Source organism: Nicotiana attenuata, unplaced genomic scaffold, assembly GCF_001879085.1.
Source record: "Nicotiana attenuata strain UT unplaced genomic scaffold, NIATTr2, whole genome shotgun sequence".
Lineage (NCBI taxonomy): Eukaryota > Viridiplantae > Streptophyta > Magnoliopsida > Solanales > Solanaceae > Nicotiana > Nicotiana attenuata.
This window is the reverse complement of record NW_017670379.1, coordinates 248,047-307,506: the sequence shown is the minus strand read 5'-3', so window position 1 is coordinate 307,506 and position 59,460 is coordinate 248,047. Positions and strand designations below refer to the sequence as shown.

The following is a 59,460-nucleotide window of genomic DNA, read 5'->3' as shown; positions in this document are numbered from 1 at the left end:
GGGTGGGGGGGGGGGGGGGGGGGGTGATTCGTGTGGTACCCAATTTTCGCTCTAGAAGAACCTGGTTCTTCTAGGTGTACTTTCTACTACTGTTTGCGGAATTAAAGGTACATAAAATAAAGAACACAGAGATTTTTACGTGGAAAACACCTGGCTTAAAAGGTAAAAAAACCACGACCTACTACTCAGTAGGATTTTCCCAAACTTCCACTAAAATCACTGAGCCAAAACAGCATTTACAAAACTCTAGTAAACCTAAGGATTAAACTCTAATCCCGTTGTGGCACACAGCCTCAACTGTTGCGACAACTTCAAGTTAACTCTAACTTGAATACTCAAAGTACCTAATACAATTTCTTCTATGAAAGCTGAAAGGTACAAGTTTAAATCACCTACTACAATTTAACTAAAATAAAAGAAAGACACAATGGAATTGGTTCTTCTATCTTGTCCAAGTAGATTCAGGAATGCACACTTGAATCTCACATAAATTGCTTGCAAAATTGCCTCGCTCTTTTGCTCTCGATTTAGTTTAACTTCTGCGCTTGTGCAATACTTATAAAAGAGAACAATCACTGTTATTTAATGAGTTAGTAATTAGAGTTTGATTGAGACTCAATTGCTGATCTTCCATCGAAGTTGAGTCCTTGAACACCATAAACTCCAACCCTATCCTTTATCCAGATTGTGTCCTCTTCTCATAAGGAGACTTTCTCTCCTTATCCAATATGCAACCTTTTCGATCAGTTAAGGAGATATTGCTGCTTGATCACTGGGACTTATCTCCTTCACGTGTATCTCACATGTATAGGTTGATAAACACTGTGCCTCACATGATGGACCTGGTCCATTACTGAGTTCATTTTGTCATTCTTCAAAACTTCACCTGAACTTGGGCCAACAAATTCCACTTTTTGATGATGACAAACCCTGTGCTTTTACTGATCAAAGAACCTGTATGAACTCGGCTTAACCATCAACACTTAACCTAGAATTTTAACTTATCATCAAGGACCAGGTTTAATTAGGTTATAAATATCACATTATTTAGAATAAAGAGTAAAGCACAATATCTCTTCCCCCTTTTGGCATCATCGAAAAGTTGCATACAATGTGAATCCCAGATTTTAATAATTACTCATGGCCACTGAGGCAACTGCAAGTGAAAACATGAGTCAATTTATCAATGATCAACAGACATAATTAAACTATTAAGATCAGAATCTTCATATAACAAGAGAAACAGCAGTTGTAATTGATAAGGATATGTTTCCACAAACAAACCACAAAAAGAAAGAAAAAACTTCCAAAACATGAGCAAAAACTGAAATATCCCTAAATCGGGTCACTGGGGGGTACTAGACTAGATCTAAAGACAGGTGCTGGAAGGCCTAGGGTTTGGAAGAACTAGAGGGTTAAGATTGGAGAAGGTTTAGCATATTCTAAAGCATTCCATCACTCTTCTCCTTTTCTTTTGCTAGCTCAGTTCTAAGGCCATCTCTCTCATTCTCCAATTCAGCCACGCGTGCCTTGAGCCTAGAAATTTCATCATCCTTACTTCCACACTCCTGAACCAAGGCCCTAACCTTGCTGTTGATGGGTGTCTTCAGAGATGAACCAGGTTCAACTGGGGTCGAATTGACTGGATAGTCACAAGCTAGAAGAGTCTTGACGCCAAAATATTCCTTGCTTGATGCCATCTCCCATTTCTTCAAAGGCACATTCAGCCTGTCCAGAACAGTAGTCAATATGAACCCATATGGAGTGGCATGAGCCTTGGAGCCATTGATGACCCTGTCAATAATTTGACAAAAAAAGCAGGCCAATTGATCTGCATTCCTCTCACAATGAACTCCATAAGAACCATGTCCATGTAGTTGGCAGTGTGCCTTCTCTCCTGTCTGGGCAGTAGAAACCTGTTGACAAACTCAAACAAGACCTTGTGCTCAGCCCTCATCTCACTTTTCTACACGAACCTGGCTTCAGGCACATCTTCAGCAGCTTTAGCATCACAGAAATTCCTAGTGATTTGAAGAGCAGTAGGGAGAGAATCCAGACATAGCCACCTTTGCCTTGTATAATCATCATACCCTTCACTAAGTATGTTCAGAATTTCACCCAGTTTGAGTGCATCAAACTCCACTTTTACTCCTTTCACCAGGCTGGTGACTACCCCATTCTTCACAGTGGCATTTGCCATAAACTCAATCAGTTCTTTCCTGGCCAGCCTCCCATCCATTTCAAGGACCATGTCCTTTCCACCCTTGTTCAGCTAGAGCATCCACCAATCTCCTCATTCCTGGTTCATCCAGGTCTCTCAGCAGTTTTCCTTTCAAAAATTTTCTTCTGCCAAAGATGGCAAACCTGTCTTGTTCTTTCTCAGATACCTCCTCTTCCTCTTCACCACTCCATTCTTCATCTTCCTCAGTAATTTACACCTGCTTGCCTTTCACTGCAGATCTTGTTCTTTTGGCTAAAGAGGGTTCAGCAGGTACAGGTACAGAGGAAGACTTCTTTGAAGAAGTCTTGGACATCTTAGGTTTGGGTGTAGGAACCTCTTCAGTTGTTCCCCTTTCTTAATGGATCAGTTCCATCTCCTCTTCTTCTTCTGCTACCTCAGAGCTTTCTACAACTTTTGCTTTTCCCTTCTCCATCTTCTTCTTCCTGCTTTCTTCCAGAGCTTTCTTAACTCTGATTCACTTTGTTTGACCTTGCTTCTAGTAGCTCTTCCCTTAGGCACTGAAGGGACAGTTGGTTTTGGGGATGAAGTTTTGCTTTTCTTGGTTGGCTTGGAAGCAGTTGGAGCCTTTTGTGAAGAAGCTTTGCGCTTCTTTGGATCATAGCTCGCCCCAACCCTTTTCAGAAGGTCAGCCAGGGTTTCCTCAGCTGATGAAATAGATTCTTCTTGTTTCTTGCTTAGATGAACAAGCCCTTCAGCCGCCTCCCCAGAACCACTTCCCCCTGACTTGATGCCACTTTCTTCAACACCTCCACAAATAGCAAGAACCTTTTCCTTCCCATTTCCCCTCTCATCACCACTTGATCCCTCTCTCTCTTTTCTTTTCGTTTTACCTCCACTCCTACTTGATTCAGCCACCTTTACATCTTTAATAGGACCAACTAGAACAAACCTATTGTCTGTGTTTTTAACCACAGAAGAAAATACCACACAAGAACTTACCTCACCAGGGGTTTCTTGAATTTTCTCTGTGTCAAAAGACCCATGTTCTTCACCTTCACTGGCAGAAATAAAAGCTTCAGACTTAGAGCTGGAGTCAGATTCGTGAGCAAGGCTTTCCTTCATCTGGATAGCCTTCAATTTCTCATTTAGAACTTTCCTCAGGGCTCCGGATGCTACAGTTTTTCTAGCCAACATTTTTTGCCTACGAAGCCTAGGTTTTGGGGATTCACTTGGAGGAGTAGATGAGGATGTATTAGAGGGGGATGCTGGTGGGGGAGTGCCAGGATTATCTTGGGGGTTAGACATGGTTCTTCGTTTATGGAAGAGTTTTGGAAATTTCTGAGAAGAAAGGCGATTTGGGATTTCTGGAGAGAAAAATCAATTAGAACTGGAGATATAATTTTTGACGGTTATGGGATTGTGAAGAAGAGGTGTGGTGTGTATTTAAAGGCAATTAGCCATAAGTGCAGTAACGGCAGCCTTTTCAGGGGTCAATTAGAGGTCTAATCAAGGTGTAATTCCAGTCTCTTAGTAATTATTAGGCATCGCTAGATTTTAGGCAAAAATCCCGGTTTTTAGAGTTCTAGGAGAATGAAACTGGTTCAATGCTCAATGGATAGAATTTCTGGGAATTTGACGAATGTAAGACTTCTGCTCATGGTTGGATAATTAATCTTTCTAATTGTGCAGAGTATAGAAAACATACCTGAGCTTTCATATGACCACATACTGATGAACCAGGTTCTTCATATAGAATTCTCTTGAACATGCCTCAAATGCCATAATAGAAAAACTTTGTAAGAGATCAGTGAGTCATATATACACATGTCACAGGAGTATACTAATTAAAGTATGAAACTGAGTAAGAATTGGTCTAGATATTTACACAAAGTTAGAACTCCTAACCAAAAAAAATTTTTTTCATTTTTTTCATTGTGCATTCTGAACTGGACCTATTACGTGATCTTAATCATCCCTAATTCCAACCTGTTCCTCTCAAAGTTTTCTCTATTCAGTGCTTTAGTGAAAATGTCAGCTATTTGTTTATCAGTAGCACAGAATTCTATTGAAATCAATCCTTTCTCATAGTTATCTCTTAAGAAGTGGTGTCTAACATCTATGTGCTTAGTCCTCTTATGATGAACAGGGTTCTTTGTCATACTTATAGCACTAGTGTTATCACAGAATATTGGAATACATCCCACTTCAATTCCAAAATCTACCAACTGTTGTTTGTTCCATAGCAATTGAGCACAACACAAAGCAGTAGCAATATACTCAGCTTCAGCAGTAGATAGGGCCACTGAATTTTGCTTTTTGGTAGCCCATGACACAAGACATGAACCAAGGAAGTGTGCCATACCTGAGGTACTCTTCCTATCCACTAGAAAACCTGCATAATCAGCATCAGCATATCCTACTAAATTGAAATTGCTACCTTTGGGATACCAAAGACACAGATCAGTGGTGCCTTTCAGATATCTTAGTATCCTCTTGACAGCAGTCAAGTGAGACTCTTTTGGATTTGCCTGAAAACGAGCACAAAGCCCTACACTGAAAACAATGTCAGGTCTGCTGGCAGTAAGATACAAGAGTGAACCAATCATACCCCTATACAACTTTTGATCAACTGATGAACCAGGTTCATCAACATCTAATTTAGTGGCAGTTGCAATGGGTGTGTCTATTTCTTTAGATTCCTCCATTTTAAACTTTTTGATTAGCTCTTTTGTATACTTCTGCTGATGGATCATGGTTCCATTTGGACTTTGTTTGATCTGCAAGCCTAAGAAGAAGTTAAGCTCACCCATCATGCTCATTTCAAACTCACTCCCCATTAATTTTGCAAAGTCCTTACTTAGCTTATCAGTGGTGGCCCCAAATATTATGTCATCAACATATATTTGCACAACAAGGAGATCTTTACCTTTTTCTCTTAAGAATAAGGTACTGTCAATTTTACCTCTTTTGTACCCATGCTCCAGCAGGAATTTGGACAATCTTTCATACCATGCTCTTGGGGCCTGCTTGAGTCCATAGAGAGCCTTGTCTAACTTGTACACATGCTCAGGACATTCCTTGCTTTCAAACCTTGGAGGTTGTTTTACAAACACTTCTTCTTTCAGGTAGCCATTCAGGAAGGCACTTTTAACATCCATTTGATGAAGAGTGAATTCCATGTGTGCTGCAAAAGCTATGAGAAGTCTGATTGCCTCTAGTCTTGCAACTGGAGCAAAAGTCTCATCATAGTCTATGCCTTCCTCTTGGCTGTAACCTTGAACCACCAGCCTTGCTTTGTTTCTTGTAACTGTTCCATCTTCATCAAGTTTATTTTTGAAGACCCATTTTGTACCAATGACTGATCTATCCTTGGGTCTTGGAACTAGATGCCAAACTTGACTTCTTTCAAACTGGTTGAGTTCATCCTGCATTGCATTCACCCAATCTGCATCCTGCAAAGCCTCAACAACATTTTAGGTTCAATAAGAGATAGAAATGCATCAAAAGCACACAGATCCTTTCATTGTGATCTAGTTTTAACTCCAGATGTTGGATCAATGATAATATTCTCAATGGGATGAGAACTTTGATACTTGTGAGGTTTCACAACCAACTGGTTTCTGCTAGATGTTTCTCCCATGTTCTGTTGCTGAGGAACAGGGTCATGAACAGGTTCCTTTAGGAGATTTATTTCAATTCCTCTTTGATTAGTTCCCCCTATCAGGTTGCCCTGTATGGAAGAACCTGTTCCATCACCTGTTCCTTCTGTTGGTGCCACTTTGACCCGAGCTGAGGCTTCAGTCAAGTCCTTTACCAATCCAATGGCTTCATCTTCATGTTCCTGTCTCTCAGAAAGAATGTTAGTTTCATCATATACTACATGCACACTTTCTTCTACACACAAAGTTCTTTTGTTAAACACTTTATATGCTTTGCTATGTGAAGAATATCCCAGGAGTACTCCCTCATCACTTCCGGGATCAAACTTACCTAGGGAGTCTTTTCCATTATTGTGCACATAGCACTTACAACCAAATGCCCTAAGATGGGATATGTTTGGTTTTCTCCCTTTAAATAACTCATAGGGAGTCTTCTCTATAAGAGGTCTAGTCATGCATCTATTGATTATGTAACATGCAGTGTTTACAGCCTCTGCCCAGAAGTTGTGAGGTAATTTACTATAAAGTAGCATGGTCCTAGCCATGTCCTCAAGAGTCCTGTTCTTTCTTTCAACTACTCCATTTTGCTGAGGAGTCCTAGGGGCAGAGAAGTTATGATCTATACCATTTTCAACACAGTATTCAGCAAACTTTGCATTTTCAAATTCAGTTCCATGATAAGACCAAATGGATGCAAGTTGATTTCCTAACTGTTTCTGAGTTTTTCTCACAAAAGTAGCAAACATATCAAATGCTTCAGCTTTAGATGTTAGAAATAGTACCCAGGTAAATCTAGAATAATCATCAACAAGTACCATTACATATTTCTTTCCACCTCTGCTCATGGTTCTCATTGGACCACAAAGATCCATATGAACCAGTTCCAACGACTTGGACGTGCTTACCATTTTCTTGGTTTTGAAGGATGATCTTACTTGCTTCCCCTTTGCACATGCCTCACAAACTTTGTCTTCCTTGAACTTGATGTTGGGTAACCCTATCACCATGTCCTTGGAGACTAATTTATTTAGCTGATTCAAACTGGCATGACCAAGTCTTTTGTGCCACAGGAAGGGATCATTAACCAACACACTTAGGCAAGTGAGTTCATTTTCTGACAGAGTGGACAAAACTACAATGTAAATATTGTTAACTCTTTTTCCCTGCAAAACAATCTTGTTAGTGGTAAGGTTAATCACAAAGCATTTGGTAGAGGTGAAAGCTACAAGATTACCTCTATCACACAGTTGTGACACACTTATTAGGCTATATTTCAAGCCATCTATCAAGTAGACATTATCTATGGAATGAGAATCTTTCTTACCTACCTTTCCAACCCCAATGATCTCACCTTTCTTTCCATTACCAAAGGAGACATTACCTCTTTTTAAGTTCTTAAGTGAAAGGAACTGGTCCTTGCTCCCAGTCATATGTTTTGAGCAACCACTATCCATATACCATATTTTGTTGCTTCCTTTCACTTGGACCTAATAAAGAAATTAGGGGTTAGTCTTAGGAACCCAAACTAGTTTGGGTCCCTTTCTATAGGCAAAAGGATGAATCAAATTCCTTCTTGCCCACCCAGGCAGCTTACTTTTCTCTTGAACAAAGGCTTTGTTCTTTTGACTGGCCTTTACTTTTGCATTACATTCATTTTTGTAATGGCCAGTCTTGCCACAGTGTGTGCATATTTTATTCTCAGGAAGTGTGAGGTACTTGCTTTTAGGGTCCCACTTTGGTACTTGAGTCCCATAGCCAAGTCCTCTTTTGTTGCTACTGTGATGTTCTTGCAACCAAGAGAGTGCATTAGAGGCCTTGTTCATTTGCAAGTTCTGTCTAGTTCATGTTTCACTTTTCCTAGATCTTCTTTCAGGACTTTAATCAGTTCATCCTTTTTATACAATTCATCCTTCATTTTTCCTAAGTTTTCCTCTAGAGTGAGATATGTGTGATCAACTTTCTTCTTTCCTATTCCTAGTTTCAGTTTTAAGTTTTCAGACCTAAGTTCTAGGATACTGGTGTCAAGTTCAAGAACCTGGTTCTTCAACTCAGCATTTTTGCTATCACACTCATTAGCCCTAGACTCTAAGCTTTTGCATTTTGCTTTTAGGATCACACATTCCCTAGACAGTTGTTTCTTCTCATTGTTAATTATCTCAGACTCATCAATGAAATCTAGTAATAGCTCAGCCAGCCTTTCTTTAGAAATAAATTTGATTTTGTCTTTGAGATGAAGAATACTTACCTCTTGTTCATCATCCGAGTCTCCGATGGCGATAAGAGCCTGTTCTTCTTCAGCTTCCTCCTCTGAGTCCTCATCTGATGTTTCTCCCCAGGCAGCAACCATAGCTTTTGTTGAGCCTTTGTTCCTTTTTGGTTGAACCTGTTCCTTCTTCCTGTTCCTTCGTTCAGCCCTTTCTTTCTTCTGCTCAATTTCCCATTGAGGGCAGTTCTTAATCATGTGATCAGTCTTACCACACTTGTAGCAACCCTCATTGGTCTGTTTCTTAGGAGCCCTTGGTTTGTTGAAGGTTGTACCTCTTGAAGAACCCTTTCCTCTCATAAGGTACTTTTTGAAATCTCTTGTGATCATAGCCATTTCATCATCTTCTAGATCTGAACCTTCAGCAATTCTGAGAGCCAGACTTCTTTCCTTCTTGGGTGTATCCATCTTCATGGTTTGCCTTCTCAATTCATATGCAGTGAGGTTTCCAATTAATTCATCCAGCTTGAGGGTAGCAATATTCTTTGATTCCTAAATTGCAGTGATTTTGCTTTTCCATGAGACTGGCAGAACCCTTGTCAAGATTTTCTCAACCTTGTCTTTTCAAGAATAATCCTTCCAAGAGATTAGTTAATTTGTTAGTGTGGTGAACCTAGTATACATCTCTTGAATTGTTTCTCCTTCCTTCATAGTAAAATTCTCATATTGAAAATACAACAGTGTTCCTCTGGACCTCTTCACTTGAGGTGTTCCTTCATGAGCCACTTGCAAGGTGTCCCAGATTTCCTTAGCAGTGGTACAGCTTTGGATCCTGCTGTACTCATCAGGACCTAGTCCACACACAAGCCATTTCTTGGCTTTAGCATTTTTCTCCCACTTCCTCAGGTCTTCAGCAGTGCAGTCAGCCCTTGTCTTTGGCACGTCCACTCCTTCAACATTCTTCTTTGTAGTTGCTAGGAGACCATCATTAACTATGTCCCAGAGTTTATAGTCTTCTCCAATGATGTGATCCCTCATCCTGTTTTTCCACCAAGAATAGTATTGTCCATTGAAGAGTGGAGGCCTAGCATTGGATTGCCCTTCCCAGTTCCCAGGTGGTGCACTCATGTTGATCTTTTCCTAAGGTGTTAGCCTCTTCAAGGATAACCTTCTCTGATACCAATTGATGTTCTAAACGTCAATACCACACAAGAGGGAGGGTGATTTGTGTGGTACCCAATTTTTGCTCTAGAAGAACCTGGTTCTTCTAGGTGTACTTTCTACTACTGTTTGTGGAATTAAAGGTACATAAAATAAAGAACACAGAGATTTTTACGTGGAAAACACCTGGCTCAAAAGGTGAAAAAACCACGACCTACTACTTAGTAGGATTTTCCCAAACTTCCACTAAAATCACTGAGCCAAAACAACATTTACAAAACTCTTGTAAACCTAAGGATTAAACTCTAATCCCGTTGTGGCACACAGCCTCAACCGTTGCGACAACTTCAAGTTAACTCTAACTTGAATACTCAAAGTACCTAATACAATTGCTTCTATGAAAGCTGAAAGGTACAAGTTTAAATCACCTACTACAATTGAACTAAAATAAAAGAAAGACACAATGGAGGGGTAATTGTGCAGAATAGGGCCGAATCGTCCCTTGTGGCAGAGGTGAAGGAAAAGCAATTCAACGGCCCATTGTTAGTACAACTGAAAGAGGGGATTCATAAACATAAGACTACGACGTTCTCCCTTGTTATGGAAGATGGTACCCTACGGTACCAAGGCCGTCTATGTGTTCCGGATATCGACGGCCTTCGGAAAAGAATCATGACAGAAGCTCACACTTCTAGGTATTCTGTGCACCATTGTTCTACAAAAATGTATCATGATCTCAAGGAAGTCTATTGGTGGAATAACATGAAAAGGGATGTGGCGGACTTTGGGCTAGATGCCCGAACTGTCAGCAAGTGACGGCCGAACATCAAAGACCCGGGGGACTGACTCAAAGCATAGAAATTCCAATGTGGAAATGGGAGATGATCAATATGGATTTTGTGGTAGGGTTGCCGCGCACTCCGCGCAAGTTTGACTCAATTTGGGTGATTGTTGATAGACTCACAAAATGAGCGCACTTCTTGCCAGTCAAATCTACCGACACAGCGGAACAATATGCTCAGTTATATATCAAGGAAATAGTCAGGTTGCATGGTACTCCAGTCTCAATCATTTCAAATCAGGGGGCTCAGTTCACAGCCAACTTTTGGAAGAAATTTCAGCAAGGTTTGGGCACGCAGGTAAATCTTAGCACAGCTTTTCACCCCCAGATTGACGGGCAAGCAGAGCTGACTATTCAGACGCTTGAGGACATGTGCTTGTACTCTTGATTTCAAAGGTAGCTGGGATGATCATTTGCCACTCATAGAGTTTGCTTATAACAACAACTTCCACGCTAGTATCCAAATGGCACCATTTGAGGCACTGTATGGTAAAAGATGTAGGTCTCCCATTGGGTGGTTCGAGGTTGGAGAAGCGGAATTGATAGGGCCAGACCTTGTGCACCAGGCCATGGAGAAGGTCAAAATTATTAAGGAAAGGTTGAAAACTGCTCAGAGTCGCCAAAAGTCTTATTCGGACGTTCGTCGCAGGGATTTGGAATTCAAAGAAGATGATTGGGTATTCTTGAAGGTTTCCCCCATGAATGGTATCATGCGGTTCGGAAAGAAAGAAAAACTGAGCCCAAGGTTTGTCGGACCGTACAGGATCATCCAGCGGATTGGTCAGGTGGCATACAAGCTTGAGTTGCCACCCGAGATGTCATTGGTACACCCAGTCTTTCATGTGTCTATGTTGAAGAACGTAGTGGGAGATCCGTCCACTATCGTGCCAGTTGAATCTATTGAGGTCAATGAAGAGCTGTCCTATGAAGAAGTTCCAGTTGCCATTCTTAGCAGGCAGGTCCGGAAATTGAGGAATAAGGAAATTGCCTCCGTAAAAGTGTTATGGCAAAACCATCAGGTTGAGGAAGCCACTTGGGAAGCCGAGGAAGAAATGAGGAAGAAGTACCTACATTTGTTTGTATAGCTATGTAATAGCTTTCAACCATTTGGTCCCTATGAAATCTGTATCCTTGATTCGATCTATGTAAATCTGTTCTGTTTCGTCTTGGTTATATGATTGCCTATGTGGCCATGGTTAATATTGTACAGGTTATGTTGTGTCTATGGATTACGCATATGCTGTTAGGATATGTTTTCTGGGGCTCTCTGACAGGTGGATAGGCCTAGATATAAAGGAAACTCTGGCGAAATTTTTGGAAATTTAGGGAGTTAGCCAAATTCGGGGCAATCGAGGTGATTCCATGATTGTGAGAAACTGAGATTGCATAAACATTGCACATGAGTAAACCTTAATCCTCATTCGGGGACGAATGATCCTAAGTGGGGGAGAATGTGAGGCCCGTGAGAGATTTTTACTCTAAACCAGAAAGCTTGTAGTGCCAAATTAGGAATATGTGTTAGAGATGCGTGAAATTCTTTGCGGTTCGGACCCTTTTAGACTGGTCTATGCACTAAAAAGTCAAGAATAATGCTTTCCAGAAAAGTGCGATTCTGCGGTCGAGAATGCGGTCGCATATTAGGTATGCGGACCGCATAGTCGCCGCAAAGTGAGTCAGTGTGTTGGTCAAATTTGAGGTCAATTATGCGATCGCATAACTGATATGCGGACCGCATAGTCGTCGCATAATTTTCTTGGGGTTTTGTAAAGGGCAGTTCTGCGGTGCATTTTGCGACCGCAGAACGTGTATGCGGACCGCATTTCTGCGGCGGACCCAGACAGTGTGTTCAGTTCTTGGGGAGCATTTTTGCGGTCCATTCTGCGGACCGCATGTCTACTTTCCGATCGCAGATGCAATCGCAGATCTGACTCTGGGCTCCTATTTTCTAATTTTTAAAACCCGACCCCATCCCATAAAAATCACCCCAATAGACCATTTTTCTGTTATTTTTCACGACATAGAGAGAGAGAGGGAGTTCTAGAGTGAGAAGGAGTAATCTTCATCAAGTTCTCTCTAAATCCTTGCCCCAAATCCTTGAAGATTGTCAATTGAAGCTACTAGGTCTTCATCCTAAGAGTTAATAACTGTACCCTCATCAATAATTTCAAAATTTCTAATAAAATAGGTAATTAGCAAGAGGATATATGGGTATAAGGGCTAGTAATCTTGCATGCACAAGAGATAATGGGGTATGGGGAGGATAAGAGCTAAAGAGACAACAATTTGGGTATAATATTAAAGAAATTTCTTTCAAAAAGGGGCCTAAGATCACAATGCACCTTTGATGTTTGATAATATGCTCAAATGAGCTAGAATCTTAATCTCGTCACTAATTTTTGGTTTAATTGTAATTCTTATACAATAGATTGAAGTGCTAAGAGTCCCGGAATTTTATAAGAATTAGGGGAAAGCTTTATTGAGGTATGTATGGCTAAAACCCCCTCCTCTTAGAAATTGAGCTTCCATGGTGCCCGTGTAAGTGTTCTAAGTTCGAAACATAATTGATGAAATGCTTGTTATGTTAAGTGAATTGATATTGTGAAAATGTTGAGGTAGGTAATTCTTTAGGGGTTTAATGTGTTATTCTTGTAAATGGAAGATGTGTGGAGAACATGAATTATGTGCTAAATGCCTAACTGTCATGCCAAGGTTACTTTGGAACTCATATGCCAAACTTGACAAATTTCCTCTATGCTTATGACTTAAACTGCTTTTGTATATGCCTATAACTTCAAGTGGCAAAGTAAATGTTGAAGATGAGAACAATGTGAAATGTACGCTATGAAATGTGGAAACTATGGCCCCAAGTGCCGGTAAACTAATACATGAGTGACCAAAGATTGGTGTGAGATGAATAACGGAAAATGGTAACGTCTCGAGGAGACGGCTTAGCAGATCGGGCCGTGATCGGACGCCATGATATACATATACACATGGTGGTAATGTATTGATGATTGAGTTTGGAAAGTGAATAATGGAATAATGGTAACGTCTCAGGGAGACGGCTTAGCCGATCAGGCCGTGATCGGACTCCGCTCACGGAAGCGGTGGTAATATGGATAGTGATGCAACAGTGTGGGATACTCCAATCTAAAATTTTAAGAACTATGTGAAAATCACGTGAACCTCCTTATATTTGTGGCATGGTGCTTATTTGAAACTTTGTTGTCTTTACGATTTCCTCTTTACTCTTGTATGGTTGTTCTTTCTAATAGGATGGTGTTTAGTTATACATACTAGTACTATTCCATGGTACTAACATCCCTTTTGCCGGGGGCGCTACATTTTTAAATGAATGTAGGTGGCTCCATAGCGGATAGTGCCGATCGTGTGTAGCGGAGCATCCTCTTCTCAAAAATCTCGGTGAGCCCCTTCCTCCTTCAAGGGGTTATGTTGTACACCTTTTGTTATAGATATCCATTTTGAGGTATAGCCGGGACCTTGTTGCCGGCATTGTTATCATTGTCTTTTGTATCCTTAGAGGCTCCGTAGACGTTTGTGTGGGTTATGTACAGGTATTGGATAGATCGATGATCCATGTTGTAACTTTGTGCTCTTGTTTTTTTCTAAAACTATAACTGTATGAAATCTTGGAAGCCTAACTATGGTTTAAGGTTGCGTTATAAAATAAGCTATCAATGTTGAATGTACAACCCCTTTTATTGTCTAATTAAACAGAATCGGATCCCTTAATCGCATTGGTTGGGTAGAAAGAGTTTGATGAGGCTTGCTCAGTTGGGTTCACTCGATTGAGCGCCGGTCGCGCCTTCCGAGGTTGGGGCGTGACAACTCTTTAATATACTTCACATATTCAGATTGCACTAATCCTAAGTCCAATGATCTCGTCTCACCAAGTACGAACTGCTCAGGCAATAGCCACCCCTGGACATGGCCAAAAGTCTCATATGATACCACAACGTGCCAATAGGCTACCAATTCGAACGCGATACAATAGGAAAACGAACTCCGAAAAGGAAATCTAATTACCCCGCTCGCGAATCATGCATGCGATGCGGGCAACATAATTAAATAGACACCCCACTCGCGAATCATGCATGCGACGTGGGCACACAGCTAATATAAGTTCCTCTCAGGAAAGGAGGAAACAAAACACATAAAACAGACACGGGGAAACTGTACTCAACATCCCACTATTGCGGCGTGCAACCCGATCCAAATAACATACCCATGGCGGCATGCCACCCGATCCACACATAGATTTAACTTAAGGAAATATACATCGAGCTAAATTGCTCATTACAACAAAATGGCGAATATCGATCACCAGCACACTAAGTGCATAATACCATCCCTGGGGAGACATATAGTGCCATAGGCTACAAAACTCAAGTACAACTGGGGTGCGATATACGATCTGAACCTCAAGAGCCATTCTACTCACATAACATTATCTCCACGTGGAAATCTCAACATATAAGCCATTTCCCAAGCCGTCTCACAACTCACACGGCGCAATGTATCATTACACGAAATAATTGACGATGGAGTAACATCCTGACTACTCCTCCATAAGGAGCGTATTACTGAAATGAACACGCCTGGCTGATATAAAACCTATCTTCACACTTAAATCCATCTACAAACTCCAAGCTAATTCCGATCACACTGAACTAGGCTAATGACCTTTCAAAGGTCTATACTGACTCTCCTTTCCGTCATAACACATAAGAACAACCATCATAGCCGGAGAAATCCTCCGCAGTCCACAACTCAATAGATCAAGTGCCCTCCAGGCATCAATTCCCTAACCGATGATATCACCACAATCTTCATACTTGGTTTAACTCTTCAATCAATCAAGTGACTACATGCCACACTCAAACAACCTTCCAGTGGGGCACGCTCCCACAACCTTCCGAAACAGATAACAGGTCTGTACATCCAGACCACCGGCCGCACTAACGCCAAAAACCGATCAAGAATCCATATCCAGGATGCAGAGCCTTTTTCACAAAACACCGATCTCCGGTGACGCTGAAGACAATACCAACTTACTTTAAACATCGAAACTACTTTCCTGCTCATCCGAGCTCGTGACATTCTTGTCAACACCGAACTGTAACCTTGATCCTCACTTCAAATTCCATACCACTCACTGCACCCAACACGCCGATATACGATAGAACACGATTTTCATTATAACTCCGGAACCACTAATAGATTAACACTACATCACATCAAAACTTTTCACTTAGCTCGCTTCAGGATGACCATTGCGACACACAGATGAATCCTCATAACCGTAGGACACGCCAAATCTCTTAGTAATGGTCTTAAGCCACCATAGCCCTTCCAGGAACCGCCTACACATGACAGGCCATAACAGTAGAATACTTCTGAATAACATCAATTACGGCGGTCGACAAGCCTCACATGTACCGCCACAAACCACTTGCATAACTTGATCACGCTGAAGGGACCAATCACTACCACGAATATGCCAATTCAACTATGGCTAATCAATCTATCTTCTTCCAATTTATCCTTGATTGCCTTGGAAATAATAACTCTATTCAACACATAGCATACTCCATCCGCACTCATCTCGAGTGACCTTGACTCACGAGACCATGCTGTCTCAATTACCACGAACCACTTCATACCTCCCAATTGCTACCATGTAGGTCAAAACATCATAGAACCTTCTGTGCCCCTTCTCATAAGCTGCTACAAGGCTTGATTCTTAACTGTTTCTATAGGCTCGAAGCCATTAGGCACCACACTTTACCCCTTTTGAATCCACTAGGACCGTTGTTGAGAGCCACCCACTCTGGCTTAGCCCCGAATATAATCAACTCCATAAATCTTCTAGCACATGAATACCCTCCCGACGAAGCACCCAGCATAATCACTTCCCTTGAAACCCGTATCTATACAAGGCATAAATCCTGAATCCTTCCTCAAGTCTGAACATGAGCCAATAAGGCCAATCATAGCGCACCTTTAACAATTCCTTTGCTCAAGTCACCGCTTCTGTCCTTTCCGTAGCTGAAATGACCCATCAATATGCTAATAACCAGAAACCTCGCAAGTAGTTAACCATGCAACCCTAATCATAGGCGGTGGGACTCTCCCACTTAGCTTGAAGCTATTTTTACACAACTCTTGACTCCACCAGGATCCTTCATTTCTTATTGACATAACCTTGCGCAATCAACCGACAAAATTCTCGGAATCTTTCTGTAAAACCCTTTTTTTCTATACTCTGAATCATCAACCACGTTCACACGACCGATCCCCTTGCTGTATAGCCAATAGAACCCCTTTGCAGAAACTTCACCAACCATGCGACCACCGTCCTGCTCACTGGAGACATCTTGCCTGTGGAATCTACGTGCCGACGTCTTCCAACACTGCTACACGGGGTGCAAACACCATGACATTAATGACCCATCCTGAGTCCAAGCTCACTCTCTAGCTGCACGAGTCCATTCACCCATCGTGGACATCAATTAAGTGCGGGGCAACATCCTTCCCATTCAAAGTTAGGTTGTATCCTTCTCCATTTCTAGTGGCCCCTTTCCGTTATATCGAATCTCCTGCAGCGTGATAGCCCACACTTCAAATACATCCGTAGGCCCAAATCATCAATCACAAAAATTCCCAAATCACCCCAAACTCTCCCACTTTGGCGAAACCCACCCCTTTAGTCGACTACTCGACCTTTGCTTCTTATACCTGGCCTTCTAGAAATTTTAACTACCGCCTGACACTCCCCACATGTCCTCCCTCGTTCCTTGCTGTTCAGTTGTTGCCTTAACTAAAATCTACCTTCGCGGCACTTGAACCCACAATTGCTACTAACTTTAAGCCTCTCCGAAGATCATCTTCCTCGAACCGTCGACATTGGGAACACTGATTCAATCTTGCACTACCGCACCCCGCGATATCTTACAGCCGCTTCTTCAATACTATTTCACAATATCTTACCCCAAAGGCGAATTGTAGAAGATTATAACACCGTCGAACTTAGTACATTCAATAGGGACAATTACACCTCATCATAGAAGAAAACTCTACCACGCACGTAAATACCAAATCTCATTACTCCATCAACCCAAATCCGCACATTCTTAGTCCGATTGCCTTTCCTCCGCCAGAAGTAAAATACCGAATCTTTGAATCATGCACCGAGTAAACCTCCCTTCAAGTCATTCTCTGCCTCAACACGTAGGCAACATCCTACCATCATATCAATACTGCGGAACAATCGTTCACAACATCATGGCAACTTGTGCCTAGCCTCAGAGCTCTCAGAAGTACCGCTACTGAGCTCAAACGATAGAATATCCTTCCACAAGGCGACGATAATAGCTCAGACAACTATGTAGGGAGAAACATCCCGCACTACCTCGGTAGTACCATTACAATTATTCCATTCTCGATTTATAACAAGCGGTTCGCGTCGCGTAGGACTGAGTAGGAAGGAAGCAGGGGCACAAGCCTCCCAGAATCAAATCGCACGATGAGGAATCAAGAAGGGAAGTACTCCTAACTGTAACGACCCGACCGGTCGTTTTGAGCTTTTGCACATTTTTCGTCAGTTCTCGGGCATGACTTGCCCCGCGTGATGCATTATGACTTATGTGAATCGTTGGTTTTGGTTTCAGGATAATCAGAATGAATTTGGAAGAACAGTTCTCAGTTTAAAACTTAAAAATTTGAATGGTTTGACCAAGATTTGACTTGTTTGTATATGATCTCGGATTGGAACTTTTTTTTATTATTTGGTTAGCTCCGTTAGGTGATTTGGGACTTAGGAGCGTGATGGGAATGCATTTTGAAGGTCCGTGGAAGGTTTAGGCTTGAATTGGCGAAATTTAGATTTCGGCGTTTTCCGGTTGATAGGTGAGATTTTGATATAGAGGTCGTAATGAAATTTCGGAAGTTGCAGTAGCTCTGTTGTGTCATTTGGGATGTGTGTGCAAAATTTCAGATCATTCGGACGTGGTTTGGTTGGGTTTTTGATCAAAAGTGTAATCTAGAAGATTTTGGGATTCTTAGGCTTGAATCCGATGCAAATTTAATATTTTGATGTTGTTTTGAGTGTTCTGAAGGTTGGAACAAGTTTGAATAAGGTATTAGGATATGTTTGTGCCTTTGGTTGAGGTCCTAGGGGCCTCGGGTGAGTTTCAAGGGGTTGAACGGATCATTTCGAAGTTGAGAAAGTTGCAGATTTTGAGTTCCAGCAGTTGCAGGCATTTTGGTCTTCGCATTTGCGAGTGGACCCTCATGTTCGTGAAGGGTCAGGAAGGCAGGCGTCAGGTTTGGCCTTCGCGTTCGCGAAGGGGAGTCTCGCATTCGCGAAGGGCCAGGATAGCATGCATCGCGTTCGCGAGAGGTATTGCCGCGTTCGGGTAAGTCTAAGAGGCTGAAGCATCGCGTTCGCGATGGTAGGGTTGCGTTCGCGTAGGAGAGTTTTTGTCAGCGGAATTTTTGTTCTTCGCAAATGCGAGGCTTTGACCGCGTTCGCGAAGAAGGATTTTTATGCCTAGGCAGAATGTTTTAAAAGGGCTATTCCGCGATTTTGAGGCTAAGAACCTCCATTGTTGAGCGATTTTGAAGCTTGGAAGAGCTAATTGAAGAGGGAATTCAAGAAGATCACTTGGAGGTAAGATTTTTGAACTGGATACTCGATTCTTGAGTGAATTCCACCTAATTAATCATGGAATTAAGCCTAAAATTGAAGAGCTAGGGCTTGGAAATTTGAAACCAAACATTTGGGATATGAAGGGTCATTTGTGGATGGATTTTGATGTTCTTGGTATGTATGAACTCGTGGGGAGATAAGGAGTCCGTTGATGTAAAAATTATTGAATTGCGAGACGTGGGCCCGGGGGCCGGATTTGGGCAATTTTGGGAGTATTGGTGTAAATTGGATATTTTCGAGTGAGCTTCATTTCCTTAGCATATTTTAATGATTATGCACTGATTGTGGCTAGATTTGGAGCATCCGGAGGTCGATTCGTGCGGCCGAGGCATCGCGAGCTAGAGTTTGGACCGGATCGAGGTAAGTAATGATTGTAAATACTGTCCTGAGGGTTTGAAACCCCGGATTACACATCGTTGTGTTATTTTGAGGTGACACACACGCTAGATGACGAGCGTGGAGTTGTGCACCGCTGGGGATTGTGACTTGGTCTGTCCCGTACGATTGTTAAGCCGCGTATTTGATTTGAAACCTTATGATATTCCATGTTCTAGAGATTGATATTATATTTTGGGCTGTATGCCATGTTTGGGGCCTTGTGCCGACCTGTTGAGACCCTTAAGGGCATTTTTACTATTTTTCCTCACTCTATTTGTTTTGAAAGCATATCCTCAGTCATGTTTTTACCTGGTTATTGTTCAAATCTGGTTTTATCACTATAATTCTTAAAAAAATGTAAAAACTGTTTGAGCTGGGTTCCCTGTTCTACTGATGGTCCGAGTGATCGTGAGTTGATGACTGAGATAGACTGAGAGTCTGATTGTGAGGTTAATGACTGAGAGAGGCCGAGGGCCTGGTTGTGAGGATTATATATCTATGGATCGGGCTGCACGCCGCAGCGATATGTTGGATCGGGCTGCACGCCGCAGCGATATAGCGCTTGGGCTGTAGGAGCCCCTCCGGAGTCTGCACACCCCCAGTGAGCGCAGTCGACTATATATATGGATCGGGCTGCACGCCGCAGCGATATATGGATCGGGCTGCACGCCGCAGCGGTTACTATATGGTGCCTACTGAGCGTGAGTGCTGAGTGTGAGCGCTGGTTGGTAAGAGTTGAGTCACGAGTGACTGAGAGGCTAGCCCGAGGGGCAATAGATATATACATGCACATGAGTGATGCTTTGCTTGAGGGGCCTGTTTATGAACTTATTGATTTTCACTCCTATTTAAGTGAGTTTCTATTGAAGATGTTGAATTATTGACTGCTTTCACTCGTCTTTATACTGAGCCTCTGTCGAAAATGTTGAATAAATGTTTTAAACAACCTTCATTTAAGCTGGAGTTTATGAGATGCTCAGAACTTAATCATTGATTTGGCTTTTGTTATTTCCACTGAGATTTTCTTGTTAGGAGGTGTTTTTGACTCCTATTTTGCCCGAGGGGGTTGTTTATGAACTATGTTTTGCCCGAGGGGCCGATTATGGTTTTCAGCTCTTTTATTAAAAATGGTATTGAACCCCTACTAAAACTCTTGGAAGATATTTTTAAATGATTTTTACCAAAAGCTGTATTTTAAATGAGACGATTGACTCGTATTTTGATTTGGAAGCCTGATGTGCTTATTGAGTTTAACATAAATGTGGATTCATTTTTTTCTACTGCTCAGTCTTTATTTACTCTTATTACTTACTGGGTTGGAGTACTCACATTACTCCCTGCACCTCGTGTGCAGATTCAGGTATTTCTGAGCTTGGTGGCAGTTTCATCGGAGTTAGCAAGGTAGTTGCCTGGCGATCGTGGCTCTGCTTTCTGCCTCTTCATTCTTCCTTATGCATAAATTGTGACTTCTTCCGATCATGTTGGTCTTGATGTAGTTAGACAGTTGTAATAGATGCTCATGACTAGTGACACCCCGATGTCGGGCTTGTAGGTTATTTCCGCACTGTTCAGTTAGGCTTATATTATGAACCATTTGTTTAATTAAAGGATTAAAAAATGACTCTTAATGATTAAAGGGTTAATATGGGTGTTGTGTCGGCTGGCCTTGTCTTCAGGAGAGGCGCCATCACGACCGGTCCGGCTTGGGATCGTGACACTAACAGTCCTGCAGCCTCCCAAAGATAAGTACAGACGTCTCCGTACTGATCTGCGGGACTCTACTAGACTTGCTCATGATTCTTGAGACCCTAGGAACATAGTGCTCTGATACCATGTTGTCACGACCCAAATTACACTAAAGGTCGTGATGGCACCGGACACCACTGTCAGGCAACCAACCCAAAATACTTAATTAAATTCTCATTTCAATACTCTTGAAAACTATGACTTTTCTTTAGATTTACCAATTTAAAAGATAATCATATCAAATCAAATTAAATAATAAGCAGTTGATACAAAAATACTTTACAACCATCCCAGAACCCGGTGTCACAAGTGCATGTGCAATTTCTAAGAAAAACTCGAATAAAGTACAACAGCTGTCCGAAATACAATTGGACAGAAAATAAATAAAATCCTGAGAGAGACTATACTAGCTACGGGTCTCCTCGAGGAAATACAGCTCACCTAGTCTCCGTGTCAATCATGCTGCTACGCCTGCTAAGCCATTAGTGGCGCATGTGCCTGTGCAACAAAAATGCACAGAAGTGTAGTATGAGTACAAAAAGAACGTGTACTCAGTAAGTATCCCGCCTAATGTCGAAGAAGTAGAGACGAGATGGCAACTTCGACACTTACTAAAGGTCCAATAATAATATTATTAAAGCGATGACTCACGGATTTTTTAAGAACAACAATAGATTCAAATGAATTACTAGATAGGTAAAAAGTTTCTTTTTATAAAAAGCCTCCAGATCCATAATCCTTTAATTAACAACTGTATCAAGTTGGGAGAGCAGCTACCAATGTCAATAAATATCATGGCAAGCAATATAAGAATGCGCAACTCACGCCGAGGTCGTACGGCCCGATCCAACATAAATGTAAAATGTGCACTGCCGAGGGCCGAACGACACGAACCATAGATGCATCTATTACCCCGCTCGCGAATCATACGTGCGACGCGGTCAAACTTAAATAAACAATCACCCTGCTCGCGAATCATACATGCGACGCAGGTACACGTAGTAATACACGCTCAAACAGCCAATTAAGAATTTATCGGGAACATTTATCCAAATAATAGCCAATACTCTTTTAACGATTTAAGAAAATGAAATTTAATCCTTTTAGAAATTCATTTATCAATTCGATAGGATTTAAGCAATTCAAACTATCAATAACATTACAAGTATTCTAAGTACAACATGCTTTTGGGTCCTAGACTACCCGGACAATAACATAATAGTAGCTACGCACGGACTCTCGTCACCTCGTGCGTACGTAGCCCCCACAAATAGGAGCACATTACCAATTAATTCACCTATGGGGACAATTCCCTCTTACAAGGTTAGAAAGGAGACTCACCTCGCTCCGAAGATCCATTACCGACCTTTCACGCCCTTCCGAAAACTCAAACTGATGCACAACGGTCCAAAACTAGCCAATAGTTATGCAAATCCATTAATATACGATAAACTACTCATATTAATCCAATTTATAACAATTCCCAACCCCAATCGGAAAGTTGAGAAAAATGCCCTCGGGCCCACGCGCCCGGATTTCAAAAATTTTCGAAGAATAAGTTTACCCATAGCCTCACGAACTCAAGTATATAATTTTCTCTAAATTCCATACCCAAAATCGTGGTCAAATTCCAAGAATATTAATTTCTAGGTCTTTCTACCAAAACCCCAAATTTCTACCAATTCACATGCTAAAATCTATACATAATCGATGTATTTAACTCAAGGATGGGATTGGCTTAACTTATCGTTGATGATGAATAATCCCACTTGAAGCTCTCCAAAATCTCCCACACCAAATGAAAAATAGGGGCGAATGACCAAACCCCAGATTTTCAAAAGAGCCACTGCCTCCAGCACTTTCCACACCTGCAGTCCTATGACCGCTTCTGCGGTTCCGCAGGTGTGGGACAACCTTCCGCTTCTGCGGTTATGCTCACTAGGCCTCCCTTCCGCTTCTGCACCTCGTCCACCGCAGGTGCGGTCCCGCTTCTGCGGCCCCACGACCATATCTGCGGTCTCTTCATTCCTGACCCCAAAACCGCATCTGCGCCGTCCTAGCCGCTTCTATGGCTCCGCACCTGCGGCGAAACCCTCGCAGGTGCGGTCATACCAGATACCAGCCACTTCAGCCTTTTCCAAAATTCCATTTTCGATCCGTTAACCACCCGGAATCCACCCGAGGCCCCCAAGACCCCAACTAATCATACCAACCAGTCCCAAAACACATTACAGACTTGCTCGAGGCCTCAAATCATAACAAACAATGCTAAAACCACGAATCGACCTCCAATCCAAGCTTTATGAACTTTAGAACTTCGAACTTCTACTCTCGATGTTTAAACCTATCAAATCACGTTCGATTGACCCCAAATTTTGCACACAAGTCATATTTGACATTACAGACCTACTCTAACTTCCGGAATAAAAATTCGAGCCCGATATCAAAAGTCAACTTCCGGTCAAACTCTTTAAAAACCTTCAACTTCTATCTTTAGCTAAATGACTCCAAAATGACCCACAGACCTCCGAATTCACTTCCGATAGCGCTCCCAACTCCAGAATCACCATACGGAGCTACTCCCTGACTCAGAATCCCAAACAGACATCGATAACAATGAAACGCACTTCAACCCAAACTTATAAAATTTCTTCCAAAATGCTAACTTCCACAATAGGCGCCAAAACGCTCCCGGGTCATCCAAAACCCGACCCGGACGTACGCCCGAGTCCGAAATCATCATACGAACCTGCTGGAACCTTGGAATCCTGATTCCGAGGTCGTTTACTCAAAAATCCGATCTTAGCTAATTCTTTCAACTTAAAGCTTCTGAAATGAGAATTTCCTCTCCAAGTCAACCCGAACTTCCCGAAATTTAATTCCGACCACGCGTACAAGTCAAAATACCTGAATTGAAGCTGCTCATGGCCTCGAACTACTGAACGGCGCGCTAGGGCTCAAAACGACCGGTCGGGTCGTTACAAATATAATACAACTAATTTTAACTAAACAATCAAAACAAACTTTGTTTGGGAAAACAATACAATACGATACAACTAACAACAACCATCCAAAGCTTACAAGTATTATACAAGTACTATAATTAAGTTACTATTTGTGTTTAACACTACAGGACCGACGTTTAAATTTGAGACCACCACTTATGCATATTAGGCCTCATGAACCCAACTAACGAATTAAATATTTCCTTCGTTCTTACTTAATTATCATATTTTTCTTAAATAGATATTTCAAAATACTTTTTGTTTTACAAGAATAAATAAACAATTAGTCGTACTTTTTCAATTTTACCCCGCTATTAATTGTTCTCAAAAATATCAAAGGTCGATTATATTGCATTTGAATTCTACCTTTGAAGAGACCAAAATGTGAATTATCATACCATTTTGATTCCTAGGCCTAGTTCTTTTAAATATTTAGTTACTTCATTAAGTTAAGCAACTGAAGGGTTAAGCGTTTAATTGGGATTTCAGATAGTGAGACCTATTTTGATATAGCTGACCATGACACACTGTATCCATCCTCTTTTCATCAATGAGCATGAGTTGTTCTTGCCGGACAAGTATCCATTCTGCACCATCCAACTTGGCTTCCTGGATTACTCTCAAATATGGTATCTCCACCTCTGCATGTATTACAGCTTCGGTGCCATATACCAACATGTATGGTGTTGCCCCGGTAGATATCCTCATAGTAGTGTGGCAACCAAGTAGGGCAAACAATAGTTTCTCATACCATTGCTTGTGATTGTCCACTATCTTTCGTAAGATCCTCTTAATGTTTTTGTTGGCTGCTTCAACTACTCCATTCATCCGTGGCATGTATGCTGTGCAATTACGATGAATTATTTTGAACTTCTCACAAATTTCCCTCATGGGATTGCTGTTGAGAATGGCAGCATTGTCATTTATGATTAACTCTGGAATCCCAAATCGGCAGACTATGTTGTTACATATGAAATCTTCAACACCTTCATTGTAACAGCCTTGTATGTGAAATCTTTGTCTCATTTGGTGAAGTAATCGATGGCTACCAAGATGATACGATGTCCATTTGATGTGGCCGGTTCTATAAGTCCAATTACATCCATGCCCCAAGTGGCAAACGACCAATGAGAACCCATTATGTTTAATTTATTTGGCTGAACCCGGATGAGATCCCCGTGAGTTTGACACTGGTGACATTTCTGCACATAGCGAATGCTATCCCTTCCACTATCATCCAAAAGTATCCAGCTCTTAGAATCTTCCTGGCTAGAGTGAAACCATTCATGTGAGGCTCGCACATTCCTGCGTGTATCTCTTCCAATAACTTTGTTGCTTTAGCAACATCTACACACCTTAACAGACCCATGTCTAGGATCCTCCTATATAGGACTTCCTCGTTAACGAAAAAGTGATTTTCTAGTCTCCTCAATGCTCGTTTTTGACTGTTAGTTACATTCTCTTGATATTCTCTTACCTCTAAGAACCTTTTGATGTCATGGTACCAAGGCTTTCCATCTGGCTCTTCTCCTACGTGGAAACAATATGCATGCTGGTTTGAGATCTCTATCTCGATGCGATCGATGTAATTCTTGTTTGGATATTGAATCATGGATGACAGTGTTGCAAGAGCATCGGTGAACTCATTCTGGATTTTGTGGACATGCTTGAACTCGATCTTGGGGAACTTCTTACGCAGTTCCTTTACACAATGAAAGTACGAAATGATCTTGACATTCTTAGTGGTCAATTCTGATTTTTACACAATCAGAATCTCCTATAGCCAAAAGTTCCTTGATATTCATGTCCGCCGCCATCGAGATCCCAATGATGCACATCTAATCAGCCATATTATTTATATGAGGGAACCTTATCTTAGCTAAAACCAGATAATGTTGTCCCGATTCAGAGATTAGGACTGCCCTGATTCCTACTCCCTTGAAATTTGTAGCCCCATCGAAAAACATCTTCCATCATAGGTACGACTTCTGAAATGTCCTCCCTAGTAAATAACACTTCATCATTTGGGAAATACATGGTAAGTTGCTCATAATCCTTGTCAAGAGTTTTCTGCGAGATGATCGGCCAATGCTTGTCCTTTGGTAGCCTTCTGCATCACGTGCACGTTGTCAAATTCATAGAAGAATCTGCAATTTGGCTAGCTTTCCCGTAGGCATCGACTTGTGGAAGATGTACTTGAGTGGGTTGAGTTTGGATATCTGTGGTATATTCCGACAAGTAATGTCTTAACTTCTGAGCGATCCAAGTCAAAGCACAACATGTCCACTCTAACAAGATGTAGATGGCTTCATATGGAATGAATTTCTTGCTCAGGTAGTATATAGCTTGCTCCTTCTTTCTAGTCTCGTCGTGTTGCCCAACCATTGCATTGACCAAGACGGATAATTATAGTAGCGGTGACTTCACACGTTCAGGAGGAACGAACACTGATGGACTAGATAAATACTCCTTGATTCTGTCAAAAGCTTTCTGGCATTCTTCTATCCATTTTATAGCGGCGTCTTTCTTCAATAACTTGAAAATCAATTTCCAGATTACTGTTGAATAGGCTATGACGGTGTAAATCAATCATCCAAGGAAACTCATTACGTCGTTCTTGCTATTGGGAGGAGGTAAGTCTTGAATAGCCTTGATCTTCGAGGGATCCAGCTCTATCCCCTTTCTACTGACAAAGAAACCTAACAGTTTTCTTTTAGGAACTCCAAATGCACACTTCACAGGGTTCATCTTCAAATTGTAACTTTGCAGCCGTTCAAAGAAGTTCCTCAAATCACTTAAATGATCCAAACTTTTGTGTGATTTAATGATGATGTCATCCACGTATACTTCAATCTCTTTGTGGATCATGTCATGAAAAAGAGTCGTCATGGCCCTCATGTAGGTGGCACCGACATTCTTATGACTGAATGCCATGACTCTGTAGCAATAAACCCTCTTATGGTGTGGTGAATGTTGTATTCTCTGCATCTTCTTTGTGCATGAGAATCTGGTGATATCCAGTGAGACAATCCACAAATGATTGTAAATCATGCTTCACACAGTTGTCAATAAGGATATGGATGTTTGGTAGAGGAAAGTCGTCTTTGGGACTTGATTTGTTGAGATCTCGATAATCCATGCATATCCTAATCTTCCCCTCCTTCTTTGACATTAGTACGATGTTCTCCAATAGGTTAGGGTAATTAGTGACCCTTACCACATTTGCTTTTATCTGCTTGATAACTTCTTCTTTAATTCTTAGACTAAAATAAGACTTGAATTTCCTAGGTCTCTGCTTGACTGGTGGCTTGGCGGGATCGGGGGGCAATCGGTGCCAGAGGATATCAGTACTTAATCCAGGCATGTCATCATACGACTAGGAGAATACATCGATGTATTGTCGGAGGAGCTCTACCAATTCTTCCTTATGTTCTGCCTTTAAGTGAATGCTGATTCGATTCTCTTTTACATCTTCTTCACTTCCCAGATTGATCACCCATGTCTCTTCGAGGTTGGGCTTCTTCTCACTTTCTAGCTGTTCGATCTCTTGTGGTAGGTTCTCGGGCATCATACTCTCATTGTACTCTTCGTATTCCAGATCGTTCTGCTCGAGGGTTTCGTAACGTGTCATAATCGCGGAACGTGGTTTTCTTCTTAATTTGATTGCGGAAAGGAAAATTTGAGTATAAATAAAATAAAAGATAAATTTTCAATGATTTTTAGGGAAATAATTGTTTTATTTCATAAAAGGGAATGTCTCAACGTTCAACGAGGTGGTTTAACAAAAAAGCACAGGCATGGTTCAAGCCTCAGACCATGCAGTTCTTAAAATTACTACAATTCCACACTACCAAGACACCCGGTTGTTGATACCCAATTTTTTCCTATATAACTTCCATGTACAAAATACTCTCAAAATAGCATATATATGCATATATAAGCATAGCTAAGCGTTTTGGCATTTTCCCTAATTTTTAAAGATTTTAAAATCAATTTATTATCCATTTTAGCAGTACAAAAATCAATAGTTATTCCCAAAATTATCATTTTGATGAATAACTTATTTTATTCTCATATTTACACCAAAATATAGTTAAGGTGATTTTTGTATATTTTTACAAATTTATTTGGTATTTAAAAGACTAAATTGCATATAATTGCAATTATAGCCTACTTTGAGATTAATAGCATTTTGTAATTGTAAAATTGAGTCCAGTATTTTTAAATTAATGTTTATATACTATTAATTGTTTCAGTACATTCAATTTGCTTTTTAAATCATTTTACTATTTTTATAAATAAAGGGGAAATTGGCTATTTAACATTTAGCCTAATCTTATTTCAAATATAGCCCCATTTCCTTTCAATTTTAACCCTTAAACTGACCCAACCCCAACCCCAATTAAACCAGCCCAATTCCATTTTTAACCCGGCCCCAACCCAATCCAAAAGCCCGCCCGGCTTATGCTTTTAATCCGAGCCGTTGATCATTTTGATCAACGGCCAGGATTCCTCCTTGCCATTTTTAACTCCCCACCATACCCTAATCCCCCATTATTCGTTTAGCCAGCCGCCTCTAAATACCCTCCCCCTCTCAAACTCTCTCGAATGTTGTTGAAACCCTAATCACCTTCTACCATTTTCAACCTCCAACTCACCGGAATCCATGGCCTCTCAGGCCAAGGATGGCCTATACTCACCTCCTATTACTCCTATGTGCCTGATACCTGAAGATTCGAGGCCAGACCTCGAAGGTCTTCACTCAGACCTTCGTCGACTCGAGGTTTCCGGCCATCTCCGGCCTTGCTCCGGCGTATCCTAGCCTTCTGAGTCTGATTCCGACCTTCTCCGACTCCGATCGGTGACTTTTCAATGCCTTCTCGTTCTAGGGTTCTTCTGAAACCCTAACCTTTCAAGGTTTTCTCCAATTCTTTTTAGATCTGTTGTGTATCTATGCTCTACTTGAGTTTTCAAATGATTTCCCTAATTTTTCTTTTGAAAATTACTTTCAAAACCATTATTTTCCGATTTAGGGTTTTCTGGAAAGTGCTTAAGTGTTTTATGATTTTCTTCTTTGTTATTCGTATTGTTTCTCTTACTGTGTTTCCTATATCATGTTCTCACTTGCTTTCTACTGTGTTCTTAAATTTTTTCTTTTACCATGTTCTTGTATGTTCTTTTACTGAGTTTTATACTCCATTCTTGAATGTTCTTTACTGTGTTCTATATGGTTCACGCTTGTGTTTCTTCTACCATGTTTTCCATATTATGTTCTCAAGTGCTTTCTACTATGTTCTGGTATTTCTTCTACTATGTCCTGCTATACTATACCTTTCTACTGTGTTCTTTGCTATTTTCCTTCTACTGATCCTTGTTTAGGTTTCTTCTGAAAAAAAAAACCTTAAGCATGTTTCTTCTACTCTTTCTACTGTGTTTGCATGTTTTCTCATGGGTTCCTGAAGGAAGCCTCTGAGCCTGTTTCGACTACTTGCCTCCTCATCCCTGCATTTGATGCTAGGTGGAAACCCTAGAATTTGGGGATTCCGCCGAGGTTTGATTATGTGAACTAAGGTTTTGTTTAGAACCCTTAACTCCTTCAGACTGACTTTGAGTCTCTGAACTAAGTTTTGACATCTTTTGTACAATTCTGAACTTTTTGCTAAAACTCTCCTACACCGGAGTTCCTACTGATTATACAATGGCTCGACAAGTTTCTTACATGTTTAATGTGTCTGTATGGTTTATATGTGATGAATCCTTCTTCAAAAAGGTTTTGAAACTAGTGATTGACTCAGAATTCCTTTTTAATAGGTCTAATTGATTGTTTGCGGATTTTCCTTAAGTTAAAACCTTTTCCATCTTTCTGACTCGGTTCATTCATACCAAATCTCAGGCCTTGTGATTTCGTGGCTGTTAATTGATTTTCTTTCCTTAAATTGTACAACCATGTATTTCAGAAACCCCGTCCTTAAATAACCTTTATGTATTTGCCTTCAATTGCATGTTTTACACAAGCGTTTGATTAATTTCTTTCCTTAATTGTTTTATACCCGTTTGAATTTGAATCCCTTAATTAAAGGGAGTCTTATGTAATTGATTGACAATCAGTCTTCAATTATTTTCTTACCTTATTTTCTCATGACTTTCACACTATAAATACACGACCCTTTTTTCACAAGGCACACACGATTGAACACACTTCAAACTATACGATTTCACAATCTCTTCTGAACTCTCACTTAAAAGTATTATGTCTTCCTGTCCGCACTTTGGCTTTTACAAGACTACTGCTTTTCTTACTTGTTTCCTTGAAACTGGTATGTCCTAAATTTAGTTTCAGTTTCTTCCCTTTGTAGTTGCTTTACAGTTGCTAAACTCTTGTCTACTTTGCTGTTCATGTTCAGTAGTTAAATTATATGTGTTTCTTTCCTTGTATCTTGCTTCTATTATGAAACCCCAGACCCCATTCCCCTATGTTTGCTGAGTTAAAGTTCATGGCCTGGCAGCATCCAAATTGCTGCCCAGGTTTGAACCTGACCTTCAATAGGTCCTAACTCCCAGTTTAAAGCTGACAGGCTGGTCAGGGGTGTGCCAGCATCCCAATTGCTGGGCATGACCACCAGCCTGCCATGGCCTTCCCTAATTTCCCCTCTATTGTTCTTACACTTACTTCTAGACTCTAAGTTCTGCCCCCTCCTATGAGCCTTGCCTTGGGACCTTGAGTTCCCTCTGAACTTGGACATTTGAGGGCTGGCCCTTCCACACTGCACTATAATTCTATAATGATATTTAGGATGTAAGCACTGCCTGGAGTTCATGAAGCTCCTTGGAACTTTGACACATCCCAAATAAGAGAAAGGCTTTGGAAATCTGATCTTTGGAAGTTGGTTTATTTCATGTATCAGACTAGTAGTCTGAATTAGGCTCTCCCTGGTTGGAATTTTAATTGCTGATGTAATTTACTTTTCTGGATTCATTCAAGTTGTAATAATTTGTAATAACTATGGGGAGTATAGTAAAAATGGGGGAGGGTCTCTCATGTTATGCATATGGAGTAGATATCATGCTTTAGGTTTACTTCTGCAATCAGAGCCTGTTCATTACTGCATTAGAAATCATGCCTATAAGTTTATTCATTACTGCATTTGAAATCATGCCTATAAGTCATTTTATTATGCAATTAGAAATCATGTCTATAAGTTTATCTGCATTTAGAAATCCTGTCTATAAGTTCATTCGCATCTGCATATAAAAATCCTGCCTATAAGTTTATTCATTACTGCATATAAAAAATCCCGCCTATAAGTTTATTCATTACTGCATATAGAAATCCTGCCTATAAGTATATTCATCTGTATATAGAAATCCTGCCTATAAGTTATTCATCTGCATTAGAAATCATGTCTGTAAGTTTCTGCACTTCTGCATATACACATGAGGCAAACAGTTTATAGGTTAAAATAAATCGGTTGCATCCTAGAAACCATGCTTATAGGACTCCTGCACTTATGTAACAATCAGTAGTAAATGTCGTTTAATATCTACAGAATTTGTTTGTTTCTAAAATCAGTAATCTTTCTTTTAAATCAGTACGCCTTCTGCAATGTTAGATATCATGATTACAGGCCTCATCTAGGCAAACCTGTAGGTAATTAATCAATTATACCAGTCTTTAATAATTACAACCAGCAGACAGATCTAATTCGGACTTCTTATCTGAAAATATGTGATGTATCAGCCACCCTTCCTACGTTAAGTTTAATTAAAGACCTAACCAGTATTTGAAAGCCATGCTAAATAATTTGCTGCTTTGAATGAGGAGGCCTACTTGAGCCTTAACTGCTATGTGCTTCCCCATAATCTGTCTTATGTGTTTTGTTTGTCGCTCTAGAATTTTATCCTTTTAAATCATACAAAACCCACATCTCCCTTCCCTTTAGGACTAGTAGTCCCAAATTCCTCCGGGACTGATAGGATTGGGGCGGGTACTAGCATGCAATAAGTAACGAAACCATTCCGCGTTTAATACCTTAACGGGGTGGGAAAGGGTAGATATGGATATGATGACCGGTGCGCTAATACCACGTGTAGCCCCTCTTTGAGGAGTGATTACCGGGTATTGCATTGATGTGATCCATATTATTTGTAAACCTAGGACCCCCTTCCCTTTATTTGTTTATTTATCACTTTTTTTCAGAATTTTCAAGCTTGTTTTCTCAAAATTCGAGCCCCTTTCTGTTTTCTTCAAAGTTTAACTTATCTGCAAACTTTAATATGACAATCCCTCATATCTGAAGCCCTTATTTGCTTATTTGTTAGTTGTACTTGAAGTCACAATTATAACATGGCCGGGAACCACACTAGTGGATCTTGAGGGGTGCCTAACACCTTCCCCTCGAGATAATTTCTAGCCCTTACCCAAACTCTGGTTCTTCAAACTCAAACCCTTTTTAGTGTCCTAATGCACTTAATCATTAGGTGGAGACTCTTCGAACTCCAAAACCCAATTCCCAAAAGGGAACGAGTTGTCCCCCAAAATTTCGTAAACCCGATTTCGCCTTTAAGAAAAAGGGGGCATCGACAGCATGGCGACTCTGCTGGGGAATTCTTTAGGCTTTTACCATTTCATGTTATTTGTGACTTTATTGTTTATTTATTGCCTTTATTTAATGTCTTTATCTCTATTCTACTACGAATCTGACTTGACTCTTTATTTTTTTTTCTTTAATGCCTTTACCGCTTTCCTTCGATACTGTTGTAATTATGAGCAATTATTGTAATCATTACTTTATGAACGTGCAAATACGTGACAACTTGTTACATTCTTGTAAATTGCATCTTCCACATCATATTCCACTCATGCCAAACAAAATAGCATAGCAACGCTTATAATTAGTGGTTGCGCCCTTCCGATATTACACCCCCTAAATTTGGCAAAGGCATATTTGCGGTAAAACCAGTCGATCAGTGGTGCAGTCGACGGTTCCGTGCCTTTCCCTCTTGAAATGTCCGCTCAAGGGTACCGGTCTAACACCCTATAGAAACCTTACTCTGTTCAAATGTGCATGCATCACTGTCAAACCTAGCCGAGTCAGTTATGTTGTCCGCATAACGACTCTTTAAGATAGCCTTGCCCAAAGTCCACTAGGTTTCCCTGAAACCCAAACGGACACCACCACGTTCTGTGCATTTATTTGGAGAACTAAATGCTGCTATGCTAATTATTGGTTTAAATAGTCGAGTTCGGCGGGGGAAAGGGTCTAACACTTTGTTTTGCAGAAAATGAGGCATGAAGTCCCCAGATTCGGCATGGTAACCCACATCCACCCAAGGTTGCTAAGCTGGTAGGAAGACCTTCACTCCAGTGATTAGACCCTCGTCCGCAAATATTTGGGAAATTTGCCTTCTCTTTTGGAAATCCAACCCGACAACAAAATCATAGAGGCTGCAACTCTATTCTGGGATTGTGATAGATCGGTGTTCCGCTTCGGAGACCTTGAAATGGCACCTTTGCTCGAGGAAATGGGAGGATTAGCTGGTATTCCATGGGAGAGTCCGGGTTTGCTTATGCCAAAAAATCGCAAGGGTATGGGTTTTCTCAAAATGATGGGACTAAAGAATAACACATACCTGACCTGCTTGAAGGATTCCTACATTCCTTTCGACTATCTGTACAAGAGGCACGGCCATAGCAAGTCCTAACGCACTTACCCGGATGAATTCGCCCTCACATTATTGGGGCATATCCACAGAAGAGTCTTTGTCTTTATGTTCTGCTTTTTGGGGATGATAGTATTTCCTATGAAGAAGGCTAGGATCCATACCATACTGGCCATGGTCACCAAGACCTTAATGGAAGGAATTGGCAGGCATCCTTTTAGCATAGTACCTATGATCATTGCTGAGATATACCTAGCCTTGGAAAAGTGTCAGCGAGGGGCCAAACACTTTGAAGGTTGCAACTTATTACTTCAACTCTGGCTCATGGAACACCTCCAGAGGGGTGAATATCGGCAAGAGATTGTACGTAGAGACTGGGATGATCATATCGCCTTCCATCAGCCAAGGCGAATGAACTATATGCTTAACATGTTTGCCCAACCAGAAGACGCTAAAGGGTGGGTAGAATTGTTTGAAAATCTGAAAGAGGACCAAGTGTAGTGGATGTTCGAATGGTTCCGTACTGAAGAGTTCATCGTTCGATCTCGGGATGCATCGTTTGTTATACTTATCGGTCTGAGAGGAAATTATCCTTATGTCCTCTTCCGAGTCATGAGGCAGGCAGGAAGAAAGCAGGTTATACCAAGGGCCGACAAGATGGGTCACTTCAGGGCCGACTTTCAAGATAACGATAGCCCTTATAACTGCCAAGCTCAGCACATGTGGCACTGTAAAATCATCTTGGGGAAAGATTCTATTGAGCCGGATAGATATCACGCTGGTTGTTCGCCATACTACTCAGTTTGGCTGGAGGATAATCATGATGGCTTGGGACAACCAGGGTTTGTTCGAGGTCATAGGGTCATCGACAATAAGGCTGAGGTGCAGGTTATGTACAACCAATTGCGCAAGAGGATTCGGGAATGCTAGAGTGAGCATCGAGAAATTCAAGAAGCCCATCAAAAGCTGATTGAAGAATGGCAAGATATGGCTGTCAGCGCCAACAAGAGACTAGGGTATCTGGAGCAGGGTTTAGTGGAGCTAGATGATTGAAAACTGCCAGAATGCTGAAGGAAACGAAGGAGGACACTTGGCTAGAGCCTACTTGCTGCTGGGACTGCGTGAGCTGGTGAAGCTGTTCGATGGAGCTAAAGAGGCCGAGTCTGGGGAAGGTCCTTCTGGGACCAAGTAGTTAGGAGTGTTTCCTTTGCTTTGAATGTAGTAAGGCCAATGGCCATTAGTGACATTTTATTTTCCGCAATTTTAGTGTCGTTTGGGGATTCGTCTTATTTTTATCAATAAAATGAGGCATTTACCATTATAAGTTCTCTAAATCAACCTGTCGCTAGGCCTACCTCGGGCACAACGAGGCTCCCAAATTAGGACACGATTTATATTCTTGCACTATGTGTTTAAATATTGCAACGTTTTCTTCTCACGATCCGCACTAACTTGTTACCTTTTTGTTTTATTCCCCGTCCCCAAAGGTTAGTTCGTGTACTCTGGCATCGTCATCATATTCCACAAGATCTAAGGGCCCGCCACCTCCTCCTCCTCTGAGTCCTATCAGAAACAAAAACAAGGGAAAAATGGAAGATTTGAGCAACATCAGGAAGGAGAACTCAGTTTAAAGGGTAGAGGTTCCCCAGGGTATTCAGGTTTCCAAGGAAAGTGCCACCCAGCTCGAACAGAAGTTATTGAAATTTGAGGAAGAACTGGACCAAGTTTAGAATTTGGCAAGCTTGTCATTTTCCCTCACTACCCCAGATGTCAACTTCCCCAACACTCAAAATCCCACACCTCCTTAAAACATCCCAAAACCACAGAACCAATCCACTTCCCATCACCACTGCAACACATGCCACACTTCAAGCAACACCCCACTGCTCATCCCTGAACCACTAAATTCCACAAACGATCATCACCATATCACCCCCATCTATGTGGAAACCATACCACACCCCATTCAGCCTGAGTTTGATGACAAAGACTCTCTTATCAAGAATCTGGCCGCAGAACTCAAGAAGCTGACTAGCCGAGTTCAGGGTAAGCAAGGGGATCGAGGGACTGAATTACGAAGACCTTTGCATTCAACCAGATGTCGAACTGCCCGAGGGGTACAAACCTCCCAAGTTCGAGATGTTCGATGGCGCCGGGGATCCCAGAGTTCATTTGAGGACATACTGCGACAAGCTGGTCGGAGTAGGAAGGGATGAAAAGATTCGCATGAAGCTCTTTATGAGAAGTCTGAAAGGGGATGCTCTATCTTGGTACATTAGCCAAGACCCGAAGAAGTGGTCAAATTGGGTAAGTATGGCATCCGATTTCATGGACAGATTCAGATTCAACACGGAGAATGCACCAGATGTGTTCTACATCCAGAACTTAAAGAAGAAACCCACGGAGACATTCCGCGAGTATGCTAATCGTTGGAGATCAGAAGCCGCTAAGGTCAGGCCGGCTTTAGAAGAAGAACAAATGAACAGGTTTTTCGTCCGGGCTCAGGACCCACAGTATTATGAGAGGTTGATGTTGATCGAAGGCCAGAAATTTTCCGACATCATCAAACTAGGGGAGAGGATCGAGGAAGGCATCAAAAGTGGTATGGTCACTAACTTTGAAGCATTACAGGCTACCAACAAGGCTCTACAGTCTGGTGGCACGTCCAAGAAAAGGGATGTGAGTGCCGTGATGGTTGCACAGAGAACAAAATCCCCAATAAAATACCAAACCTACCCAATACCCCCTCCTACATATCAACCTACCTCAAATTACCCAGCACCTTTGCCTTCTTACCAAGCTCCACCGCCTACTTACCAAACATCCCCACCTCCCGCATATCAGCCTACTTCACCCAAATACTCCCAACCTGCACACGTCTATCAAGCCTACAATACCCAACAAGCTCACTATCAATCACCTCGCCAAAATTTCCCTAGACCCCGACCAAACTTCGATCGCAGACGTCCCAAACAATACACCGCCATTGCCGAACCAATCGACCAGCTGTATGAAAGGCTTAAAGCTGCTGGTTACGTCACCCCTATCCCTGCCATAACTCCAGAAAACCCTTCCCAATGGATCAACCCAACCAAAACCTGTGCATACCATCCGGCATGAAGGGGCATACCATTGATGAGTGCCGCTCCCTGAAGGATAAGATTCAGGCTTTGATTGACAACAAGATCATTGTGGCAAAGGAGCCTACTCCGAATGTCCGCAATAACCCTCTTCCTAACCACAAAGGCGGAGGCATTCACATGATCGAGATAGAAGATGATTGGGACCCGAAAGGGTCGATCGGATTAATCGCTGAAGGTGACGAGCCAAAGAAACCGACAGTCACACTTAATCCGATTGTAGTCCAGATCCAGCCCTCTGAAGACGCTGAAGTGAACATGTCCATACCACTCGATCTTGAAACACCATCTTCTGCAAAGACGCCAGGACCAATTGAGGTTGAGTTTGGGTCCCCAAAGGCACCTGCGCCATTTGAAGTTGCTGTGTTACCTCCCAAAGCAAGGGTACCCATCTCAGTGGCAATGTCAGCCATGGCACCATTCTATACGAAGACCATCCCCTGGGATTACACAGCCGAGGCAAGGAGAAAAGGAAAAGCCAAAACCGGAGAAGCAGTTGCGGCGCAGGATATGACAAGAACCGGCAGGATTTGTACTCCGGAACATTTAGCCGAATCAAGTAAGCAGGCCTCTGGATGGCCTATTGAAACTGGGCCCGATGATCTCTGGAAGAAGATACAAGCAAAAGAGTACTCAGTCGTTGACCAACTGAATAAAACATCGGCACAAATCTCCATCCTAGCTCTACTGCAAAGCTCCGATGCACATAAGAATGCCTTGTTGAAGATACTGAGTGAGGCATATGTACCCAGCAACATAACTGAAGGAGAAATAGCGAACATGGTAGGACAAGTATTGGAGAGTCACAAGATCACTTTCCACGAAGATGAGCTGCCGCCGGAAGGGCTAAGCCACAACAAAGCATTTCACATCACTGTGCAGTGCGAGGATCATTTCATCACTAGAATTCTGATTGACGAAGGGTCCAGCCTCAATATTTGTCCATTGGTGACTCTCAGAACATTGGGGAAGAGCCTGCATGAGATCAAGGATGAAGCCATCAATGTCAAAGCTTTTGATGGTTCCCAAAGGTTCACTATTGGGGAAATCAATTTGTGTCTACAAATGGGACCGACTTGGTTCGACGTTGACTTTCAAGTAATAGACGTCCCAGCATCTTACAACTTGCTTCTGGGACGACCTTGGATTCATGCCGCTGGGGGTGTAGCATCAACCCTACACCAGGCAGTGAAGTTTGAGTGGAATCACCAATAGGTGATTATTCACGGCGACGGTAGCAATCCCATAGACAGTCGCCAGACCATCCCGGCAATCGGAGGAAGAAGGAAGATAGGCGGAGAAACTTACCATCACATTGAGCGAGTCAACGCCGTGGACAAGGATAAATGGTGGGATAACAAGATTGAAAGTATACTGAACTGGAGCGGATATGAACCTGGCAAGGGACTCGGCAAGAACCTCCAGGGAATCACCAAACCTATCAAGCTGAAGAAACATGGTACCACGATATGAATACACTTGGGAGGAGTTCTGGCGCGCCATGGCGCAATCCCTACTATCTGCTGGAATAAGAGGTTGTTAAAGAAGTTAGGGATTTTGAGAATAGACGTAAGTCCAACTTGGACGAGACTGAGGTTGTTAACTTGGGAGATACAGAAAATGTCAAAGAAACGCGCACCAGTGTTCATCTGTCACCATCAGAAAAGGAAGAGTACACGAAATTCCTAAGGGAATATGAGGACATATTCGCCTGGTCGTATGATGATATGACTGGTCTCAGTACATCTATTGTAGCTCACAAATTGCCAACCGATCCAACATGTCCCCCGGTAAAGCAGAAGCTCAGGAAGTTCAAACCTGACATGAGTTTGAAATCAAGGAAGAAGTCACCAAGCAAGTCAAAGCCAAAGTTCTCAGGGTAGTAGAGTATCCAACGTGGTTAGCCAATATTGTGCCAGTACCTAAGAAGGACGGGAAGGTTAGAGTCTGTGTCGACTACCGGGACCTCAACCGGGCCAGTCCGAAGGACGACTTCCCCTTGCCAAGCATACACATTCTAATTGACAATTGTGCCAAGCATGAACTGCAGTCATTCGTCGATTGTTTTGCTGGGTATCATCAGATATGGATGGATGAGGAAGACGCGGAGAAAATCGCTTTCATTACACCGTGGGGAATGTATTGTTGCAAGATGATGCCATTCGGGTTAAAGAATGCTGGGGCCACCTACATGAGGGCCATGACTACTATTTTCCATGACATGATACACAAAGAGATCGAGGTATATGTAGACGACGTCATCATCAAATCCAAAAGAGCCACTGACCACATGGAAGATCTGAGGAAGTTCTTCAACAGACTGAGAAGGTACAATCTGAAGCTGAACCCCGCCAAGTGTGCATTCGGGGATCTCGCCGGAAAACTACTTGGGTTCATTGTGAGTCGCTGAGGAATAGAACTGGATCCATCAAAGATTAAAACCATCCAAGAATTGCCACCACCAAAGAACAAGAAAGAAGTTATGAGTTTCTTGGGAAGACTTAACTACATCAGCCGGTTCATAGCTCAGTCCACTGTCATTTGTGAGCCAATCTTTAAGATGTTGAAGAAGGACTCCGCTACCAAATGGACTGATGATTGTCAGAAAGCCTTCGACAGAATCTAGGAGTACCTGTCAACACCACCAGTTTTGGTTCCACCTGAACCAGGTAGACCCCTACTACTCTACCTTGCAGTGTTGGATGGAGCGGTCGGTTGCGTTCTTGGGCAACATGACGAAACGGGGAGGAAGGACCAGGCCATCTATTATCTCAGCAAGAAGTTCACCCCGTACGAGGCCCGGTATTTTCTGTTGGAACGCACTTGTTGTGCTCTGACTTGGGTAGCTCAGAAGCTGAGGCACTATTTCTGTGCCTATACTACGTATCTCATATCAAGAATGGATCTGCTGAAGTACATCTTTCAGAAGCCCATGCCCACTGTCAAGCTGGCCAAATGGCAAATCCTGCTGAGTGAATTCGACATCATCTATGTGACTCAGAAAGCAATCAAAGGACAGGCATTAGCAGATCACCTCGCTGAAAACCCTGTGGATGGAGAATACGAGCCTCTGAAGACGTATTTTCCTGATGAGGAGGTATCCTTCATAGGAGAAGATATCGCAGAATCCTATGACGGTTGGAGAATGTTTTTGATGGAGCAGTAAACGGCATAGGAGCAGTCCTAGTATCAGAACCGGTGTTTGCGAAGCTCAGATTCCCATGCACCAACAACATGGCCGAATACGAAGCCTGCATCTTAGGGCTCAAGTTGGCTATTGACATAAACGTTCGGGAGTTGCTAGTGATTGGGGATTCAGACCTGCTTATACATCAGGTCCGAGAAGAATGGGCAACCAAGAATTCCAAGATACTTCCTTATCTGCATCACGTACAGGAGTTGAGGAAGAGATTCACAAAGACAGAGTTCCAGCATGTCCCTAGAGTCCAGAATGAGTTCGCCGACGTATTGGCTACCCTATCGTCCATGATACAGCACCCGGACACAAATTTCATTGACCCTATTCCTGTGAAAATCCATATTCAGCCAGCTTATTGTGCTCATATCGAAGAAGAAGCCGACGGAAAACCTTGGTTTCATGATATCAAGGAATATTTAGCCACAGGGGAATATCCATAACTTGCAAACGCTACTCAGAAGCGCACACTTCGAAGGTTATCCAACAATTTCTTTCACAGTGGAGGAATCCTGTACACGAGGACGCCCGATTTGGGATTATTAAGGTGTGTCGACGCAAAGGAAGCATCCAGGCTATTGGAAGAAATTCATGCAGGGACCTGCAGCCCACATATGAACGGTTTTGTCTTAGCCAAGAAAATACTCCGAGCTGGTTATTTTTGGATGACTATGTAGACGGACTGCATCCAGTACGTCCGAAAGTGCCATCGCTGTCAGATACATGCAGATATGATAATGGTGCCTCCTAATAAGCTTAATGCAACAAGTTCGCCATGGCCGTTCGCCGCTTGGGAATGGATGTTATCGGACGTGCCGAGCCTGCCGCGTCAAACGGACACAGTTTCATTCTAGTGGCAATTGATTATTTCACCAAATGGGTTGAAGCAGCATCATACAAGGCAGTGACCAAGAAAGTCGTGGCAGACTTTGTCTGCGACCATATCATTTGTCGGTTCGGTATCCCAGAGTCAATCATTACTGATAATGGTTCCAATCTCAACAGTGACCTGATGAAAGCAATGTGTGAAATATTCAAAATCAAACACAAGAATTCTACAGCCTACAGACCTCAGATGAATGGAGTTGTAGAAGCGGCCAACAAGAATATCAAGAAGATACTAAGGAAGATGATAGAAAAACATAAGCAGTGGCACGAGAAGCTATCATTCGCTTTATTGGGGTACCGCACCACAGTTCGCACATCAACCAGGGCAACTCCCTATATGTTGGTTTATGGTACAGAGGCAGTCATTCCCGCCGAAGTAGAGATTCCCTCCCTGAGGATCATACAGGAAGCAGAACTCGACGATGCAGAATGGGTAAAAAGTCGATACGAGCAGTTAGCTCTTATAGATGGAAAAAGAATGAATGCAGTTTGCCATGGTCAACTTTATCAGAACAGAATGTCCAGAGCCTTCAACAAAAGAGTCAAACCAAGACAGTTTACACCGGGGCAGCTGGTGTTAAAGAAAATCTTCCCGCATCAAGATGAAGCCAAAGGGAAATTCTCTCCCAACTGGCAAGGTCCGTACATGGTTCATCGAGTTCTAACAGGAGGAGCCATCATACTCGCAGAAATGGATGGAGAAGTTTGGCCAAAACCAATCAACTCAGATGCAGTCAAGCGATACTATGTGTAACCATTTATGATATCATTATGTAATTTGAACTACGTCTGACCTGATTCCCGTTTAAGAGGGGATACGTAGGCAGCCTTATGGGTTCGGTCACAATTCAATAAAAAAAATTCATTTCCCCCGCTATTGGAAACTGGGGCAGAATTTTGAGGAGGACCCTCAAACTTCCGAAGTTGATCTTCAGCCATTCACCAACACACAGCCGTCAGAAGCACCAGCCCAGTAAACTGGGGCAGAATTTTGAGGAGGACCCTCAAAGTTCCGGAGCGAGAGAGGTTGCAATGTCTTGAACCGCGTCGCAGTCATCGATTCACCTAAAAGAAAACTATTTTTTTATGTATTTACGTTACACTTTTAGTAAATTGTGCATGACTACTATCAAAATTGCTTTGTTTAGCAACGCTACCCCAATAAAAACAAGAGCCGAGCAAAACAAGCGAGGTCCACAGGAAGACGGACTAACCTTCCTCCTTTACAAAACTCACGATTGTTCTTTGGATGCAGGCACCCAAGACATAAAATCATCATATACGATTACATACTCATACTTTTTCAGGAATACAACTCTCAGAATCATCGCCTATTTACAATTGCTATCCGTACGAGACATCCCCAGCAACCACAATACAGCAATCCGCTATCAGCTATCATCTATTAGCTAAGAGATTTCATTATTATTCGCCTTTATTTTCTTCATTGCATAAGGCTACTATTCTGCCTTCCGAGACTAAGCTCTATCTCCATAATTGCATAAGGCTACTATTCTGCCTTCCGAGGTTAAGCTCTACCTCCATCTGCATTTCTTGCATTGCATAAGGCTACTATTCTGCCTTCCGAGTAAGCCCAAGGAACCTAAACCCTTTCATCAGCTTTTCCCAACGTTCTTCTTCCTCTTTTTACCAAAGGCCAAAATCTTCCCTAACCCAACATAGCAAATGCTTTAAAAATTCCATGGCTCCAACGTTCAAATTGGAACGGCCAATTTGATTCAAATTTTTTTTTTTGGTTCAAAATCCCGCCCAAAATTAACCCTAATTTTTTTCTTATAAATAATGGCATTGGGAAAACGATTTGGAAGGGTTTTATGGTCGCTGCCTTCAAAGAAGCTTCAGCCCCCTCCTTTAACCTTAAGCTCGGAGCCGCCCCTTTCACCCCAAAATTTGAGAGTTTCAGCTGCCCCATTTACTAGAGAAACACTTCTGTCCATCGCTGCATATGATTCTCAAACTTACTGCTTTTCGCTCCCACCTTTACTCCTTTAAAACACTCTCTAAAATCCTAACTTTTCGTTTGATATTTCTCGCCTCTATTGGTTGATTTTTTAGTCAAAGCAGAGGTGTTTTGGTATTTTTCCGGAATCGTTCGAAGTAGTTAGTTCGAGGTCGGAGTCCGATAAATCCAAGACCCTCGCCCAGTTCACTGCCCTGCAAAAGGTCCGTATCTTTCTTTTTTATGGAATTTATAGAATGTTCATGTTTCAGTATCTATTTGGCAATGAGCTCTAAATGTTCTGATACTTTATCTTTTATCTGGGGTGCTTTTGTTGATTTTTTGACATTGTTCTATTTCAAGTCGTCATTTTGTGTTCTATGATTCATTGGAAATCATGGGTTAGAAAACTTTATTTGCTGTATAAGTATTAGAAACATGTGCTAGAACTCTCTCTTTATTAGAAAGTATATATATTAGCTTGTTCAAATCGTCGCTAGGTTTGAACCCTTTTCGGAATCTCTGTGCGCATAACATGTTAAGACTTGTATTGATACTTAAATAGACAATATATATTTATGTGCTAAAGTTACTCCATAATTTCAATAGTATTCTGTTCAAATATAGGACATAGCTCTTAGCCTACTGTCAACCTGACTTAATGACATGAAATAAGATTAGTATTTTGGTACATAGTATTTAATTTTCTTTTCATAATATGAAAGAAAGTACTTATAAGAATGTGTATCAGCTAGTAGAATCCAAGTGCTATGTTTGAGGTTCGTATGATATGTAAAGAAAATATCTTCTTGTACAAGTATGTGATTTTCTGATTCTGTTATTTCATCTCTCCCAATTATTAGAAACCAGAACTTTATCTTTATGGATCATTAAAATTAAAAGGAAACCTAGAAAAGGGCGTAAATAAAGTTTATGTCACCTGTGATTCATCAATTTGCCGGGTACATGAAATTATGCATTTTTTTTTACAAAGACATGTTAGGTAGTATTTTTAGGATTCTTCCTTTGAGGTATTTTAAAGTCACAGTTTCTTTGTAGCTAAAGTTTGGCAGAATGTTGTGTATGAATTTAAAAGGTATTTGATGTTGTTTAGGAAGTATCAATTTAGATTTAGTTCTTTTTTTTCTTTTGCTTCTCATCTAAATATACGATATTAGAACATATCTATATTCTGAAACACTATTTAGAAAATAGAGTCATTTGTCCTGTTGTGAGCTCTTATGATTCGATGCAAGTTGATATTTTGATTCATGTCTGTTCTTCCTCATTTTTTATACTTATCCTATATTTCCTCTTTCTAATTCATGCTTTTTCTCCTTTTTGTATATGCACTTGGAGCAAAATATAGAGTCTTAATACAAGACTCGCCAATATACCTCGAGCATGGCGTCATATCTCATATTCCTAAAATGCATTGGATAGCAAGAAAACAAGCAGAACGCTTGGGGGCGCCTATGGCGTCTTTCTTACTTTTTTCCCCTTTTGCCATTCATTCTTGTCTAGTTTTTGCGATCCTTGATTTATTTGTGTGTTTTGGTTTTATCGCAAGGATGGAATTTTATAACATTTGGAAGTCGCCGTTTAAGTTAAAATTAATCTGTAGAATTTGTCAAGTATGAATATCAAGTTAGTATATTATAGCTTTTAGAATTACCTATCTTTTATCAGTTTGGGAACTAAGACTTTTCAGCCGAAACACATTTTGAAGAAGTATTTGTTAAAAGTGTTTTCCTCAAAACAATCATGCTGGTTGCCTGCCGCAAAAAAAAAAAAATGCGAGTTTTCATCAAGTTTCTGTATCTATTAATTGGCTAAATCGTAGCTGATTTACTCACGTCATTCGAACTTTTATCCCTTAAATTATTTGATCCTTTTACCCATGATTTCAAAATGGGCATAAGATTTCTTTCGAAATTACTACATATAAACCCCAAGTGGAATCAATATCAATTTTCTCCTTTTAAGTCTTGTCTAGAATTTAAAGAGATCATAATATTTTACAAATTTGAAATCCGAAATACTAGTATTTTTTAAAAGAAGTTATTTTTTCCAAGCTAATCCAATCATAAATATTTTTGGACTTGTGCTCAATTTTTGTGAGTTGAATTAGATTTTTAGAACTTCATATTTATATTTTTATAACAAAGTTCTTTTTATTAATTAACCTAAGTTTGGCCGGTTAACCATTTTTAGTGGATCTTAAAAGGTGCCTTACCCCTTCCTTTTGAGATAACTAGAACCCTTACCATAATCTTAAGATTAAGTAGACCATAAAACAGAGTTAACTTTAAGCACTACTTAGTTAAAATTGGTGTCCTAGTTCACCGTTAAAATAATTAGGTGGCGACTCTCTTTAATTAATTAAACCTCCAGAATTACCAATATGTTATACTCTAGTTTGACCCGTGTTAAAATGGGGTATAACAATCGCCACTTCATTTAAATCTCGCATCGGCTGAAATATCGCCATTTTTAAGTCTTGCATCGGCTGAAAGATCACCAAACCCCGCATTTCATGGGCTGAAAGATCGCCAAAATTGTCCAAAGGCGTCATCGTTCAGAGGCGCTATTTTCATAGCCCGAGAACATCATGCCATGGCCCGAGGACCCCACTTTTACCTCCGCATAGAATTATTCAAAGGCGTCATGGTTCGGAGGCATCATTCTCATAGCCCGAGAGCATCATTTCATAGCCTGCGAATCCTTTATTAAATGTTTCATGGCCCAGGACACCATGGTCCGAGGACGTCACCCTAACCATCCAAAGACAGCATTCATGGTCCAACGGGAACTTGCATCATGTTTATTTATGCACAACATATGAGCTCGTGTTGTTATTTACAGGTAAACCGGCCAGCAACGGCCGTGTCAGCAGGAGCGATCCCGCTCCAGTTTCCGCAGCTCTGTTAAACCCGTAGCAATACTACCCAATCCAAATATCTCGTCCGTTCTTGGAAAAATCTCCATCGGCATGTTCCGTCGGCGAGTCCTGAACTACATACGGCCTGATTCCTGTAAGACAAAGGATATGTAGGCGGCTCAGGAACCAGAGCTCGGTCAAAATTCTTCAATCGTTTCATTCGGTCAAAACTGGCCATCATATCTTTACCCAACAACTCTTTCATCCTTCCCGGTTAAAGAGGGGCAGTTGTTGATACCCAATTTTTTCCTATATAACTTTCATATACAAAATGCTCTCAAAATAGCATATATATGCATATATAAGCATAGCTAAGCGTTTTGGCATTTTTCCTAATTTTTAATGATTTTAAAATCAATTTATTGTCCATTCCTTGCCTGGAGCAGACTTTCCAGCCAGCCGAAGTCATATATGGGTCGGAAGAAGAGGAAGCACCGGCAGCAATGAGGAATTTGTTTTTGGAAGATAATAACATGGACTGTTGCGTCATTTTCGAGGAGGAAGGGGAGGAAGGCCCTTCCATACAAGCCGTGAGCCGAGGAGCACGCCTCAACAATTGGTCCATCAGAACCACTAGGGCCCGAAAAGCTTCGGGGTAGCAAGGCTGAACAAAGCACCATGCATCATCTTTGTTTTTGCTAGTTGACTTTCTTCCCGCATTTTAATTTCAAAATAAGAGCTCCAATTTTCAAAACAATTATGAAATTTATCAAAGCATTTCTGTTTCTTATAAATCTCGCTGTTATTACTTTTCATCGTTTACTTTATTTACACAGCATTACTATTACTTTTCTTGATGAACCGACGATTGTGACTTGCAACGAGACAACGCAACAAACAGATATAGACTCAGAAGAAAATGATATACCAGAAGAGGTTGTTAAAGAAGTTAGGGATTTTGAGAATAGACGTAAGTCCAACTTGGACGAGACTGAGGTTGTTAACTTGGGAGATACAGAAAATGTCAAAGAAACGCGCACCAGTGTTCATCTGTCACCATCAGAAAAGGAAGAGTACACGAAATTCCTAAGGGAATATGAGGACATATTCGCCTGGTCGTATGATGATATGACTGGTCTCAGTACATCTATTGTAGCTCACAAATTGCCAACCGATCCAACATGTCCCCCTGTAAAGCAGAAGCTCGGGAAGTTCAAACCTGACATGAGTTTGACAATCAAGGAAGAAGTCACCAAGCAAGTCAAAGCCAAAGTTCTCAGGGTAGTAGAGTATCCAACGTGGTTAGCCAATATTTTGCGAGTACCTAAGAAGGACGGGAAGGTTAGAGTCTGTGTCGACTACTGGGACCTCAACCGAGCCAATCCGAAGGACGACTTCCCCTTGCCAAACATACACATTTTAATTGACAACTGGGCCAACCATGAATTGCAGTCATTCGTCGATTGTTTTGCTGGGTATCATCAGATATGGATGGATGAGGAAGACGCGTAGAAAACCACTTTCATTACACCGTGGGGAATGTATTGTTACAAGATGATGCCATTTGGGTTAAAGAATGTTGGGGCCACCTACATTAGGGCCATGACTACTATTTTCCATGACATAATACACAAAGAGATCGAGGTATATGTAGACGACGTCATCATCAAATCCAAAAGAGCCACTGACCACATGGAAGATCTGAGGAAGTTCTTCAACAGACTGAGAAGGTACAATCTGAAGCTGAACCCCGCCAAGTGTGCATTCGGGGTTCCCGCCGGAAAACTACTTGGGTTCATTGTAAGTCGCCGAGGAATAGAACTGGATCCATCAAAGGTTAAAGCCATCCAAGAATTTCCACCACCAAAGAACAAGAAAGAAGTTATGAGTTTCTTGGGAAGACTTAACTACATCAGCCGGTTCATAGCTCAGTCCACTATCATTTGTGAGTCAATCTTTAAGATGTTGAAGAAGGACGCCGCTACCAAATGGACTGATGATTGTCAGAAAACCTTCGACAGAATCAAGGAGTACCTGTCAACACCACTAGTTTTGGTTCAACCTGAACCAGGTAGACCCCTACTACTCTACCTTGCAGTATTGAATGGAGCATTCGGTTGCGTTCTTGGGAAACATGATGAAACGGGGAGGAAGGAACAGGCCATCTATTATCTCAGCAAGAAGTTCACCCCGTACGAGGCCCGGTATTCTTTGTTGGAACGCACTTGTTGTGCTCTGACTTGGGTAGCTCAGAAGCTGAGGCACTATTTTTGTGCCTATACTACGTATCTCATATCAAGAATGGATCCGCTGAAGTACATCTTTCTGAAGCCCATGCCCACTAGCAAGCTGGCCAAATGGCAAATCCTGCTTGGTGAATTCGACATCATCTACGTGACTCAGAAAGCAATCAAAGGACGGGCATTAGCAGATCACCTCGCTGAAAACCCTGTGGATGGAGAATACGAGCCTCCGAAGACGTATTTTCCTGATGAGGAGGTATGCTTCATAGGAGAAGATGTCACAGAATCCTATGACGGTTGGAGAATGTTTTTCGATGGAGCAGTAAACTTCAAAGGAGTTGGCATAGGAGCAGTCCTAGTATCAGAAATCGGTCAGCATTATCCGGTGTCTGCGAAGCTCAGATTCCCATGCACCAACAACATGGCCGAATACGAAGCCTGCATCTTAGGGCTCAAGTTGGTTATTGACATGAACATTCAAGAGTTGCTAGTGACTGGGGATTCAGACCTGCTTATACATCAAGTCCGAGAAGAATGGGCAACCAAGAATTCCAAGATACTCCCTTATCTACATCACGTACAGGAGTTGAGGAAGAGATTCACAAACAGAGAGTTTCAGCATGTCCCTAGAGTCCAGAATGAGTTCGCCGACGCATTGGCTACCCTATCGTCCATGATACAGCACCCGGACACAAATTGCATTGACCCTGTTCCTATGAAAATCCATATTCAGCCAGCTTATTGTGCTCATGTCGAAGAAGAAGCTGACGGAAAACCTTGGTTTCATGATATCAAGGAATATCTAGCCACAGGGAATATCCAGAACTTGCAAATGCTACTCAGAAGCGCACACTTCGAAGGTTATCCAACAATTTTTTTAACAGTGGAGGAATCATGTACAGGAGGACTCCCAATTTGGGATTATTAAGGTGTGTCGACGCAAAGGAAGCATCCAGGCTATTGGAAGAAATTCATGCAGGGACCTGCGGCCCACATATGAACGGTTTTGTCTTAGCCAAGAAAATACTCCNTTTCTTTTACATGTTCTTGTATGTTCTTTTACTAACTTTTATACTTCTGTTCTTGAATGTTCTTTACTGTGTTCTATATGTTTCATGCTTGTGTTTCTTCTACCATGTTTTCCATATTATGTTCTCATGTGCTTTCTACTATGTTATGGTATTTCTTCTACTATGTCCTGCTATACTATACCTTTCTACTGTGTTCTTTGCTATTTTCCTTCTACTGATCCTTGTTTAGGTTTCTTCTGGAAAAAAGAAAAAAAACCTTAAGCATGTTTCTTCTACTCTTTCTACTGTGTTTGCATGTTTTCTCATGGGTTCCTGAAGGAAACCTCTGAGCCTGTTTCGACTACTTGCCTCCTCATCCCTGTATTTGATGCTAGGTGGAAACCCTAGAATTTGGGGATTCCGCCGAGGTTTGATTATGTGAACTAGGGTTTTGTTTAGAACCCTTAACTCCTTCAGACTGACTTTGAGTCTCTGAATTGAGTTTTGACATCTTTTGTACAATTCTGAACTTTTAGCTAAAACTCTCCTACACTGGAGTTCCTACTGATTTTACAATGGCTCGACAAGTTTCTTTCATGTTTAATGTGTCTGTATGGTTTATATGCGATGAATCCTTCTTCAAAAGGTTTTCAAACTAGTGATTGACTCAGAATTCCTTTTTAATAGGTCTAATTGATTGTTTGCTTATTTTCCTTAAGTTAAAACCTTTTTCATCTTTCTGACTTGGTTCATTCATACCAAACCTCAAGCCTTGTGATTTCGTGGCTGTTAATTAATTTTCTTTCCTTAAATTGTACAACCATGTATTTTAGAAACCCTATCCTTAAATAACCTTTATGTATTTGCCTTCAATTGCATGCTTTACACAAGCGTTTGATTAATTTCTTTCCTTAATTATTTTATACCTGTTTGAATTTGAATCCCTTAATTAAAGGGAGTCTTATGTAATTGATTGACAATCAGTCTTCAATTATTTTCTTACCTTATTTTCTCATGACTTTCACACTATAAATACACGACCCTTTTTTCACAAGGCACACACGATTGAACACACTTCAAACTATACGATTTCACAATCTCTTCTGAACTCTCACTTAAAAGTATTCTGTCTTCCTATCTGCACTTTGGCTTTTACAAGACTACTGCTTTTCTTGCTTGTTTCCTTGAAACTGGTATGTCTTAATTTTAGTTTCAGCTTCTTCCCTATGTGTTTGCTTTACAGTTGCTAAACTCTTGTCTACTTTGCTGTTCATGTTCAGTAGTTAAATTATATGTGTTTCTTTCCTTTTATCTTGCTTCTATTATGAATCCCCATACCCCATTCCCTTATGTGTGCTGAGTTAAAGTTCATGGCCTGGCAGCATCCAAATTGCTGCCCAGGTTTGAACCTAACCTCCAATAGGTCCTAACTTCCAATTTAAAGCTGACAGGCTGGTCAGGGGTGTGCCAGCATCCCAATTGCTGGGCATGAACACCAGCCTGCCATGGCCTTCCCTAATTTCCCCTCTATTGCACTTACACTTACTCCTAGACTCTAAGTTCTGCCCCCCTCCTATGAGCCTTGCCTTGGGACCTTGAGTTCCCTCTGAACTTGGACATTTGAGGGTTGGCCCTTCCACACTACACTATAATTCTGTAATGATATTTGGGGTGTAAGCACTGCCTGGAGTTCATGAAGCTCCTTGGAACTTTGACATATCCCAAATAAGAGAAAGGCTTTGGAAATCTGATCTTTGGAAGTTGGTTTATTTCATGTATCAGACTAGGAGTCTGAATTAGGCTCTCCTTGGTTGGAATTTTAATTGCTGATGTAATTTACTTTTCTGGATTCATTCTAGTTGTAATAATTTGTAATAACTATGGGGTGTATAGTAAAAATGGGGGAGGGTCTCTCATGTTATTCATATGGGGTAGATATCATGCTTTAGGTTTACTTCTGCAATCAAAACCTGTTCATTACTGCATTAGAAATCATGCCTATAAGTTTATTCATTACTGCATTAGAAATCATGCCTATAAGTCATTTCATTATGCATTTAGAAATCATGTCTATAAGTTTATCTGCATTTAGAAATCCTGTCTATAAGTTCATTCGCATCTGCATATAAAAATCCTGCCTATAAGTTTGTTCATTACTGCATATAAAAAATCCTGCCTATAAGTTTATTCATTACTGCATATAGAAATCCTACCTATAAGTTATTCATCTGCATTAGAAATCATGTCTGTAAGTTTCTGCACTTCTGCATATACACATTAGGCAAACAGTTTATAGGTTAAAATAAATCGGTTGCATCCTAGACACCATGCTTATAGGACTCCTGCACTTATGTAACTGTTTTAAAATCAACAACGCTTAGAAGCCATGCCTATAGGGGTAATCGTTTGAATCTGATTCGTCTACAAGCCTAAAATCAGTAGTAAATGTCGTTTAATATCTGCAAAATTTGTTTGTTTCTAAAATCAGTAATCTTTCTTTAAAATCAGTACGCCTTCTGCAATGTTAGATATCATGATTATAGGCCTCATCTAGGCAAACCTGTAGGTAATTAATCAACTATACCAGTCTTTAATAATTACAACTAGCAGACAGGTCTAATTCGGACTTCTTATCTGAAAATATGTGATGTATCAGCCACCCTTCCTACGTTAAGTTTAATTAAAGACCTAACCAGTATTTGTAAGCCATGAGGAGGTATACTTGAGCCTTAACTGCTATGTGCTTCCCCATAATCTACCTTATGTGTTTTGTTTGACGCTCTAGAATTTTATCCTTTTAAACCATACAAAACCCACATCTCCCTTCCCTTTAAGACTAGTAGTCCCAAATGCCTCCGGGACTGATAGGATCGGTGCGGGTACTAGCATGCAATAAGTAACGAATCCATTCCGCGTTTAATACCTTAACGGGGTGGGAAAGGGTAGATATGGATATGATGACAGGTGCGCTAATACCACGTGTAGCCCCTCTTTGAGGAGTGATTACCGGGTATTGTATTGATGTGATCCATATTATTTGTAAACCTAGGACCCCCTTCTCTTTATTTATTTATTTATCACTTTTTTCAGAATTTTCAAGCTTGTTTTTCTCAAAATTCGAGCCCCTTTCTGTTTTCTTCAAACATTAACTTATCTGCAAACTTTAATATGACAATCCCTCATATCTGAAGCCCTTATTTGCTTATTTGTTACTTGTACTTGAAGTCACAATTATAACATGGCCGGGAACCACACTAGTGGATCTTGAGGGGTGCCTAACACCTTCCCCTCGAGATAATTTCTAGCCCTTACCCAAACTCTGGTTCTTCAAACTCAAACCCTTATTAGTGTCCTAATTCACCTAATCATTAGGTGGCGACTCTTCAAACTCCAAAACCCAATTCCCAAAAGAGAACGAGTTGTCCTCCAAAATATCGTAAACCCGATTTCGCCTTTAAGAAAAAGGGGGCATCGACAGGCGGTGAGAAGTTTCCTTGGGCACGCCGGGTTCTACAGGCAATTAATAAAAGATTTCTCTAATATTGCTAACCCTTTATGCAAACTCCTCGAAAAGGATCACCGCTTTGTGTTTTCTAATGATTGCAGGTTGGCATTTGAGGAGTTGAAGAAGAGATTGGTGACTGCACCCATCATTGTTTCACCCAACTGGGAGCAACCGTTTGAGATCATGTGCGACGCAAGTGACTATGCTATAGGAGCAGTCTTGGGGCAGTGAAAGGATAAACTGATGCACCCGATTTACTATGCAAGCAGAACGCTAAGCGGTGCACAACTCAATTACACCATGACGGAAAAGGAGATGTTGGCTGTCGTTTTTGCATTCGACAAATTCAGGTCATACTTGATTGGCTCGAAAGTTATTGTTCACACTGACCATGTAGCAATTAGGTACCTGATAGAGAAGAAGGAGTCAAAGCCACGCTTGATTCGCTGGGTTCTTCTGTTACAAGAATTCGATTCGGAGATACGTGACAGAAAAAGGGATAGAGAACCAAGTAGCTGACCATCTCTCAAGGTTGGAAGGAGCTGAAAATAAGGTAGAGGTTGAGTATATAACAGAGACATTCCCGGATGAATAGTTACTAGCAATGACAATGGAGGAGGCACCGTGGTATGCTGATATTGCTAATTATTTAGCAAGTGGTATTGTACCTTATGAACTCTCCTCAATTCAAAAGAAAAAGTTCTTTCATGATTGTCGGTCTTATTATTGGGATGAACCTCTACTGTTTAAAATATGTGTAGATAACATGATCCGGCGGTGTATCCCCGAGAAAGATGCAGGCTTGCCATGCTTCACCATATGGTGGACACTTTGGAGGAATTCAGACAGTAGCTAAGGTGTTGAAGTCGGGCTTGTATTGGCCAACTCTGTTCAAGGATGCCCATGCTTGGGCAAAAAGTTGCGATGAATGCCAAAGGACATGCAACATATCTCGCCGACACGAGATGCCAATGACCACAATTCAAGAGGTGGAGGTTTTTGACATGTGGGGGATCGACTTCATGGGGCCATTTGTCAGCTCGTATGGTAACAAGTACATATTGGTAGCAGTTGACTACGTCTCCAAGTGGGTCGAAGCAGTGGCTCTCCCAACCAATGATGCTAAAGGGGTAACATGCTTTCTAAAGAAGAACATTTTCACACGCTTTGGCACCCCGAGAGCTATACTCAGTGATGGTGGAACCCATTTCTGCAATAGGGCGTTCGCACGGCTGTTGGAAAAGTATGGAGTTCGTCATAAAGTGACTACCCCGTACCATCCACAGTCGAGCGGGCAAGTTGAAGTGTCCAACAGGGAGATTAAAAGCGTCCTTACAAAAACAGTGAATGCAACAAGGACCGATTGGGAAAAGATGTTGGATGATGCAGTGGGCGTACCGCACATCCTTCAAAACCCCAATTGGTATGTCACAGTACATGTTGGTGTTTGGAAAGGCATGCCACCTTCCGGTTGAGCTCGAGCATAAAGCACTTTGGGTATTGCGGCAGTTGACCTTGGACATGGAGACAACATGCACTAACAGAGTCACTGGGTTACATGAGCTAGAGGAATTCAGGTTCCAGGCATTCGAGAGTGCTAGATTATACAAAGAACGGATGAAACTAGTGCATGACAAGCACATCGTGGACCGAAACTTCAAATCCGGAGAGCTAGTGTTGTTATACAACTCCAGATTGAGATTGTTTCCGGGTAAGTTGAAGTCCCGATGGTCAGGACCCTTCAGAGTGGTGCAAATGTTCTCAAGTGGAGCTGTTGAGATTGAATCAGAAGATGGGACGAATAAGTTCACAGTGAATGGGAAAAGGTTGAAACATTACCTTGGAATGGCAGATGAGAAAGGGGATAGAGAGATAATAACGTTGGAAAAGCCCCAGTACGCGACTGAGGAGTGATGATCCTAGCCTGCGTCGTGCCGCGATGTTAAATCAGGCGCTGCGTGGGAGGCAACCCACGAATGTTGCTGTTTTTGTTTTCTTAGGTAACCTTATTAAAAAAAAGAAGAAGAAAAAAAATTTCCTCGCACCACGACCGCGATGGGACCGCAGTGAGAGACGAGCATTCTGCCTCAAGTTTGCTAAACCCACCGCGATCGCGGTGAGGCGATTACATTCTGCCTCAGATTTTGCAACCCACCGCAACCGCGGTGGGACCGCGGCTCGACCTGGTGAGAGGGTTACATTCTGCCTCGCCATTAATAACCCACTGGGACCGCGGTGGGACCGCGGTAGGACCGCGGCAGGTCGTCTTCAGGTAAGTATTTTTTCTTTTCTTTTTTTTTTCCTATTCTTTTATTTTCTAATTTTTTAACACCCCCCCCCCCCAATATTATCAACCCAACGCCTATGCCCCACACTTCCCCAATTCCTTTCTCTCTCTAAACCCTAACCAATATTCCCCCATCTCTTCTTCTCCTTCTTCTTCACTTTTCTCCCATTCAATCCCATCTCCCATTCTCACTCCAGCTCTATTCCTCTACCTCTCCACTCATCCCAGGTATGGCATGCTTCTCCCTTTCTTTTCTTGTATTTTGTTTTAGTTTTTTTTATGTAGTTGAATGTTTAATTGTGTAGTATTTTTGTATAGTTTTTTCTTTTGATTTTCCTTTTGCTTTGTAATGGGTTTTGTGCCTAATGTGTAGTGAAGGGTGTGCATTATGTTCTAGAGATGTGTATGCTTGTGTGTGTAAGACTAGTGTTGTGGGTGGAATGGTGAAGTGCAAATTGTGATTTGGGGGAAGCATTGATGTATTCATGTGAGCTATATGTGTTAGGATAGTGTCTTGCCCACAAGGTGTTTGTGGAATTGCCCCAATAGAGTTATAAGGGCTAATGTGACCATGGTTGTGGTGAAGTCTGAGTAACCACCCATAGTTCACACAACTCACACCCTCACTGATAGGCGATTCTCTGTTTGACAGGTAAAATGCAACCATCTAGAAAGAGACGCACAACAGGGTCCTCCGCTAGTGGACTGGGCAGCTCCTCGAGAGCTAGGGGTCAAGCTAGTGCGGCACAGTTTGACCGCACTGGGTTTGTCTCCCAAACCGGCAGAAGACAGGTACAATGTGAAGGCGTCAAAGAAATTGCTACCGGAGGTGCATATTGACCGGGAAGCTTTGCAAGAGGAATGCCCGAATATCTTTGCTGAGTTGAGGAGGTGTCAGCTGGACATCTTCTTTGAGGAACCAGAGGAGGCAAACATACAGGTCGTGAGGGAATTTTATGCTAACTTCCCGGAACATGAGAATGGGGTCGTCACAGTACGCAATACCCGGGTAAATGCATCCCTCGAAGCCATCCGCAGGGTGTATCGGCTGCCAGTTTTCATGGGGAAACCGACAATTATCATGCTTATAGCAAACATAGTGTCTATTGGGCAAGTCTTCTTGAGACAATATGTATGCCAGACAGAGAGCTCATATGGATAAAGCACCAGATCACACTTAACTCACAGTCTCTCAATTGGGAGGCTAAGTGTTGGCTCACAATTATCAATAGTCGGCTGTTGCCCTCCAGCAATACTACTGATGTCAATCAACCACGAACAGCAGCTATCTACTGTTTCATGACCCACCAGGATTTTGATGTTGCCCAACTCATTCATGAAGAGATGTTCATCCGCTCACCTGAGATACTCAAAGGTTTTTACTTCCCTTCTCTAGTCACCAAGTTGTGTCGTGCTGCTAGAATCCCTGAAAACCTTAGAATTGATGGGAAATTGCCATTGAAAGCCCCGTTCCGGGCGAGCAAAATCACAATTGGGAGAGAACCGGTAGTGATGGTTGAGGATGATGATGAAGCTGACGAGGTGGCTGAGATTGCTGTTATTCCACCACCTCCAAGAACTTATGAGGCAGGCCCATCACAGCCCCGCCGAAGTACCCGCCTGACAACTCTGGAGCAGGAAATGGCTGGCCTCCGCACTTCTGTCACTGACCTGGGCATCAGAGTTGACACTCGGGCCACTCAACAGGCCAGTCAGAGAAAAAGATTATGGGATGGCTTCGAGTGCTAGGACGAGCATGTCACCTCGATCCTGGCACCGTCTCTGATCACGATTGAGATTCAGGGAAGTCCCCTTACCTTACTCTGCTTATTATTTGTTGACATGGGGACATGCCAAATTTTTATGTGTGGGGTGGGGGATGGCTGTTGTTGTAAAAAGTTTGTATAACTGTGTATGATGTTGCTTTCTTTCTTTTTGATTGTTTGGTATTGTAGGGTCATGTAGTCAACTTCGACCTGGCCCGAAGACGGACACCTTTCGACAGGTCTCTTGAGGGACATTAGTCGAAAAAAAGAGAGAATATAAGGACTCTTCCTGATGACGGATATTTGAGACAGTTTCTTGAGGGAAGTTAGTCTAGAGAAAATACCAAAAAAAAATTTTATTTTATTTCTAGGTAGTGTAGTAACTCCCCCTTGATTTTTCTTTGGGCCACGGTTCTTTTCCAAGGGTTTAGCTTGAACCGGGTGTAGGTAGTTTTTGTTTTTGTTTTTTTTTACTTTTTAGTTAGTATTGATGGGCTACGAGCCGAAATAGAAAGAGAAACCCTTGGCGTTAATACACCTGAACACAGTCGACACTAGAGTGTAGCGCCTAGTCTCTGTGGTTGAATCTTGCTAAAATGCCTTAAATTTGTATGTTTGTAACTGACTTGAACACTCAAAAGAGAGTGTATTGATTAACCAATCTGGAGTGAGTCATCTGCCATGTGTGTGTGAGCTGTACTGTATTCTATGCTTTATATTTGATGCCTAGAACTTGCCCTGTGTGTTTGCAAAGCGAAATAGTAGCTTCATTCATTCTTAGAAGTGATATAGGCATTTCTTTGTTAAGCTAGATACATAAAGTAAACCCACCTAATGTAATACATCGTAGTTAACCCCGTTGAGCCTATAAGCCTGTTTCTTTGGCAACCACATTGCGAACCTTACCCAATTGTTTAAATAGCCATCGGTTTGAACCCCGTTTACCTCCCATGAGCACTTGAATGACCTTGACATATACAAAAGCTAAAGTGTGGGGTGGTGGTTTGGTTTTTGATTGGAGCCAATGAAATAGAGGAAAAGTGCAGTTTTGGAAGAGTAAAAGAAGAAGCGCCACGTAAAAAAAAATGAATAAATGTAGTAGTTGATAAGTGGTAGCTTGATACAAATGCACCTAAAGGAATGGTATGTCATAAATAAAATGTGGTGGAACGTCTGGTTGACGTAAGAATGAATTGGAAGGTTAATGTTGTGAGCACATGATTTTTGCCCTATATGAATTACTCCCAGAAATTCAAAACAAAATAACTTTTTCAATGTTTGCGATTTTGTGGATTTTTGTGTTTGTTTGCATTTTGTGTGCATAATTCATAAAAAATACAAAAATAGTATATTTACATTTAGGACCCATATATATATATATATATATATAGCTCTATTAACATTACAAAAATGGAAGAAAATAACAAAAATAGCCCTTTTTGCATTTTTACTTTTAGTTTTCGATTTTTTCTTCCTTAGTTTTTTTTAATTAGGAGTGAGTTAATCTTTGAAAATTAGTTAATTTAGTTTTTAGAGTTAAATCAGGTGTTTTTTTTTTTAATTTTGTAGTTAACAAAATCTAAAAATGAGAAAAGAAAAGAAAATTCAGAAAATAAAGGTCTTAATAAAAGACCCGGCTTTGGGCCAACCCAGTCGCAAACTCATCTCAAACCAGTCCAATTTGGGCCAAACCCAGTCTCAACCCAAAACCAGCCCAAATGCCCGGTCCAGCCTCAACTTAAACAACGTCGTTTGGGCAACTTTCAATCAGGACCGTCGAGGTTTCTTGATCGGACGGTCCTGAAGCCCACATTATTTGATATAAATCTGTCTAAACAGCACCACCCCCCTCAGAACCCCCCTACCCTCACCATCTCTCCGACCTTTCACCGGAACATGTAACGCTGCCGTCCACCGCCGTCCGCTGCCGGCCGGAAATCGCCTCCGCCGGCGGCGAGTCTCCGATGGCCACAAAATTTACACCCTATGTTCTCCTTCACCTCCCCGTTCCAAATCCAAGCTCCATTTTTCTCAAATCCTCCCCAAACCCGTCGAATATTGAAGCATTAGCCGCCGGCTCCGCCGTGTCCGGCGGCGCCGCCTCCAAACCCAACCAAAATCACACCCTGTGGTCTCCTCACCCCCTTCTTTCCGAATCCACAACCAATAGTCCTCTAATCATCCCCGCATGGCTCGAATTTTAGATCGAAGATTAGCCTGGAAGCCTAATTTTCTCAAGGCTGGGGGTTTGACCATTATAGGGTTTAGCCGTGTGTTTTCTCATGAGAACACACGATTAAACACTAATTTGGTCAAACAATTTCAAAATAATTTGCCCAGGATTTAGCTCAGTTCTGGTAATCCGTTTCTCTCATTTTTTTTATTTATTTCTGTCTTTTCTTGGTATTTGATCGTTAGTTTTCTTAGATTTCTTTTCGTTTAGTTTTAGTTTCTTTGATTCAGTTTCAGTTCATATTTTGCTTTTTAAATTTCCATTCATGACTCAGTGTTGGTTCTTTTGCATAGATAACATGATTCAGTGTGTGATTAATGTTAGTTTGTTCTCTTAAATCCATGTTTGATTGATAATTGCCAATAGTTTGTTTAATTTGGACTGTTAGTAATTAATTCAGGATTGAAAATAGGATTGGTTTAATTGAATATTGTTTGTTACTGCTGAACATGCCAGGGTCCTTGTTAATTAACCTTGGTCATTTCAACCAGGTTAAGAGGGGCTGGGGTTAGTTTAGCCTAGGTTAGTAATTTTAGGGGTATTCAGGGATATTTTGGGCATTTAGTGATGGGTTGGAATGCTGTAGGTTGAAATAGAACTTCCTAGAAGCTTCTAGATGGGGTTCAAACTGAAAATTGCAGAAAGATAGGATATTAACTTGAGCAACAAGTTAGGAAATCAAGGGCTAAAGTGTTAAAAATAAATTTGGAAGTTACAGCTGATTTTTCTATAAAGGGCAGTCTCTTTGCTTCATGGACAAGTTTTGGAGTCCCAAAATCCCCAAA

At 41.5% G+C, this 59,460-nt stretch overlaps 1 protein-coding gene and 1 long non-coding RNA gene across 2 annotated transcripts; one reads left to right on the top strand and one right to left on the bottom strand.

Moving 5' to 3' along the window:
- Positions 1-25,050: 25,050 nt before the first annotated feature.
- On the bottom strand, positions 25,051-25,723 carry LOC109238609. The gene is made up of 2 exons (XM_019405099.1): positions 25,670-25,723; positions 25,051-25,608 (listed from the first exon to the last, which is right to left on the bottom strand). Exons 1-2 carry the CDS (start codon positions 25,721-25,723, stop codon positions 25,051-25,053), a joined length of 612 nt encoding a protein of 203 aa, XP_019260644.1.
- Positions 25,724-42,653: 16,930 nt separating this feature from the next.
- On the top strand, positions 42,654-44,381 carry LOC109238617. Its single transcript, XR_002069761.1, has 2 exons — positions 42,654-42,974; positions 44,120-44,381. It is a non-coding gene; the product is annotated as an uncharacterized LOC109238617 (long non-coding RNA).
- The last annotated feature ends 15,079 nt before the right edge of the window (positions 44,382-59,460 follow it).

What these genes read in the sequence shown, in the direction of transcription:
- LOC109238609 (XM_019405099.1), bottom strand. Translation starts at nt 25,723, where the DNA reads ATGGCGGCGGACATGAATATCAAGGAACTTTTGGCTATAGGAGATTCT. An exon ending in CTATAGGAGATTCTGATTGT is followed by an intron (nt 25,609 to 25,669) that starts GTAAAAATCAGA and finishes CATTGTGTAAAG; the next exon opens with GAACTGCGTAAGAAGTTCCC.